This window comes from Strix uralensis, chromosome 5 (assembly GCF_047716275.1).
Source record: "Strix uralensis isolate ZFMK-TIS-50842 chromosome 5, bStrUra1, whole genome shotgun sequence".
NCBI classification, from domain to species: Eukaryota; Metazoa; Chordata; class Aves; order Strigiformes; family Strigidae; genus Strix; species Strix uralensis.
In genome coordinates this window covers 83,851,426-83,923,514 of record NC_133976.1, presented here as the reverse complement: position 1 = coordinate 83,923,514, position 72,089 = coordinate 83,851,426, and the positions used below count along the sequence as shown (strand labels likewise).

General features: G+C 39.8%; 1 protein-coding gene across 3 annotated transcripts; it reads right to left on the bottom strand.

Moving 5' to 3' along the window:
- Nucleotides 1-14,294: 14,294 nt before the first annotated feature.
- NTF3 (neurotrophin 3) lies at nucleotides 14,295-69,480 on the bottom strand. 3 transcript variants are annotated; one of them, XM_074869514.1, is made up of 3 exons: nucleotides 68,621-69,078; nucleotides 22,472-22,637; nucleotides 14,295-18,047 (listed from the first exon to the last, which is right to left on the bottom strand). In XM_074869514.1, the coding sequence occupies exon 3, from the start codon at nucleotides 18,024-18,026 to the stop codon at nucleotides 17,253-17,255; it is 774 nt and encodes a 257-aa protein (XP_074725615.1). In that variant the 5' UTR covers nucleotides 18,027-18,047; nucleotides 22,472-22,637; nucleotides 68,621-69,078; the 3' UTR covers nucleotides 14,295-17,252. The 3 variants fall into 3 exon arrangements, with proteins under 3 accessions (XP_074725615.1, XP_074725614.1, XP_074725616.1); XM_074869513.1 differs by lacking the exons at nucleotides 22,472-22,637; nucleotides 68,621-69,078 and adding an exon at nucleotides 69,360-69,480; XM_074869515.1 differs by lacking the exon at nucleotides 22,472-22,637 and having other exon boundaries at nucleotides 68,621-68,643.
- Between the last annotated feature and the right edge of the window lie 2,609 nt (nucleotides 69,481-72,089).

Sequence of the window (72,089 nt, the reverse complement as noted above, 5' to 3'; positions counted from 1 at the left end):
CACTCTGAGTTGCTTCATGTTAAAGCAATGAAGAAAAATATTTTAAAACTTTTTCCCTCTCCAGCTAATAAATCTTTTAGTACCTAATTTTTTAGGAGTATATCTCTGGAAAGGGCAGTCTGGCTTAGAAAACAAAAAGTTTCATACTCTCTGAAGTTCCTTAGCCCTGTTTATCTGCTACCTCACCCAGAGACATTTAAAGTAATCATCGGAACATTTCCTGTCTAATTTTCTTATCCCTGTATGGTAAATTCTCCCCACCTGTATTAATGCCTTACAAGGAACCTTTGTTTTAATGGCAGGGTATAAAGAAGTCCCCTCAAGTGATTGCCTTTGAATCTTTATTATTAAAAAGTCTAGAGACAATAAACCTAACCCCATTAATTTATTGCACAATACATGAAGTCTTGCCCTAGTAATAATGTTTGCACTGTGTAATATGAAAAGCAAAATTCAGGTTCCAATTGCCACGTGTTCAATGTCTGTCACCCCATCCCAGTATCTTCAGAGTTGTTCTTGGGTGTAGGATTCAGCCCACGGATCCCTTATAATCTCACTCCAATGCACGTTGCCTTCAGAGTTTCTGCTCCAGAGTGAACAAAGTATAAGAAAAAGCAGATTCAGGCCCAGATATTCATTAAAAATCCAATTTTAAGTTACATCTGGCAAGTTTTCATGACATGTTAATAACATGTAATCAATCATGCTAATGACACACTAAAAAAGCTACAACCCACACAGCTACACAAAATGTGAAGTGGGAACTACTGGGACTACGCATAGGGAACTGGAGTCTGGTATCACCTTCATTGAGATGACTGTGAAATAATAAAAATTGGTGGTATAAGTAAGAGCAGAATGAATCTCACAACATTTCAGGACGTTTCAATCAGTGGGGAAAAACTCACCACTTTTCTTGAAACATACTCTAGCAAATGAAACTTGCAAAGCAGTTCCTCTGGTGCTAAGATGTTTGAGAAGGTCATAGCCTCTTATGTCTGGAGGCAATCAAAGATGAGTGGTTTATGGGTTCTGTGCAAGTCAGAGTTATTGCATATACAGGGTTTTATTTGGTGATATGAGTTTAATGAAGTTTTAAGAAGTAAAATATCTCCAATAGACTTTAATGTTGATTTCATATTTGTGGAAACCTGAGCAGAGTATAGAGTAAACCCAGTGACAGGAGGAAAATAATGGCGTTGGAAAAACTGCGAAGATTACCTTCTAATCATAGGGAAAAATATGCAAAAAACTAGGGTTTCTGTTCTGTCAACATTTAACTACTTAGATTATTCAATATAAGCAATTAAATCCCATCAGCAGACCAACAGCTGCATACCTGTAGGCATATAGAACAGACACTTCAGAGCAAGTCTGAGTCCAAATTTGTTGCCTATTCATATCACATAACTACAGAAATACCCTACTGACTGTCCCAAAGTCGCAATGCTACCTGGCATGCCTGAAAGGAAAGCTCAGATATGTTGTTTAGGGTGTCTTCACAGTGCACAAAGGGCTGGGCACACTCTACTGGCTCCAACTGTCCTACGCAGCCATGTGGTGATGATCTTGGGCAGCAAGGGTAAGAGGGAGCCCTCCTTTGAAACCCTCTGATATTGCTTTGGTGTCTTCTGCTTTTGAGGTCTCCTTCCCATGTAGGTCATTGTAAGAGTAAGTGCTAACACTTGAGATGCTTATCAGTCATGAAAGTCACTTAATGCTGCAGGTGAGGAAAATGTTGTAAGTCCTTTGATAAAGAGCAGAAAATCAAAGTGGAGCACAGGTATGTGTAAGATCACTTTGCCAATGGCAACCCTACGAAGATACCTGTGCCCTATCATTGAGGTGTTTCTGCTCTCACTTCAAAAATACTGACACTCTACTGACTGCATCTCTGTGATTCAGTTATAGAAGAGAGTTGTAAATCAATAATTGAGGTTACTTTCACTTACTTTGACCCGTTCAAAGTGCTTTCGAATTGTTTCAATTAGATGGGGACCTTTTATGGGTATTACACTGAATAAAATAGAAATAATAAAGTGAATACATGAGCAATGTTTGTTGTAACAATTTGAGATTCTTTAGGGCACATTTTAATTTTTAATTTTTTTTTTTTCTTTCTGGACTCCTAGAATGTCTCCTAACACTATTCAGTGATCAGAGTAACTCACCAGAGGGGGAAGTAAGTGTGACTGTACGCCACTCCTTTTGTGATAAAGCTATAACAAGCACTATGCTAGAGCATTGCCTTCCGGGGTAACTTTTTGTATGTCAGTAAACACAGTCCTCCAGACTTTTATACACATGCCTAATTGTTTGTACAGGAATACACAGACTGAAGTCAATAGGAGTACTCATATGCTTAGAGTTAAGGACATGCTTAAATATTTCCGGGACTGGGGCCTGCCTTCTCCCAGTGGAGAATTATGCTCTTACACAGCCTTTTCCCCCAGTGTGCTTGTATAAATCTGGCCCTTTAAGTTTTACAGAGCCGAACTGCTCCAGTCTTAACCGTAGCCATTTTGCAACTGCTGACTGCTGGGTGCCTGTTCTGCCTCCTCACTGGTTAGTACCTGTTATGCTTTTCCACAGTCCTCTCCTTCTTATCCCTGCATCTCAACACATGTGATTGAAAAGGTTCATCCAGCGGTAAGTCTGACTTTCTTTTGTGTTTGATCATGGTGAAAATGCTGTAACACATCATCTGCTAGTATTAAAAGAATGTCCATAGCCTTGAAAAATTATCTCTATTCTTTAGCCAGTACCGAAGAGCAGGGTCTGTTCCAGTATGCAGCACTTTGCCAGATTACATTGATTAAGCAGTCTTCCGTAGGCTCCTTCCCTTGCAATTTTAAGTAATATTTTTGGTTTTCTCTTTAACTCAGGCAGCTCAATGCTTCACCGTCATTGGTAAATACTTAAACCAGGTGCAAGACAGGTGCCTTGTTTATTGCATAGGTAAATGTCATTTTGCAGTATTCTTGGATTTGAAAAATAAAAGGCAGAGGTAGAAGCTAACGTTGATAAGCACAGTAGCTAAAAGATATGCTACATCTCAAACAGATGTCAATGGATGACATTCTCAGATCTCAGTCATGCGTTGATTCATCAAATAATATCAGTAAATACTTCCACCCTTGACATATATCATGTCAGCTAAAAATCTGGATGCCGCTGACTGCTTTAGAATTGGTTCGGGAAGAGTAATATAGAATAACACTGGGATTATAAGGATACTGCAATAATAAGGATATTGGAATAATAACTTTGGAATAATAAAGAATAGTATTTGCAAAGATAAGGAACTAAATTTGGAAGCCTGATTTCCATTCCAAATTAGAAGTTTAACAGAAAGAACTGACAGGCTTGTCTACAAATTAATGTTTGATGAAGCAACAAGGGATCTACCAGTCTTCTTGCATGAATGTGGTTAGTCTACAGGAGATTTGTGAGTAAGCTCAGCAAGCTACCCTTCTCTTCCAGCATGCCAACACCTTATCCCAAGGGAGCATGTGAGTAGTAGCTACTATGTCATAAAGCAGTCAGTCGTTAAGCTGCAAGATGATGGTCTTTTTCTCCTTTGCGACTCTTCCAAGCTTTGCAGGGGATTTTGGAAGAGTTGATAAGACTGTAGGATAAAAAGCTGTAGAAGTTGTCACTGGTTTGCATTTGTCAAGTGCTGCAGCTTGAAAGAAAAATTTAAGAGGCAGACAGTGTCAGTGACTCTCTCCTGTGCTGTTACAAAATGCGATGTTTGGGAAGTGCAAAGAGTGTTTTCAGCTGCTGAGCTTGCACTCTCCTGCACCTTGTGACCCGTAGTCCTCCTGTGGTGCTTTGAGCCTTATCAGTGCTCACTCTCAAGCAGAAGTGCCACTGACAGATGAATAATTAACTTCTTGCAACAGCCGTAACAACACCTTGCCTGCATTGCATCAGTTGTACTTCTGAAGTGCGCATGAGTGTTATGCAATTAGTCTGAATCATAGTACGTTTTAAGTCTATGCTCTACGTTGGGTCAGACACTACAGCCACAGCAATACTAAACTGCAGGGCCAGGTCTTGTCCGCGTAGCAGTGGAAGTGGTCAGGCTGAACGCTGGGGCACAACTGGAGCCTTCATCCCTACCAGGGTTCGACATGCCCATGTGTTTTGTTAATTACTTCAAACATCATCGGCAGCAGAGGCCTCTTTCTCAGCATCCTGCCTCTGGTGCAGGTGCCGTAGGAAGATTTTTCCATGGACTCGCAGTCCAAATGTTGCCTTTACAGGCAGCAGAAAGCATTATCTGGTACAGAAGAGACGCCTGTTTCCAAGTGCATGCAAATGTGTTTTGATGTGCTGCCTTCCTACTCCTTGGCTTGTGTTATGGGAACAACATCAATATAGTGGGAAATCCTTTTAAAACGTCTAATATTTCATTGTTACTTTGAAGACTGCTGCGCTGGCCTGTGGGACAGAGCTGTGTTGCCATCTCGGAGGAATGCAACCCTGCCTTTCTCCACATGAAGCCGTCCTGGCTGAGGGCCTGGCAGGCCCTATTTCTGATAAAGCAGACGGTGTCTTTCCATTCAACCACCTTTCATTCAACCACCGAAGAAAACTTTGTTCTGCCTTGCTGTACAGCTGTTATTTTACAACTCTGTGTTCCCAGATTAAGGAATCGGTTATATTTTTAACTTGCAAAATGTCTTTCCCATTAGCGCTTTCCTATTTGATCTGCGTGGGTGGCCTTCAGCTTCTTGGCCTCAACGATTCCTTAACCTTAGTCAATATTCTTGCTAGTTTATCCTGTTCCCTGCCCAGCCCAGAAATGGTTGATTGTCATACCCAATTCATCATCTCTATTGTAAACTTCACATTTTTATTTGAGGACTGGCATTTGTTCCCACTGCCAAGTGTCCAAAGAAGTTGTCTCTTCCTCCCTTGTCTCTCCTGACCTCCCTCTCTCTCCCCCTCTCTTTTTACACTCTTTGAAGCTGTTTGCCCCAGGATTTCCATCTCTTATGTATGCTGTTGCATGACCCCTTTCATTTTTGGTCAGTGTTGACAGCTTTAACTTCATTTTCAGAGGTCACAGTTGTGCTGAAAACACTTGGGACTTCCTCTTCACAGAACATGTGAAGTCAAAATGCTGGTCTTGTGCTTCTCAGTCTGTGCCACTTCCCTTTATCTAGCTGGGATTTGTAGGTAAACCTACTAGGGACAAGTCTTCCAGTCCATGGAAGGCTTCTGGAATTGCACAGCACAGCAGGTCTGCAAAAAAAAAAAAAAAAAAAAAAAAAAATCACAGTCACCTTGTAGTCAGTGTAGCACCAAGGGCAAAAGGAAATCAATAAGTATATAAATGTATATTTACCTGTGATGAACTATTATATCTTTCATTCTTTTAAGGGAAAACTCATTTCTTTATGGGCTAGATTCCTATTTGCTGAGCACTTGACTCTGACAGTGCCAAAATCCTCTCTCAACAAGTCCCCTTTCTCCTCATGTGTAGTTCCTACTTTTCATCTGTTGGTGAACATTGGGCCAGAAGACAAGCAAAGTGGTCTGCAAATGAGGCTGTGATCCTGATAGAAAAGGAATGTATCCTCATTTTGTCCCTCTTTTTAAGTCTTTGATGGAATCCATCACTCCCTAAGACGGGGATGCCCAGTCTGCAGCATACAAGCTGTTTCCAGCTGGCCAAATAATTCATCTCACAGTCTGGTTTTGGCCACCTTTCCTTAGAGTCCCTCACATGTGGGTGACTGACTAATAAATTAATCTGGAGAACTAATTAGGAAGGAAAGGAACAGCAATTTGGTTTACCCTGAGTAGCACCCTAATAGCTCAACTTTCCTTTAGAATTATATTTAGAGAATCAGTAGTTTCTTATGTCCAAGATGGTAAGTTTTTCTTTAACTACATGGCATATAACCTCATAGACTTCCCTGTATTAGCTGTGACAGCTGCCCAGCCCCTTCAAGGCAGCCAGGGTAAACACAGCCACTTCTATCCAGAACCAGAAATTAATTGCGGAGCGAAGAGAGATGTGAAAGCAAGTGTTAGTGTTATCTTAACAGCAGTTTGTCAGCTACAGTGACAGCTATTAGTCCTTTTCTTTTAACACCTCTGGATCTCCAGATTTCACCTATCCTGACAGTGAGGATGACATTAAACAGCATTTAAGTCAAAAGTGCAGGAAGAAGCCACACAGGAAGATGTAGAAAGGAAATAGTCCCAGTACTTTTATTATTCCACATGAAGTTTAAGCATCTGGAGTACTAATCGGATCACACGAGACAGAAGAGAGTGTTTGTTCATCCATTTCTCCCAGTATCTAGTCTCCTCTGTTGATAAGAACCATGAATCTCCCAGGATCTTTTGTCATGGTCCTAACCAAATTCGGTGTTCAATATCTGAAAAGCCTCCTTGCCTGTTTGCTCCATCTGCTGCCACTGAGGTAGCGTCTGTGCTGGAGTATTTTGCACTGGGTAGGGAGGAGATCTCCAAAGTGTCCCATTAACAAGTACTTGCCCTTCTACTCCTAAAGAGCAGGTCATCTATTCCTCTTCCAGCAGCCATCAAGATCTGTGGCTGAGCAAGAACTAGACACAGAAGTAAGTCTGCACTGATTGTCTTCATGGCGCTGGCTGCCAGCAGGACAGGAGGCTGGAGTCAGCTATTTTTTGGTGCAAATGGTCACACACCACTGCTTGTTTCTAGGATGTGTTTGTCAGAGTTCCCCTGTTGGTGATGGCAGTGGATCTAGATTCAAGGACCTCTACATTTACTTTATCACTTTTGTAAAACTTCTCCCATACGTGTGAAACTGAGAGGGAAGGTGGGGGAAATAATGTTGCACAACTGGTGCCTTACTTTGTCAGGTCACTTGAGGCCTGACTCATCTCCCTCTAGAAAGGATGCATGTGCCTTGGCCCCACAGCACTTAGTCAGGCACCTTGATGCAAAGTGCTCATGAATATGAACTGAGGTAGCCAAACTGTAGATCTGTGTCCCAATCTCTGCCACCCAAGTTTTGACAATTATCACTTCTAATAGAGGGAGAAATACATTTTTTGGACTCTGAGTTTAAGGCAATACGAAGTGGAAAGGCAAGAAAATAGGACCTGTTTTGTATATAAGACACTCCATTTCTAAGTGGATGATGCTTAGTTTCTTCGCTTTTTTATACAATGTACATTCAACAAAACAGTATGAGAAGATAAAAGTGCTCATCCTTGCTTGGGGTGACCCTGTTCCTAGGTCTTTTACTACGTAGGGAGAAGAAACATTACTTCTATAGCAAGGACTCTTTTAGTCTAAATTCTAGACAAGCAGTTTTATGCTGGAGGAATCCCTCAGCTTTCTGTGTATTTGCTTTAAATCTTCCATAAATTGCTGGAGTCATCTACCAGGGACTTAAGGGCTTAAGATCTCCTTGTAGTAACTTGCTTAAGTCTTGGATAGAGTATATTAATGGTAGAAGTGATAAATTCAGAGAAACTGTGGGGAAGTTACTTTGGGGATGTGACTAGAATATTCATCTGAAGTTACAGCAGCCTTCTAAGCAGCTATATGAATAAGAGTCACTAGTCAAGGAGAAAGTAATCCCAAATTATTACCCAAAGCATTTACTTTTTTGTTTCCTCAGCACCTTTTAGAAAGTGCTGCTGTCAGACCTCTCAGTTGAAGGGAAGTGTCCAATTTGCCTTCAAACAAATTATGTGGGCACCTAAGCCACTAAGATGGTCTTGATAATTTCACCTCAGGTCTAAAGCTGTTTCTGCAGTTACCCACTGAATGACTTCTTCCCCTGGTTCAGCACATTTGCAGTTATCTTTGCATGTAATTCATATTCCTTCCCCCAGTTCCCCATCCAGGTGACTGCACTCATATCCAAGTCTATTTGAATGACTTTTTCAAGTAAGAATTTGTGAAGTACTGCCAAATGCTTTACTGTGCTCTAGATATTACCTTATCTGCTAATTTTGTTCTTTGATTTAAAAAAACCCCAAATGATAGTTTTATTTGGTGTGTTCTTTTTATCTTCTAAAACCATGGCATTTTATTGATCATGGTTCAATTATTAAGCACATAATTCAGGACTCACTAGAAATCTTTGGAGCTTTTTACAAACTTCCACGGACCTTGGATCAGGTCTTAGATGTTTACAGATTACTTGTGCTTTGTTTTCCTAGGAATTTTAAGAAAAAATTGTGGGATGGGAACTACTAGGTTTGCTCATATTCTTGTTCTGTTTTGGGGTTTTTTTTCAGTGATTTTTTTTTATTATGTCCAGTAATAAAATAACTAAGGAATCTTCCCTGGTTCATAAAACCATTTGACCATGAGCGTAGCTTTACGCACAGGGTTAATCTTACCACCTTCAAGACAGCTATTCTCTTTAAAATCGGTCATATGCTTAAGGGCTATTTTGGATCAAGACCTATGCAAGCAGACTGAGTGAACTAAATCCACTTAAATGCAGCCTGAGCTATGGAACTGGCTCTCAGTAAATCCTGACTGTGTATTTTTTTGAAGAATGAATCTATAAACCACTCCCACACAGATTATTAGCAGACACCCACTAAATGTTTTAAGTGCAAAAATCTCCTTCACAGCAGAATTTCGCTCAAGCTATTATATTTTACTTTCCTGGGATTTTACAAGGCATTAATCAGACAGATGAGCCCTATGAAAAAAAAAAAAAAAAACAAACAAACAATTATTGCTATTATCAAAAGGCCAGCTGATCTTTTTTTTCTTAAGATTACAAACTTTTGGATTTTTTTTTCTCAAATTTTGCTTCTCTCTCCTATTGTTGTCCTTGTTAAACTCCAGTTTTGGCTTTCCAGTGAATTTCTTGGTGTGATCTTTTGTGATATTTGCTGTATTCACACCTCCTGATCTGCAGTACTTCTCTGATGGAGCCTGGGCTGTTCCCACTGAGTAGGTCAGGAGTATTTAGCAAACATTTCCTGGAATAATGCATGACCTTAGGGCTGACAGAAGCGGACACTTCAGATCATGTTCAGAAATTGTAAGATCTTTCACATTTATGGCAACTTTATGGAAAACCAGATGAGAAAAATCTCAAAGTTTTCCAAGCCCACAAAGTCAAGCTGTGTGCTGTAGTTTGCAAACTGAGTCATTACTGAAGACTGGTAAAGGCTACAAAATTCAGCATGTGATGCTCACCCAGAATGAATCATTTCAGTTCATTTCCGATTGTAGTTTTGGAGTGTTTCTAATGTAGCAAAAGTTATCATTATAATTATACTCAGTATTTGCTTACTGAAAAACCCTTGGGAAAGCCAAAATGTGAAGTTTCCTGTGAATTGAAAGGAAACTCAGGTGGTCACTTCTGTTCAGCAGGACTGGGTTCTTTGTCTTAGCTGAGATTAGATTGCTGTTGTCTAAAGCACTTTTGTTTCTGAACAAGAGCATCTTCCCTGAGCTTGTAGTGTGCACATGCTATCTTAATTTTCCAGTGTTTGTGTAGACAATAGTTACGGATTTCAGAATTCTGAATGCCAGTATCTGCAAATCTAACTTTTACTTCTTTCTTATAATTTCTTCAAGCACAAAAAGGCCCAGTGAAGTTACATCTGAAGCAAAAAGTAGTTAATTTTGAATGTTATGCATGGTGGTCCTCAGGGGAGACTATTTAGATGGTGCATGGCAAGACCCTGGGTTTACCTGATGAGCTGCATTGAATCTATCTGAGATCTGACAATATATCTCCATGCAGGGCATATGTAGTTTAAAGCTGCTACAGCATTGAAGTGTAGCTCCCCTGTAATTTATCACATTAAATAATTCAAATGGTATTCATCATGTAACTACGCAAGCAGCAGCTACATGGTATACAGAAATTGAGAGTACAGAGCTCACCACCTGCTTTAAAATGTCACAGGCATAATTCCAAGCTTTAGTGTATCAGTAAAAACTGGGACTAATCCTACTGAAGTCAGACATTAAACCTATGTGAGATCAGAATAAAGTACTTATTAGTTGTACGTGTGGTGGTTCCCCCTAAAACTATACGGATGACTTAAACACTCTCCACTATTCAGATTGGCTTTTTATGTACATTCTGGATGCAAGTGAAACTGTTCAAGAGTAAATATTGCTAAATCGCTCCCCATCTACTATTGCCTTCTTCTTTAGTCTTTTACTTTGTGTGAACCAGGTCCAAACCATTGCAGGAAGGCCTTGATATTTCTTAAACCTGATCTATGAAATGGCAGTGTGGATCCTTCTCTTCAAAGATCCCATGGGAAGAGATGAAGGATCTGTCCCAGGATCAGCCTGTAAGATGATGGGAGATGACCTCATGTTCTCTTGCCTGGCTGTTGTGAATGAGGAAGTGTGCTGTGCAGCTATACTGTTATTGCTCTCCGTTTTTGTGCCACTGATACACCCCAGTCTCCATAACATTTAGAAAAAGAGAGGAAGGAGTCTGCTGAGCCCCTCTCCTCAATCCAGTCATGGAACTGCAGCGCTCTTCTTTTCCACTCACGTATAAATGCTTTGGGCAGCAGGATCTATGTCAGAAGACTTCACCACATATTTTTGGAGTGAACCACTAACATGGTAAGAGGAAACCTGAAGGGAAAATAGATCACTGAATGACTCTACTAAGGAGAATTTTCCTCTTTCTGTCTAACTTCTCTTCTCCAGCGTCCTCATATCCATCTGAGAAAACTGCATGCAGCAGGCGTTTCTCAGGAACCCATTTCTTCCATTTCTGTGGAAAAAAACAACAACAAAAACCATGGGAGTTTGAGACAAAACTGTTCCCATGAGAACTCCCTTCTGCATAATTGCCATTATCTGATTATGGTGGGAGAAGGGGATTTTTTTCACTTTTACCCCTGCCTAGGACAAGTACCATGTCCTGACGCCAAGTCTCAGGAATCCAAGACAGCCAAGATTACTGACTTAGTGGATATGTGCCTCTGAGTCAGACCCTGAGATCAGGAGGATCATGATGGCTGTACAGTTTATTTTGTGTGTTTAAGGGGTCTAAATTTCAAGAAACCAATGCAATAATTATTGCCCCACTCATCCCACTTCTACCCTTCAGCTCTCCAGTCGTCCAGTTTCTACCTCCTCGAGACTTCAAACGTAGGTCCTTGTGATATCATGACATAGATGCTCTGACTGTGGCAGCTGAACTCACTCTCTGCAGAATGGAAAAATTTCCTTCCTGGAAGTTTTTCCCCAGGACATAAGTTCAGGGATCATGCTCTGGCCTGTGATTTGGCTCATATATTGGGTTTATGGTGTATGCTCTCTCAGCAGTGTAGAATGAGCAAATTTCTATCTCCTGAACTTAATGGGAATCACATTTAATAGATTTGTGCAGTAACAAAGATTTAAAAAATTACACTTCATGTGAGTAGTGGGCTGTGTCACATCTGAATCTTACTCAAGGTATTTGTAATAACTTGACAAAAGTTACCATTCGATATTTTAAAACATATTTAATCTCTGAGCCTGAGAAGCAGATTCTGTCACTTTCACACATTTGGTTTAACTATCTAATGTACAAATGTGGAACTTAAAACTTGTACATTGACCAGCAAATTTAGACCCATATTTCTGCTCCATTATCCACAAAGATTGCACACCACAAACGTCTACAAGCAGTAAGTTGAGGTGCTTATTATACAAAATACCATGTGTAAAACAAAACCAAGATTTGTATTAAAATTCCTTTCTCAGACACTGAGAACATAAATAGGAATCAACAGAAGTTATTTACAGTGCTAGACACAGTATTTTACTACATACTTCCATCTAAAGTTGTTTTTTTTTTTTTTTTTCTTTTGTAAATTGCTGCTAAATATATGTGTACTGGTCATATTAAAGAGTTCAAAACTTATTTTAAAACTTAAATCCCTGGAACTAGACAAAGTAATGAACAATTTTTATGACAGTAATGTTAAAACCTTGGCTTGTTTTGTGTGGTGGATAATGCTTTCAACTTCACCTCCCCCTTATGCATTTGATTTAGATTTAATACCTTCTGAGCCAAATTCTGCCCTCACTTAACAGCTTCATAGTCCTAAATGCTGACAACAGGGGCTGCATAGGGCTAACCATGAGCAAGACTTCATCATCTGTGCTCAGTGAGCATAGTTAATTCCTAATCAACGCAGTGGGATTGACCCCAATTAATAGAGGTTCATTTTCCTTTCGAATTCATGTTTCAGATTATCTGATGGTATTTCTTTAACCCTTATCATAGCAGGAAAGAGGCTTTCATCTGAGGTTATAGTTGAACAATCTCCCTTGCTTTCCTATATCTCTGTAAAATGTTTTACACCCAACAGCTATGATTCCCTCTTTTTTTCAGCACTTACTTTCATTTTCTCCCAACCTCCATGGAAATAATTTTTGCTTAGAGAAAAGGAGCATCCTACCTCCTTCCTTAGCAGCCTCCCCTGGACATATTAATGTTTTCTCTCAAATGGTGTCAATGTAATTTACAAATAAAGGAGCTGGTCTATCAATGATGCCCTCTCCTCCTTGTAACATGCTGTGTTTTAGAGAGGGGACAACTGACATGCTGCAAACACAGCACCTTTTACAGAAGGTCCATCCAGATTCACATAAGACATGCTTCTGGGCAGGCAAAAAATGTGAACTGAGAAACTGTCCTTCTGCCAAAGGTCCACTAAACATCTCAACCCTTGGACATGCAGGAAGCAACCCTTGATCATGCAGCCCTTGATCATGCAACTTGCAGCTCAAGACTGAAAGCAGAGCTGGAGATTTGGGAAGGTGGATATAAAGATGGCATAGAGCTGCCTCACTTTTTTTGCTCCTTGGCTGCTGTGTACACAGCCGCTTTTCAAGCGTGATTTAGAGGAGGCTGGTCATGATCTCACCTAATTGTGTGGCTAACAGTTCCAAAATAGGACCCTGTGATCAAAATGTCTGGAAACATGAGGTCATGACATCAGAAGGCCAGTTCTGTAGTGAAAGTATGGCTTTCAGGTGCTGCTGGCTTCAAAGCTCGGCAGGAAAACAGAGGAGAAATCTGTATTTGGGGACCTTCACGGAAAGCATTACCATTTGCTGTTCATCAGAGGTACCAAAGCAGCTAGCAATTACAGAAAAAAAAAAAAAAAATATCCAGCTCATGAATGTAATAAGTTTAAGGAAAAAATGCATTTTTTGCCACAGAGGTTAGTTAAATAATGTAACTGGGAATGTCATTGCTGAGCTCTGCAATAAACTGCACAGAACTGCACAGACCTACAGAGGTAGAGGTAGCGAATGGCCAACTTTCCCAGGAAAATGTTTGTTATCCTTATATTGCTTGACTTTTTTACACCACATCTGTGCTTGCTTCGTCATTCTGCCATCTGCTGTAACAAAATACAGGCAAAGCATTTCAGAGAACAACCCCTCCACACTTTAAAATGCTCCAACCCAGAGCACAGCCTTTTACTTCTCACAAGCTTTTTATCCTCTCCTCCTCCTTCTCCTCCTTCTTCCTCGCCCCCCCCACCACATGCATGATGAATTACATTTGCGTACCAAGCGTGGAAAACACAGAATCCCATTGATTTTGCCACAATGTTTCTATTAAATGAAAAGAATGGTTATGCGCTTTACTTCGCTGCACAAATGCATTTGCTGAAAGGTCAGAAATAGCAGGTCATTATCATTAAATTTTTAATTTTGGAACTCCCAATCAGACTTGTTTCCTGTTTGGTATTGTCTGCAGATACACAGTGTATAGCCGAGCGAAAGACTCTGATTGCTAAAGCATTGAAATAAGAGAGTATGAGCAGAGAGGTTTTGAGCACACACTCTGTATAGTCCAGTCAAAGTTTCCTCCTGGTGCAGCCGCACAAATCTCTTGGTAGCCGTAAACTTGCTGCACAGACTTCATTCCTGAACACATGTTCAAAGGTGATAAAATAAATGCAGATGGTTTCCCAAAACCTCAGTGGAGCATTTTTTACTGTTACTAAATGGACTGTAAAAAAAATAGGGAAAAAATGGAGAAAATACAGTTTGACACAGACCGGCAATTTCAGAATAGCATTTGGTTGTTTGAGAGAAAAGCTAAATAAAATGTGTGTTTATAATGATCTATTGGCAAAACAAAATTGACAGAGCATCTGAGCTGCCTGATGGGAGTGAGTTTTAGAATATTTAAATTAAACAAGCATTGCAAGCTGAATATTTTGCTTAACACACATACAAAAAAGTTGGATAAGAACTTTGAATTTGTTGTGCCATGACCGAAGGTGACGATAAAACCATCCCCGGCTGAAGTGAAAACAGAATTAGGCCTTAACAAATTTATTACAGGCTTTGTTTACAAACTTGTTACAAAATTATACAGCATCTTATGCGTACACAGGATTTACAAGAACACGTAACTGATGTGTGCGATTGCTCCGCTCTCTGGTCAAGATCTGCAGGTTTTTCTTTGCTCAAGGCCTGATCCAGCTTCCACTGGAGAAGGTGAGAATTTTTCCATTTACTTTAGTGGAAACTGGATCAGATCCAGAGGGTAACACTTCCGTTCATTGTTATACTGGGGTGGGAAAGAGGCAGCCGATCTAATAACCTTACACACCATGCTTCTTTCTCGTTTAATGTGTTTCAGATGACAGGCGTTGTATTTACTCTGATACATTTTTGCTGGCTGCTTGTAAAATACTTGGTGCATTGGTGAAGTTAAAAGTCAAAGACCAGTTCCTGTTACTGAATTTACAATGGAAAATGACAATTTGTTTTCTTTGAACCTATAAAGAATGAACCTCCCTTGATTCTCAGTGAGCAGAAATAAAGGCATTAGGATGAACTCTGGTGTTGTTTACATTGCTATAAACTTACATTTTCTCTCCCATCTTCAATACAGTTTCTCTGGGTTTACAATGATGTAAACAAGCGTGGCATCCACACTGTAGGAACAAGGCAGTTTCCAATTAATGGGATTTAACCAAGCTAAGTCAGTCTTCTTACATCCTCTTCTCATACAGAGATAGAACTATCTGGCATACTGAAACATGGAGATCTCTTAAGTTAATGATCCATGACAATATCTGCTCTCAATTACTCACAGCATCTGAAAATGATCTTTATTTGGGAATTCAGGATGTAAAATTAGGCTTTTAACTTGCAAAAAATTTCAGTGGGGCAGGACTACAAACTATGCTTGTCCCCCCGAAGCAGAAAAATTTAGTTGAAATTTAAACTTTCCTACAAGTAAAACTAGCCAAAGCTCTGTTAAGGATTTTTGGGGTTTTTTTAATGTTTGCTAAGGAAGGAGAATGATGGAAAAATTCTTGTCAGATCTACCAGATACTGAATTCGTTGTTATATTACATCCTCTCTTTAGTTTTAACAATTGCCTTGGTATTGAACCTCTGAAGTTATTATCACTTGAAGCAAAGTTAGGATTTAGTACTGCGAGGTGATGATATTTCCTCTGAGGTCAATACCCTGGCCTCATGTTGAAAGTTGAGATGGTTCTTAAAACCTTTGTTTATGCAGAATTACACCTACAGCTACACGCTCCAACCTGGCTTTCAGAGGCACTGCTATCCTAGTGCTTGAGCTTGCGAGCGACCTGCCCAGTTCTCCAGTGGTTTTATGACATGTAATGCTCTCTGTAAGGGAGTAGGGGAGACCACACAACTTGTTGCCTTTGATGACCTGTTACAGATTTGAATTTGGTTCTCTAGTAGTGAAAGCTATATGAACAAAGGCATCCTGCAACCTGGGGTTTGAGTGCTCTGATCTCATTTTCATTTGTGATGCTGAACACGCTACAACAGTGAAAGTCATAGTATAAATACCTAAGACTCTACAGCTGTAACGTTTTTTGAATGGCTGGCATTTTTCAGCTCTGGCTGTGTGTTAAGACCTAGCTAGACACAGATAACATATGCAGTCCAATCTTAATTCTGTTGATAGCCATGACAAGACTCTCATTTACTTTTATGGGAGTGAGATCCCAGCCAGGGCATTATACAACTAATGTATAATAGACCATCTCTTCAAGTAGTGTAATTATTACTGTCCCCAGTGGAGCTACATTGCAATACAAAGAAGAATTTGAGGTATATATATGCTAGTACATTTGTCTGTCCTAAGTAACAACTCACCTGTATAATTGAAGAACTTCATTATAACTACAGACTACCTGGATTTTAGTCACTATACTGCTCAAAAAGGTCTGTTATTTCATATCCCTATGAAAGGTACCAGATTTGTCAAGCAGTTCTATACATTTTTCTCTCTGAAAAATGGAGAAATGGATTGCTGAGTAGAACAGCTTCATACAGGTGTGTGGTTTTGATATCCATGCCAAGATATCATATCTTTCTTTACTACAATTTGCAAGACAAGGGCTCTTTTAAGGTTAAGACACCACCGCTTTGTTTCTAATTTAAAAACTCAGAAAGAGAGGACTGATCCAACAATGGAAGCAGAAGATAATGTATTTGTGTGAGGAGGAAGAGGCTGATCACAATAACTAGCAAATTCTGAAGAGATCATCTTTTATGTATTATATTAACGATCCATTTAGATTGATTCTTGGCTTCAGTAAGTTTCTGCTACAAATATTTTAGATTTTTTTCATATTTTTTCTACGATCAACTGGCAGCATTAGAAACAGTTGAAAAATGTGCTCAAAAAGATAAACGAAAGTTGCTGGATTATTAGTAGTCATTCTGAAATGCTAACAGAGGGAAGATGGTCATTTCACTGGCAAATTGGCATAATACACAGAAATTGTATTTTATGGCTACTTGATGCCTGTAACATTGACATCATCTGCAGGTTACAACAAGTATTCTGGTCCATTTTTGCTTTGGTGGCAAGGAGTCAACGCTGCATCCAATTAAGCGTGAACGTATAGAGTAGGGAGTATAAATATGTACACAACTCTTGACATTGATCTGATTTTTAACAAGTTTACTAAATGACAGTCACTGGCTTGACAATACTGAATGAAAAATACTGATTTTACACAGATTTTACAGTAAGGTTACGGTATGCTGCTGACAAGCAGTGTCACAAACAAAGTCTAGAAAAACCCGGAGCTGCCCACAGCAGAGGCACACACCCTTTGCTCTTGTTTATTGAGAGAGAAAGCTTATATACTGTAGATTTGCTGAAGTTTAATAAATAAGGTCAACTTATAATATATAAAACAATATAAACATTTATATGCTACATGCATATCATATAATTTAAAGTAATAATTTATATAGCAAAGAGATGCAGATTTATGTTCTTCCTATTTTCCTTGACAATGCACACACACAGGAGGTGTCTATTCTTATCCATCTCCAGCCTACCAGTTTATTGTTTTCTGAAGTCAGTGCTCTAACATAAGTTTGGGATGTCTTGCATTGGGAGTTCCAGTGCTTGTCATCGATGCCGCGGCAGCCATTTTTTACAGGCTTGGCTTCTTTACACCTCGTTTCATAAAAGTATTGCTTAACTGGAGAGTTGCCTGTTTTAATTTCTCCCAGAACAGTTACCTGGTGTCCTCTAATGTCGATCGCAGATGATTTGTCCGTGACCCATAAACTTTCACTGTCACAAACGGAATATTCCCCTCGGTGGCTCTTGTGCTCCGCGTACCTTTTCCGCCGGGAGGTTCTGTTCACCACCACTGAATTTCCAATATAATCCTCCATGAGGTACAGTGGCGGTGGTTCCAGCGGCGTGTTGTCACTCAAGAGGACTCGGGGAGAGTTGTAGCGTCTCTGCTGCCTTAAGAGGTCTGTATCCATTGAGATAACTGGCTGGAAGTCTGATTTCACATTTTCATCTCCATCCATGTCTTGCTGAGTGTCTGCTTTCTGCACCGTGTTTTGATAGTTTTCCTTAATATCTACCATCTGCTTAGAAAGCTTGTTTTTCAAAATGTCTGCCTGAATGAGTTTAATAATAAGAGAATTTATCGAATCTTCTGGCAAACTCCTTTGATCCATGTTGGTAGACTGGATGCCACGAAGATAAGCGAGAAATATCACATAAAACAAGATGGACATCACCTTGTTCACCTGTAAGATCTGCAAAGAAACAGAAAGTCAACATAAAAGCAATTAAATAGGGAAGTTTTCTGGAGGCTGTAAACATGAAAATTTGGATTTGTTTTTATAACATCTGCACTTTATAGATACAGATAAACTATATGTTTCTTTGAAGATACTATTTCATTAAGTTTTATAATGAGTGTGTTTGCTGATTTTTTTTTTTTCAGTGTTTCATCTATATTTCATGCACTTTTCAGAATGACCTTACTTTTCCTCTTTCCATGTACAGTGGCCTATATGTCAATTAGATCCTTTCTCTACAGAGGTAGGTAGCTCTTGGGATAGTATGTCCAGATCTTTGCAGCAGAGAGAGGCCAAGTTACTTTCACAGAGCCTATTCTACAGAGTGGTTTAGTTTCAAAATTGCAAGATTATGCAGAGTAGCAGACTATATAATGGTGTAGAATGAAGAAGCTCTGATTTTGTTAAGTGTTGTGAAGTTTTGTGTGTTGAGATCTTGTGGATCCTTGTGGCTTGTATTTAACTTTACCCTAACAGCATCATCATACACTGGGAAATAAATACTCTTTCAATAGCTCTTTATCTATCTTTCTCTCTCTGGTGCCATAAGGGATAGTATTCTTGAAGGAAAAGGATGCAGCTAAGCAGCAAAGTGGGATTTCTTATGTTTTGAACTTCAGATAACAGTGGTTAGGCTTCTGCAATACAAGTGGGAAATTCAGATGGATGCACAGACCATCTTGTACTGGTTGTTTGCAGGGTTTGGGCCTAGTTTTCTTGTTGTTTTTAATGAAGTTCATTATATTTATATAAAGTGGAACAAAACTGACAGTAGTTAGAAATATTCATGGACACATAGAGGACACCCCACCTCCACTTCCCTGCCCCCCCACCCCAAAATGGAAGAAACTTCTTCAGAAAGATCAAAATGATCTCAAGATCAGGATTTTGAAAACTGGACCTAAAAGTGTACTTCTTCTCTGTACTCTGTCATGCACTGCTCTATACGGATTCCTATAGCGTCCTTGTAATTCTAGATTCTGAAAATCATTTGAAATTTCCTCTCAAATCTTTTGGTCATCCTGTTTGTGTAGTTGAGAACTGTGAGCGTCCATCTAAGCATGTGTGTTTTTCCTTGTGGATACCTGTGTAATTTGTATTTGCCTTTATATTTAAATGAAACTAATATTCATTGTAAAATACTAAATCATGGAAGAAAACCATTCACTTGAAAGCACACCTATTTTATAAAATTGTTGCACAAGTCATGGATTGAAAGAGAAAATATTAAACTTATATTAGAGCACTTTTATGTGACAAGCCCTGGCTGTAGTACTGTTTCCAGTGGCTCAGAACAGTCTCGAACTTGATTCTCCTGGACTGCAGACACATCCACCAAGTGTCAGACTACTAGCACTCTGGGATGAAGGCACAGAGTTACAGAACATGGAACAGATGGATTTGGAAGAATCCTCAGGAGATCATCTCGTCCACTCTCACTGCTCAAAACAGGGTCACCTAGAGCAGCTTGCACAAGGCTGTGCCCAGTCAGGTTTTGAATATGTCCATGGATGAAGACTCCACAACCTCTCTAGGCAACCTGTTCCAGTGTTTCACCACCCTCACAGTAAAAAAAAAAAAAATAAAAAAATCTCATGTTTCAGTAGTCTTTCCTATATCTCGGTGTGTGCCCATTGCCTCTTGTCCTTTCATGGAACACCCCTGAGAAAAGCCTGGCTCCATCATTTTTACTGCCTCCTGTCAGGTATTTCTGCACTTAGGTAAGATCACCCTGAGTCTTCTCTTCTCTGGGTTGAACAGCCCCAGCTCTCTCAGCTGCTCCTCATATTACAGATGCCCTAGTCCCTTCATCATCTTTGTGGACTTGCTCCTGTATGTCCAAGTTTCTCCTGTACTGGGGAGCCCAGAACTAGACACAGTACTCCAGGTGTGGCCTCACAAGTGCTGAGTTGAGGGGAAGGATCCCCTCCCTCAACCTACTAGTGACACTCTGAGTACTGTTTTTCCCAGAAGAAACTGAGGAAAAAATCAGACCTCTCGAAAAGAAAAATTTTCACTTCAAAAAATCACCATTTTCTGTTTAAAAAGGCAAACCATTTTCTGCTTAAGAAAGCAAAGTAAAAAAGAAAAAAAGTTTTACTGGAGGATCCACTCCAAGTAAAAGTCCTTTTAACAACAGTGAGTCCCCACTTCATAGTTTGGAACTGCAGCAAAATCAGAGCTACCCTCTGTGGATGTGTGATCTGTCCTTTTATGGACAAGAAATGTGTTTTCTCCATTCTCAGTTTGTCACAGTATGAGTTCACCTAAATCTAGACTGTTGCTTGCAGCAATGTTATGCTTTGGAAAAAAAAATCTAAGATTTTCAGTTACCATACAATTACTGTCATACCTAAATAAATACTAACTTAATGGATGGATCTCAGAGCCCAGACTGTGCTGTATAAAAAGACGTCTTCCTGTGCAATTTGGTCTTCCCTCAGTAAATTATTTGCTTTTAAGAACAGTAAAAATATTATAAAAGAGATGTCATTCAGCACATTTTTTACAGCACTCAGAAGAGCTAACCCACACGCAGTATGACACACAAGTCCATAGGATGGTGAGCAAAGCTCTGACAGCGCTCAGCTGAAATGCTGAAAACGTTACTCATGCCAACATGCAGCTGCATGTAATCACTGCTCTGCTTAGTTTCAAAACTAAGTGGCACTAGCAAAATACACAAGTTGGAGCAGGTGACAAGGTGGGAAAAGTAAGACTGGAGTTCCTGCAGACTCTCTTTAATGTCATGCTGCACACAGAAAGGAAGGGCTAGGGACCTCAGAAATAGAGAAGTTCAAATAAGCTATTTTTCTTGTCCATGAAGGAACCCCATATGGAAAAAAATGTTTAAAAATATTTTTCTGAACCTAACATAAAATGTCTTGTGGATTTGGTGGGAAGGGTGTTAAACTACTCTGAAATTTCAGTTGCAGTTTGATTTGTGTTTGGCAAATTATTTGCTGCAAAAGTAAAAATGTTTCAGAACCAATCTTTACATTTTTCCGAAAGGTTTCAGAGTGCAAAATTTGGAAAGAAAATGCAAATACTTGGCGAGATGATGGTTTTCAGTGAGTTCCCCCAGGACAGTTCACCTAGGAGGTTCATAAGTGGTGTGTTCAGGCTGTCCATGAAGTCCAGCCCCTCAGAATATGCCTAAGGCTCTATTCTAGCCAGGAGAAATGGATGTTACTGGGAAATTGCAGCTAGTTTATGGCCTTGGCTATTTTGAGTATAAGACACCTTAAAAGTGTATTGGTTTGTAGGACTGGGCAATATTGTTTTTGATAAATGGCTCTTTGCCCAAAATGGAACTTTGGGCCTGTCTAAATTGAAGATAATTGGCAATTTATACCAGGGGTTAAATCAATAAAAAGGAAAGGAATATGTAAAACATTAAAATGTTTATGTTTTCATATTTTCAAAGCAAATCATTCTGATGTTTCTGGACATGTTTCAAAAGTTACACAATGCAATTCACAAAACAGAAAAGGTGCTTACTCATTATAGCCCGGTGAGTAAGTTATATACAGAGGAGATTTGCATTTAGAGGCAAGATTTCCACAGAGGTATCCTGTCTAAGAGAAGACCGACCTAACTTCCAGGCTCCTGGAGCACAGGCTTATATGGACCTTAGCAGAAGCTAATCCAGCACAAGTAGCAATGGATCCTTCTTCAGCCTTTTGGAGAATGTTATAAAAATCCCCCAAGAGCATAGTCCTTCACATGAATTTTTCTGTTCTCTCATTAAAAATTCTTAAAATTAAAATTATTCATTTCTGGCAGAAAGACAGATTTTGTTCAAGCCAAACTTTTTTCTACTTAGCTGGTGATTGTGAGATCTTTCTGTTGATCTTCAAGGTTCTTGAAATTTTCCACATGTAAATCCCTGAAGATGTTCATTTTAGCTTAGTGGACTGTTTTCAGTTAAATAAGTGTGATGAATGGTCCTAGAAATGGACACAATACTCTTTAGCTTCCTACAGGAAGTACAGACTAGATTTCTATATCTGGGGCTAGGTCCCAAAGAGGCATAGGCAAGCATTTCCATAGTCACCTCAGAATCAGAGCACGGCCCTGCAGCATGCTTCCTAGTCCAGTATTAGCTGAAGTAATATTAGTAGATACAGATAGAGAAGACCAGTAACTGCTTTCCCTTCATTTTTGTCTGATATCTGATTGGGCTAGAGTATTGACGCTGGTACCTGAGCTCAGTTTCTGTTTCCACAGGCTGTCAGGGCAGCTGCGACACACAACCTAGTCAACATTAAGGTGTATGACTGCACCTGACTTAAATGAGTCTTCCGTATATATTGGATATAAAGACACATCCATTTGAACCAGTATAATCATTTTACCATGCAGGACTTACTACACACCTGTCCTAGAAGCCATGTGGTTGTGCAACACTTTAGATAGTGTGAATCCAGAAGAACTGATCCGGCACCTTGTCTCTCACAAATCCAGAAGATTTGTGTCTGCACATATTACAGCATGGTAGGAAAACCAGTACATCCTGGTAATACAGTTGGCTGGTAATTTGCACTAAAAAAAATCTGTGTTAGAGATTGCTGACATTTGTGTCACAGAGGGTAAAAACAAACAGGGGTCGACATAGCGTTGAGGGATATGGTGTAGTTGGGAACTGTCAGTGCTAGGTTAACGGTTGGACTAGATGATCTTCAAGGTCCCTTCCAACCTAGATGATTCTGTGAAACACCATTGAAAAGTTTCCTCATGCTCATGCATGGCATAGTTGTTTGATCTTTTAACTGTAGCTTAGTTTTACTCTATTTTAATAGTTTGTATTCCTGTCTATCACTGCAGTGTTAGCAGGGTATTAAAGCTGCCTAATCTAGGTGTCGCAGGGAAGGCCTAAAGTTAGGAGAAGTAAATAAGTTTTACCTATCGCTTCCACCAATAAATTAAATCCCCACTAGACTCTGGCAAATCACTTTCTGCTCTTTTCCGAGTCAACACTTTATGTAGTTTTGGAAAACTTTGTTTAGTTTTGTTTTGTTTGTGGTGATGTAAAAAAAAAAATCTGGATTGCTTTATTTTGATCAGTCTCTGAACAGTCTACACAGCTGAAGAGTGAAGTGTCATTTAATATGTTCTGTGAAAATAATGAAATCCTAGTACTGTGAGATACTGCCTAAGTATTTACTTTTAAGTCAGTGCTAAGAGGAACTGGAATAGAAGGAAAAGTGGTGAATTTTACATTCAACATTGTAATACCCAACATGATTTATGTAAGTCAGCTTGAAGTATTTGGCACTTTCTGAAAAATTTAAGAGCAGCTTTTGTTCTTCAGGCTGAGCAACTAATGATCATTTGTGGTGGCTGACAGCTTATTCAGGCTTTTGCCAAAGACGACAGTGTAATTATTCTCATTGCTTGCTAAGCACTGTTTTCACAAACTCACAGAAAGCAACAAGTAGCAGAATGCCCTCATCCTAATAACTATGTTGAGAAGAAATGCAGCCCTTCTCTGTGCTTAGGGGGACAGTAAAAAGGTACAGAACAAGGAAAATATCACTGCATTCTGAATATTCAGAAAGATGGGAGTATGAAATAATTGCATATGAAAATTTCCACTGCATTTCAGAATAGTAATCGACTATTTGTACAATATGTGCCTGCAGAAGGGTTTATTAAGGTAGATTGCTGCAGAGTGCTGAATGCCCCTAGAGACGCTATGACCCTCCTGAACATTTCCACTTTGCAAGATACGGAAATTTCAACACATACAGATTGAAGCTAAAGCTTTCACAAGAGCCAGACCCACTAAGAAGCCGAAGAATTCAGAGACAAAATCAAGTGGGACTGAGTTATGGCAGCTTTAAGTGTTAACCCTCCCATCCTCAGGGCCAACCAAACTGTAAGTTAGAGTGAAGGAATTTGAAACTAATGCATTCCTCTTGCAGATGGGCTGTGGAGTACCGCTACACGCCGTATCTGAGGACAAGGCCACCAAAGTTTCTTAATCTCTGCAGCAGGTCAGTTGCTTTTAATTATGCATTATTCAAGGCCATTTCAAAAGAGGAGACACATCCAAACGCTGAGGCCCCATAGCCTCCAGTGAATGGTATATACCTAATCTCTTATGGAAATGGAGTTCAGCCTACTGAGTCACTGACATTTCCTTTTCCTCTTTAAATGACTGGCTGAGCAAAGCACAGCAAGACAGCTGTTCACCCAAGTATGAAAAACTCATCTGCACTTCGAACCAATCTACAATACTGTTTATGATTACCATTGTGACCATGACCCTACTAGTCATTGAAGAAAGCTTTTCTGACTGGTGACATCTTTCTGAGGGACAGTTTTGTGATAATACATCTGCTGCGAGGAGCAATCTGTTTTCTGAACAGTTAAATGCGCTGTGTAGAACTGCAGCAATATTGGTTCGTTTCAGACACAGCTGATTGCAACGGCATGTGTGTCTACATTTGATCTTTCCACAAATATATCTTTTTGGAGATCAAAATGTGATCGCCTTACACATACCTGCCCGTTTCCAAGAGAAAGGTCAGAAGCAGTTCCTCAGTGCTTACCTCACTACTTGGAACAGCAGCTGCTTCTCACACCTTGTGTAAAGTTAATTCTGTTAGGTTTTGGCCCTGCACCTTCCTCCCCCGCCACCGACATCGTCTGGAGTTCAGGGCACTCGAGACCCCCCGGAGGCATCTGACACTCCCTAGCATCCTCTAGCATTCCCACTGAGGGACTTGACTATTAATAATGTCCGGTACAGTATCAACCGTACTAGCTACATCCTCAGGTCTGTAATCAGCTACAGAAGTAGGCAGGCTTTTCTCAGTCACAACTTGGTCTTTTTCTATTTTAATTCCTTTCCTCAATGACATTTTTGTAGCATAATATTTACACCTGTCTGTCTGTGCCCTGACTGCCACAGTATAATTTTGCATTAACCGGTTGACTAATTAATCTGTGTATTCAGAAGGTCAGAACAAGGGTTTGGGAGGCTAGGATCCTGATTTCTCTGATTTGTTGGAAGAGTTTGGTCAAGTCAAAAATCTCTGTTCATCGTTTTTCTACATCTGCAAAGTAAGGAACTATGTGGAATGGTGTTGGGGTTTTCTTACCCTAGATATATATACCCTGACATCCTTTGCTTTCTCCCTCCCTACTAAGAGAGCAAAAGTAAAGATCTCCTTTCTCCACACAAGGCACAACAGCATTGCAGTATGCATGTTGTGTGGGAGATGCCTGTCTGTTTTGAGAGTAACAAGGCATCTTAACAAATATATTTCCATAAATGTTCTCAGTGCAAATCATCCTCTGTTTTCTTTTACCATTCTCATGTCCCTGATATTGGAGCACTCCATAAGCATTTATCTTGGTTAACACCGACAAAGTAGGAGGGCTGTAATTGTTCCCATTTTAAAGAGCAGAAACTGCAACACAGAGAAGTCAGATGATGTCAAGGTCATACAGGCATTCTGCTGCAATTTGGGGTTTTCATGTTGTACTGGCTGGATCAGGAAAGTCCATCTGAAATGCTGTATGGAAGTTTGATTGATCAATGACAAGTGTGAAATGCAAGGAAATAAAAACAATGCCATCTGAGATGAGCAGTCAGACACATCTTAGTCACAACCAAGAATTAAAACCATAGTTGGACAAACAATTTCCACAAAAGCTGAAGTATTTCTACATATTATTCACTGTGTAGCTCTGAAAACTGCCCAAAATAACAAGAAATCTAAAGGTCATATCTTTAGCTAAATCAATAAATTCCAATGACTTGACTAGACCTGTGCTAATTTTACAAAACCAGAAGATTTACTCAGAGCTTTGCACTTGCCCTTTTTTTTTTTTTTTTTTTTTTTTTGAGAAGTCATTTACAAACAGAAGAATAGAAAGCGCCAGAACTAAATCGTGGTAGTGGATAATTTAAGATGATAAACTGTGTGTTAGTTAATCTTTTCATTACTGTTTGCTAATAGTGGCAGGGCCAAGCAGCAAACAAATTAAATTTGCAGCTGAATTTGGAGGGGATGCAAACAGCAGTGAGCAAAAAGAAATAAAATCTCTGCTGGGGAGATGGAGACATGAAATATTGGCAGAAAATTACAAAATGAAAGTCAAACTAGAAATTACAAGCTAATGAGCTTGGGGAATAGTGGTATTGAGCAATGATACACAGAGGGGAAAGAAATTTAGAAAGGAGCAATACTTGATCAGACCAAGGAATGATCTAAAACTTTGGAAAGGCACGGTATTTAATTAATATAAATACCGAGGATTGCATTGCAGAGCTAGGAAGGATTTGCTGCTTTTTGTAGCACGACTGAAAAATTGAGAAAGCTGCTTGAAAGTTGGAAGGTATTGTCATACAAAAAGAAAATTAGGAAAGAGCAGCAAAAATTACTAGAAGGGCTGTATAACAGACCTTTGAGGAAATAGCCTTGCACATGCAAGCCTTTGCTATGAGCTGACAGAAAGGGCATGACTGAAAACCCAGCGCAAAGATCTAGAAAGTGTAAGCATCGGAGAAACAGAGCATTCACTTTAGGGTGGGGCAAAGGAGTGCAACCAGGAAAAATGGGATTAAACTAAAGAAAGGGAAGTTAGGCTGATCATCAAAAGAAGTTTTCAAGCTCTGTAAGATGCTTGCAGCAAACCCAAAGCCACACCAAAGAGGCCTGGTTTCATGTTTCATTGAAGCCCTGAAACTCCATCTAAGTCTTTTTTTAAAAGAGTTTGAAGATCCATTAACCTTTCAAGTCAACCTGGACCTACTTTGACTCAACCAGGGATGATTAATTGTTCTGTATTCAAGTTAGGCAATAGTTGCAGTTCTTCTTATTTTCGTCAGAGAGTTGCTTTGAGGACTTAAGCTTTCCGTCATTACAGTTGAGAGCAGTCTTCCAGATGAAACTCACTTCTTTCACCTCCCCACAATTCTGGGGGTTCAAGCCTGGCCTCTGGAAATATCAGAGGCATGGCTATATTTGGGGTATCCTTCTGGAAAGAACAAGGGAAGCCATGGAAAGGGTTAAAGTGAAGTGATCCACATTTATAACAGATTGCTCTTGTTGTTCTATTTTTAAATGCCAGAGGTGGGTTTTGTCTAACTTGGTAGCAAGAGGAGAAAGGGAAGCACCTCTCAGATTATCAAAATTTTGTTTCTCTCCTGATAGGTTATGAAAGAGCGGCTTTCTAGAGACCCTGTGGTGTAGGATGGTCTGTTGAGTTTTTACATTTCCATTCCCACTGGATAACTCATTTTGTAGGCAAAGATTTCATAGAAAAAAAGAAAAAGAGAGCTTTTTAAAATTCTATTTTGCTTGATTTCACATTGAAAACAAAAGTTTCGCTTTTGTTTAGCTTTAAAAATGGAAACTTTCATTTTTTTAATACCTTCCAATTTCTTTTTCCTTTATGAAGTAAGGAAAACAGTGAGAACAAGCAAGCAAACAAGAAAAGGTTACAGTTTCAAAAATGTTAGAGCCTCAATATGAAAAAAATTGCATCCCTAAACCTGGTTTATGGGTACAGCCAGAACTTAACACACACAAGGAAACAGAAATATGGTAACAGGCAATGCTAGTCAGAAAAGAAATAAGCTTTTGTTTGGTTAGAATTTAAAAAAATACTGAAGTTAACCTGACATTTCTTTGGTTTTCTGACAGCTCTACTGTGACCCTTGAATACACATGCTTGCCTTGAGAGCAGGAAGGCAACACTGCCTCTTTCAAGGCCCAGTCAGATTTTTAAGGTATAGAGGGAACAGCACTGCTGCTTGAGAGTTTCTCCCAAGCACTGGGCATGAGCCTTGCTTTGCCTTCACACACAATGCCCTGCCACCCCGGGTGTACGCTGTGGGACTGGGATCATGGAAAGCCATGGCACAGGAGGCTTGGTGGGGGTTTCATTTCATCCAAAACTGCACCTGTGTTTGCTTTGCAAAAGCCCATGACTCCAGGTTTCTTTAAAGCTGTATAGAAACACATCCATGGCCACTTCATGAATCAAAGTTTTCTTTCTGAATTGACTCTCCTTGTTCCTCAAAATTTCAGACCCTCCAAATAGAAAAGTCTCATTGGACTTGCAGGTGCGAAGTATCTGAAGCAGAGTTCTAAAGAACAGAGTTCTAAAGAACTCCAGGTCTCATTCAAATACTTTAAACCCACCAATAGGACCTCACTGATTTCAGCATGAATCGGACAAAGGTTTTGCACAGTAAGGGATGCAGAGGAATGACAATGTGACTAGAGACAGTTGATGTTTGATCCTTATTTTATGATACGTGTAGCACGCAACTGAATTATTTGCATCAGAACCATAGTGAGAAATTAGCATTGGAATATATAATTAATACCTTTTCCATTGTCTTTGCATAAGTGCAGTAACTTGCTCACAAACAGCTTAAAATTAAGTTTTTAAAGTCGTTCTCAGAGAAAAGGAGTCTTGTATTTCTGATAAAATGCAGGTAAGTGTTTTGGGGGGAAATGTAAGGTTAGAAATCTGCTTCTTTGCAAAAAATATAAGCCTTTAGATTAAAAAAATCTTCTACGCCTAAAAGCTTATCTATTCTGACAAGCTACATAAGTTGGCCTAATATGAGAGATCACCTCTCCCAACAACCTTGCTCAGTTTTACACTGTGGATGGCTCTCCTAGACCTGCTCCCAGCTGCACAGTGAGATCCCTGAATCCTTCTTATGGAGAAGAGCTCACAAACAGAATGTGCACCCATGAAAGACTTGTGCTTTTTCCATTGCATCTGAATCTGTAAAAAAGCCATTGCCCATTTAGAGAAAAAGGTCATTCTACTAATTGGCATTACTTTATAGCAAATTGTTTACATGTAGGCCTGTCCTGAGGGTAAAGACTGTTCTGGTAAATCTAGCTACTCTGCATTTTTTTCCTTGTAAAAATTTGCCTGAAGTAGAACTTTGCTTGTGAGTCCCCTAGTTCATCAGTGTTCATGTGGATAAAATTTCCAGTATGCAGTTCTCCTCGAGACACGGAAGTTTTCTAATTTTAACTCTCAGTTAACACTTTGCTGTGAGTTCGACTATATTTAGGGGTTAATGCTCAAGGACGGTGAGAGTATTCTGGTCGCAGCCTAGCAGAGTGTATGATTTTTATGCTTCTGAGTTGCCCCACTGAAATGTAGGTTGCTCACAGTTTAAACTGGGGGTTGAATGTTCTGCTAAACTGCATCCAAAGTGTCTGCTAATCTGCAGAATTGAGCCCTCCCTTCCAAAGTCAAAGCATGATCTCTGTGTTCTCCTATTGCACTAATGCAGGCTCTGCACCTCTGCCAGGTCCAAAATTCATCTGAAAACTGTCTTGGTTTTTGGAAACCACGGTGCTTTTTCTTATCTTCCAATCCAGATGCCATTTTGCTGTTGATACACAATGCCTCCCCCCTCCTCCTTGCCAAAAATCTTTGAAAGAAGAATTTTAGAACTGGGAGTACTTTAACACATGCTGTCTCTCGCCAGGCATATGATCTCCAGATATTTGATAGAAAAGCAAGGTTTTAAACTGGGCATGGGAAGGAGACAAATGAGATGCACAGCAGCTGGCCTTGCCTCTCCTTATACAGTCAATAACTTGTATGTCTTTTTAGAAAATTTCTTCTTACTGAAGAAATCCTGGTTATGAACATTTTTATCTATAGAAGGGCAGGAATAAAATAACTCTCAGGGTATGGGAACTAGGAATAGAAACAGTAATTCTTTTAACAGACTTTTGTCCACCTCTTGTTGTATGCACACTTTACACACTTCATGAAAGAATCCTAATGACATCTGACCACCAGAAAGGTTAGTCACATCACTGGATAATTGACTCATGGGTTAGATATGAGCTATGGAGATGCTGCTGCAGGAGTTTATTGCTTTTAGAAGAGATCAGGAGTTCACTGCTGTTAGAGGCAAGAAATCATGTTTGAACACACAACCCTTACTGCAGGAGTGGATGCTGTGAGTGCATGAGCACTAACAGAGGGTAAGAGAAGGCTACTGGCAGTCTTGCTGCAGTCATGGCGATGCTACAGCATGAAGCTTTATTTTGTAATCGAGAACAGCTTTGGTGATCAAGAGCTTTTGTTGTTGTTTTGAAGTTTGGAAACTAAAGCCCTGACAGGTTATGTGACTTTTCCAAGTTTATGGGAGCCCAAGATCATGTGAGAAGGAAACGGGAGAGTGGTCATTCAGACCTTCCTTTTGTGAGGTCTAGGCTGTGGTTGGTTCCACCCACTGGACCAGCCTCTTCTTTCAGGTTCTTCCCAACACTCTGCTGGCCCAAACCAAAGTCCATTGAGTCAGCTGGCCAAAATCAGAAGTACTTTCATGCCATATTCCTTCCTACTGAAGCAGTAGAAAAGGGAAACAGTCCTTACTCTAGTGAAGTCAGAATTAACTGGGAAGCAAGCAGAAAGAGGGAAAAGGATGTGGAAAACATTGCCAAAGGTGTCCATGGCTGGCTTATGCAGAAGATCTCAGGTGCCTTGAGGAATAAGAATAACTTGGAATCAGCCTTAAAAAAGGAGCAGGCCAATGTAAATCGGCTGTAACAGTTCAGTAGTTTTCCCCAGGAACCAACAAAATAGTCAAGGGAGAGATTTTTAATTCTGCACATAGGAAAAGCCTGGTCTTAGACTTCAATTTGCACAGTAGAAATCCCTGATTAAAAAGGAGCCAAATGCTGTTGTGCTTCAGGAAGTGGGAGAATTAGGGATGCTTACTTTGGACGACGGTGTAACTTTACAGTGTAGCCTGTACAAGGGGAGATGCACAGCTGCATCTCCCCAGGAGCAGAGTACAGAATATATTGTGAGTCAGAGTCACAGTTCCTCCCTATCTTCCCTCCACCACTACACGCACTCCCTTTGCTCTGCTACAAGAGTCAATTACTTCATCCTTCTTTTTTTTTTTTCTTTTTTTTTTTCTTTTTTTTTTTTGTGGAGCAGTTTACTCTCCCATGCTCCCAGCCAGCTACTTTGGCTAGCGAGGAAGTGGAGTGGGGTGAAGCTTGGGCTCTCTGCACTTCTGTCATCTGAACACCCCCTCTCCACCCACTTCCTCTCAGCAGGGAGTATTGGGTGAGCAGCCCCTGCTCTCCTTGCTGCAGACATAGTTGCGTTGAGCAAGCTGAACTTGAACAGTCATGGGAGCAAAGCTGGGGGGAGAGGGAGGGACACTCTGTCTTATATTCCTGTCTGACTAGGTGCTGATTAGGTACTGGTCCTGGTAATGAGTGGTAAATTTAACCTAGGAAGTGTATTCTCTACATATTCTGAGTTAAAGGGCCATGTTAAAATAATACAGGATATTACCAGAGCAGGAAAATGGGGAACATGTTCCCTGAAACCTCTGAAAAACTAGCATCTTCCTAACCTGGTCTGAGTCTGTTACTAGAAAATATGGAAGGGAGCCCATTGCAAAAACAAAACAAAGCAATCACATCCTTAGGAACTTTTGAGAGGCAAACATATGGGGAAACTCTTTACTAAAGGTGAGAGGTCAGTCAACATCTTGGGATAACTGGATGTAAAGGGGATAATAAGTTCTCAGGCCTTTTTGACAATGGGAACACAAAGAGCTTTGCTACAAGCAGGATTAAAGCACTTTTCCAATGGAAGGCAACTTTTCCCTTGGCTGGCACTGACGGGAAGCCTACACATACTCAGGAAATATATCCTGTGCCTTCCCAGAAAAAGGCAAAAGCACACACATAGCTCTTTTCTGTCCCATGTTCCCATCATCTTACCCTAAACCTACATCTCTGAGCTGAAAGCACATCAAGACTCAGAAAAGTCTTCCTTGGTCATGTCATGAAGACCTCTTTCTTGTTAGCATACCCATGGGGGTACAGTAAGTGATTTAAAACTTTCAGTATAGCTTTGATTAAGATATAGGTTAGTGGTAAGCAGAAGAGAACCTAGCAGGTCAAGACTGGGGGATTCAGATCATCTGGACCATGGGACTCAAGTGCATGTGCAGAAGTTGAATTTACAAGCAAAATACTGTGCTACAGTTGTCTAGAAAAGATAAGACGTTATTTTGGGACTGCTACGAATTAAGGAAAATTGCAAAGAACACTTACTCCCATTTTAAATTATTAAATACTATTATGCTTGGAGACAATTATGTATAAGCAACTCTTAAAAATTAAAGCTCGAGGCCAAATTCTGCTTTTGGTCACGCAGAAAGCAGGCGACTGTAGACTGAGTTGCATATAACTGAGGTCATAATCTGGCAGAGTGTCTGAGCTGGCTCCGTTTTCCATTAAGCTAATGTCAGTACTGGTAAGCTGTTATGAGGAAATCCAATAGGGAATGGGTCAGGTGTTAATGCTCATAATCAACATGATTCCAAATAGATTGGAGGAATTTAAGAAACAATTATGTGTCTTCTGTTTAAGTTGCTTGTTTAGACTTAAAATAACTCTATTGACTTGAGTGGTGCTACTTCAGATTTACCTTGGTACAAGTTAGAAGAAAATATGACTCTGTGTTTAGAAGACCCTTTCACGTCAGATCTCTAACAAAAGTGAAGGAAGGAAGCATAGGGAAATCTCTGAACAATAAGGAGGTAAAACCAAACTATCTTCTTGATAGTTTCTTGATAGTCTTCTATGAACAAGCTGAAACTAAGATCATCATTTCTCCAATTTTTTTTCTTTCCTTCAATTTGGGGAAAATATGAGTCTATGCTGTGAAACTTGGAGTCATCTGTTTTGCTGGTTCAGAGGTCTACAGCTATGTGAAATGTAGAAAATAACATCACTGCAAGAAAGGGGGCTAGTGTGTCTACATTCTAATGAAAGAAATGCCTTAAAATGCAAATATCATTCCACAAAAATATATTGTAATTTCACTGCCTTCTTCCTAACCTGTAATTTTTGGCAGTGGAGAAGAGAGTTTTATTCACAGTACAAAGACAATGGTCTCTCAATTTTCATTTATTTGTTTCTAACTGAGAGAAATTTTCATATTACAAGAAGGTCTTAGGTTCAAGTTTTGAAGTTAAATTTCTGGATTAATTTTCAATATTTTCCTTCAATTTCAGTTCCAAAACCCCACAGTTTCATTAAGGGATTTAAACTCCTCACATCAGTGAGGGTTAACTTTAAATCCTTTCCAGTGGGCACACTGAAGGCAAATATCTATCCTGTCTGTCTGTGCTGAGTTGTCTAAATGGTATGCTTTGTGTTAGGTGAGGTAAATCTGCACCACTGTGAATTAGCCATTCTGAGACTGTGACTGAAATCTGGTTTCTCCTCCAGGCTGAAAGGATTCAGATGAGAGGTTGTAATTTTGGCCTGGTTTTGGCTTTTCTCTTTTTCTACTTAGTTTAGTCCTTGCATCTGTCTTAAAACATTACATTACAGGTTGATGCTAGACACACAGTAATCAAAAAAACACTGTATCCCTTTAGCCCATTGTATAATGCAGGAGGCAGTATCTGAGATACCTAACAGGGAAGTTGAGTAAGAGCTTGTTCAAGGAACTCAAGTACAGCAGGATAGGACCATCAGTACTATCACAAATTGTCCCATGGCTTATTCTGGTGACTGCTTGCTGGTGTCTAATTCTAGACAGACTAAGCCAAGAGAACATTTTCAGGACATTAAGTTTTTCCAGATATGTAAAAAGAAGTGCCCATTTCGTACTAAAATATCTTCACACTCATAAAACTCCTAGTGAGAATACAAAGAATGAAGATTTTAAACCATTACATATTGAAAGAAAATACATAGCTATTAACATTTTATTAGCTCTTGTCTTTTGTGTTCTGGGAAGGCAAAATTGCAGCCCTTCTAATGAAAACAAAATAAACTAAATCCCACAAACACCACAATTAAGAAAGAAGAAGAAATAATGCTTATCATAATTTCCCTTCATAACACAGATAATGGTTGACTACCCTAAATAAATACATAAATAAATAGGAATTGTATTCATTTTGAAGCTTCCATGCTTGGAAATTTCCTTATGCACTTCCCTGTCATTTTCTTTCTTGAAAACATTCATGCTCCTTGCTTTAGTTACTCTTTAGGATAACATGTTCCATATGTCACATAGCCTTTGTATGAAATAGTTTAGGCTAAATTCTCCTTTCATCCCTGTGACCTAATTTTAAGGTCTTACTGCTGTGGAGGGCTAATCTGGATCAGTTTGATCAGACACTCTCATTTTATAAATGTCATTTAACTCACCACAACTTTTTTCCCCTTTCCATAACAATAAGCCCAACCAAGTCTTTCTTTGTAAGTGTTGCTATTATAAACTCCCTTAAATTCTACATCTAATTGAACAGTGCTCTCTGACTCAGTTCATTATTATACTACTTGCTTTCATTGAAGTGAATTTTTAAAGTAATGCAACACAGAAGCTTATTATCTTCTTTTTTTTTTTTTTTTTTTGGTTGCTATTCTCTGGAGTAGATGCCAAAGAGAATTTTTTTGTTAATAGTGGCATCCCAAGTATTTTTCTATGTTTTACATACAACATAATTTTCTTCCTTGACAAATACTTCCTTTGATACATTTCTCCTGGAATAAATTGCATTTAGCACCTTCACAAGCATTATTTTCTTTATGCCTTTCCATCAGACTTCTGTGTTAGAAATGTATGTACTTAAAAATTGCCCAGACTGTATAGTTCACTAGCTAACTCAAAAATTCTCTCTGTGGACTCTTGATGTTCCCTGTGCCCCACCTCTTTCTCTAATACTAGTTCAGACTGGGGGAAACTCCACTGCAGCTGATACAAATAAACTTGGGCAAACCAAGCACAAGTGACAAAAGAGTGGCCCCCCTCTCTTTCTGACTCTGTTCTCCCAATATTCACATTCTTCAAATATTCAAATCTATAATCCTGACACAATGTCTTTTCAGTGGGTTAATCTGCTTGCTATCAGTTTAGCTTGTGTTTGTTCTACTGGTGGAAAAAACATCAAAGAAACAGTTTTAAAATGGACCACATAGAAAAATTGCACCAGCTCAGCTGTGAAATTTTGACCAAGCCTATCTCAAAGATGCACTGGTTTATAGCAGGATCAGTCAGGGACTGCACTATTTCTTCTTGCCTTCGCTACAACCATAAGGGCAGAAGACTCTCAGAATCTGTCCTGGCAAAAATGGATTTTTACTTCTTCTGTCTGCTTTGTTTCTGGAAGTTAGCTGTATCTATGTGTGATCATGCTTCTGGTGGCTCTTGCCTACAAGCAGTACTGGGCTGATGTAGTCAACCTGGCAAACACTTGTCTGTAGGCCCAGGCCAGATCTACGCTAGTGTTTTCCCTTTTGTTTTTATAAAATAAAAATCTCTGTCAAACTAGCTCTACCTGTAGAGCACTGACACAGACATGCTGCTGCAAAGTCCGTGTGTTGTATAACTTATGCTTGGGAAAGGGCATGGCTCTGTTGGTAGCTAAATCCCTTTTCTTGTCATGTGCTGTCATCCCATTAGAGAGTTTTGTTGGCAGAGGCGACTGGCAGAATTGTGGCTCTAGACAACCCCTTCTGTTCTCCTCAACTTTATAAAACTTGTGATTTAGTATCTTTATAGTATTTACTTTCATGATATTCCCATGAAGCTGAACTGTACTCCAATTATTCCTGTTTTTCAGGTGAAAAACTGTCTGACAAAGAGGCAAGGAGGCCTGTGGTGTGACAGAGTTGGGCTGAAATGAGCCAATGTAAGCAGTAGTCAGAGCAGCTTCTGAGTTTGGACCTGCTGAGATATTGCACATTGAGCTCTCGATGGCTAAAATCTGTCTGCAGTAGTCCACTTCCTTGAGTCGTACCAATAATTAAATTTGTTTTACTGTAACTTAGTGTCTTGTGGTTGGATTGTTTGGTCTCCTAAAAAGCCAAACTGCAACTGAAACTCCTGCAGGAGTTCGGATGTTCTTAAATTTTTATGCTGTGTGGATTTTCTAGTACTGAAGTCCTCAAGTTTCTCTCTCTTGGCTGGACTTCCCTCAGGGGGAGCACTAACACAGCACTCCCATCTTTTTTCTCTGGCCATCTGTTTCCATGACCTTTGTAAAAGCCAAACACCTTAAGAACCTCTCTCAACAAAGGCCAAGTTCAAAACTTATTGGGAGGGACTTATGAACAGAGACACAGACTGCATCACTACATAAGCCTCATGTATCACAGAGATTGCCAGAAACTGGGTGAGATGGGCTATGTGCTGCTAAGACATGAAGAAACACTTCTGGGTTTTGCCCTGTTATCACTGTTGTAGCCTCTGGGTCTCTGTAACACACAACCATTATTTCATTCTCCCTGCTACAGCCCCAGTTCCTCCTGATGTCTACTCCACCAATAGTCCTGAGCAACAGTAGAAAATGTTCCTCTCTGCCATCTCTGCGGAACAGCTTCCAGAGGGAAGGATAGGAGCTGCAGAACATAGGCCCCTCTTCCCATGTTTTTATGCAGGTACTTCCTGACTCCACAAAAGTTCCTGAAAACTTCAGCCCAGGTGGACAACAGAGGCCAGGTTTTGAATGCAGAATAATAATAAAATTACTAGGAATCAGTTGAGGTTTATACTCCAGTTCTTAAGCTGATGTATAATCACCTAGAGCTCTGCAAAGCTGTGATGGTGTTATTTAAGGTGTACAGAAGAAATTGGTGTTAGGACTTAGTTACTTGCATTGGAATTTTTCTGTTAGTGAGAGCGCGGCAGCCTGACATCCCCTCAAACATGATTTCAGATGCACCACTTCTGTAGTGTTTAGGAATATTGCGTCTTGCATTTGAGTGCAAACTAGTTCTCCGGCATAAATAAAGATCAAGAAGCCAAAGTTTGAGTCAGGATCTCAGTTCTGAACTCAGCATGCCATAGTATGGAGACCCTGTGCTTTGATTCAGCACTTTTGTTCCAGCTTGAATTGTGGAATAATCAGAACCTGCACAAACTGCTTCTTGGGTATTCTCCTCTTTATCATTATCTTGATTTGTTTCTATAGGACATTTGATTGAAAATCTTTCATGAAGGGCTGAGAAATCCTCTCTTCACACTCAATAGAAATATCTACTGCAATGCTAACTTTTCTGTGTAGATTACAGGACCCTGTCAGCTTGTTTAGGCTCAGAAAAAAAGCTTACTTCACTGACAAGTCTTCTTTAACATAAGGAAGAGTAGGCTATGCATTTGAAATAAAAGAAAATTGTAAATAATCCCACCAAATCAAATTGCAGTCACATGCTATGCTGATGAGGAGAGTGTAGGAACCTATACTGAGTAGAATTGCACATAGAGAAGGAAACAAAATTAAACACATAGAACAAATAAACAAAGCAAGTGGTAACTTCTTCTTAAATGCTAAATCTTGGGATTCCAAAAAGGTCAAAAATGCTTTAAATCACTGGAGCATGTTTCAGTTACAAAGATGGAACAAAACGGGGTCTGAAATACTATTTAAAATTGAGAAGAGGAATCCCAAAATCCGAGGGAGTCTCAAAGAGTTAAAAGTAATGAATTTGGCAAGAAAAAGCATGAGTCAATGTCAGAAAGTTTACAAGTTGACCATCTGAAAATATTTTGGGTTCAACAGATCAAAACAGCTTGCTTGACTTGAACTTTAAAAGAAACAAACAAGCAAAAAATATGTTTAGAAACACAAATTGTTTAATTGTTTGAAGTGAATAGGGTTTCCTTCCACACGGTTTGAATTTAATTGATTGGACTCTTCTGATTCAAAACCTTTCCAAGAATTTGGAAAGACTGGGATGTATGGTGTAGTTGTTGCAAACTGAGAATCTCATCTGACTGCTAGATACTAGCAAGTCAATGACCTAAAGGATAATAACATTACAGTGGAATCATAAGAACTAGCAATATTGTCCAAGGACAATATAGCAATATTGTGAAGGACAAATATTTAAAAGCCTTGTAAGTCCTTTTTGTGTGACAATACAGGCATCAAAATATTGCCTAGATGGGTAGATCTTCTGTAGTATAGCATCACTGACTGCTGTCATTACTCTGGTTTGCATGACTCTGAGGATCCGGACCTTAACTGAAAGTGTTCCAATGTTCTGTGAAACAATATCATTCAGTGAAAAAAACCCAGCAAACTTTGATTGTCAGCATGTGTCATGCAGGAGCTGTTTTATGGTTTGATGCCAGTGCACTTTTTCACTAATTCTGAGATTGACAAATATATTTCTTCATGAGAAATTAAAAAAAAAATCTCTCCTCTCCTCCCTCCTACTCGTTTTTGCTCTTCTCCCAGCTGTCATCAGTGTTTACAGTTTGAGTAAGCAAAAATATATATTTACAAGTACTGCTTACTGCTGTGTTTTCTGGTATAGACTGCCTGAGGGCATGTCTGTGAATTGAGAACCCAGCTACATCATAAATATACCCCCTTCTCTTGTCAGCCTTGCTCCTCCACTTCCTTGTTTTCTTAAGCCACGTGTTAAATCTTTTCTGTCAGATTCTGAGCTTTGTGGGATGGAGACTGATGTCTTACTTCATGCCTCTACGTGAGCTCTGTCAGATCTTGAGCACTAAACATGAGACTCCTATCACTCCCGAGCAGGGAAGGCCAAACCTCCTGTCTTTATCAGACATCACTGTGGCCTCTCTCCTTTTCTGTGAAGATACACACTGGATTAACTGAGGTCACAGAGCAGGAGAAACGTCATGTGCCTGTGTTGCAGCTGAGTATTTCACCTCATGGGGTTGCGTGTGAAAGCAGCCTTACGAGAAGATTTTATTTTCAGCTGCAGCCTCGTGCTATGGCCCTTCTCCTGACTGGACATGTGCCCATCGGACAATCCCAGAGCATCTTGGTTGCCTGCCAGCCCCAGATGCCAGAAGCATGTCCCCACTTCCTCTCCCCTTACATGATGAAGTCTGCAGGGTCCCATTCACTATAACTCAGAAAAGTTGCATCTTACAAAGTCTTGGGGCAGTGAGGCCAGAGCCTGATGAAGGCCTCCAGATGTTGTTGCAATAGCAATAATAATTAAAAATCTACCATACCTGACTGAATAATGTGCAATAAATTTAAAATCTGGCTTTTCATACAGGTTTACAAAAATGTTACAAACATCTACACATCTACAGTCTTATCAAAACTAGGCTTCAGCCTCGTGCAGACTATGTTTGTGGCTTTCCAAATGCTCATGACTTCAAGCACTGCTGAAGCCAGATGAAAGCTGACAGTTCCCAGAAATTTTTCAGGATTTCTTCTCAGTATTCAACTAGTCAGAAAGGAGAGTCCCGATGGTTATGGTCTCTAACCTGTGTTCAGTTCCTAACTGCCCTGGGAATTGCGTTTATAAGTTTGGGAAAGACATTAAGGACTTGTTTACACTGCTAAAATTAACTTTAATTTTTTATTGCAGCATTACCGATGAACATGTAACTGTCATAATTTTCTAGCAGTAAAGACAGAACATGTTAGTTTTAGTCTCAGATGTATTTGCTGAATTTGACTCTTAGTAGCACAGTTGAAATTGTTTGTTTGTTTTGCCTTCATTGTAGTTTTGACCTTGGGTAGCTAGAGTACATTTATTGGTTCCGACGTAAAAGAAGAATGCAGCTTTCTAAAGCTGCTTTTCTACCTGTGAAATGGGAGTGATAGTACTAATTAACTTTGTCTCAATTATACTGTTGAGTACACTGCAAAAACTGAGAGACTATATTTGTTTTGGGAGCTGCTGTGGGAGATGAAGGCAGCTCTGGTACCCAAGGCTCTCTGGATTTATTCATGTATGGGCAAAAATATGTGTAGATACTTGTCTCAACGGTGCGTTTCACTCATCTGTGTCACAAAAACTAAAAATAAAACCTAGGGAAAGTTAGATTACTGCTTGCCACTATTGCTCTAGCTGAAGAATATCTGTAATAAAGGTTTATGTGAATATAGCTAAAAATTATATTGCCAGATGCAAACCTGGTAGACTCAGGATTGATGTAGACAGTGATCAAGTGGTCTGTGGGTAGCTGAACCATGCTTGGGAAAGGTATGAACCCACTCAGCCCTTACTTGCAGAGGGATATTAACAGTGGTTTTTGCTGATAGTATATTAGATCGGGTATTCAGACTTGTTTATGTAAATCATGATACTGATTTTGCTAATAAAACTTATCCAGACACTACTTTTTGATCACAGATCTTTAGTTGCTTTTACATAAGGCCATGTTGAGTCAATTTCAGCTAAATCAGAATGTGACCATCTTAATTCTCAATAAGTATTTACATGACCATGCGTAAGCCCTGGAGCAATGTATATTGACTCCTTTCTCTTCTTGTTGAGAAAAAGTTTGTGGTGATCACAATAATATCAGTGAAGATTTCTTGTGGATCTGCACCTCCTACATATAGTGAAACCTCACAGTGATGACTTAGACAAAATGTGAGTTCAAGAAAGAAAATAAATATGTTTCCTTTCAATGAGTCATCACCTCTGGATACAAAGAGGAAGAACCAGCATCATAGGTAGGATTTTCAAACTTGTCTAAAGGTGCTTCAGTTGCCCAAAGTGTTTTGGTGTTTTTGCAGATCTCAGAACAGATTACCAAAAAGCTCTGTGGCACTCTGGGAAGTGACAATAACTTTAGAGCCCCTGTCCTTTCATGGTCTTTGAAAAATGGCTCATCATTTTTAAACAGTATGGATATTTGAAGAGTAGTGAGATGAGTGCTCTGACTCTATGCTCTGCATCTACCATCTGGACAAGTCCTGCTACTGTGTTTGTACAAAGACACAGATTTCCTGGAATGCAAAATTGATAAAAACTAGAATCCGGTATGATATTCCCTACACAGATAAATCGTAGCACTATGAGATTTAGCATATGAGCTTTGTGTAGAACTGCCTTCTGCTGATAATTTTGTAGTACAAAAACCAAATATGTTCCTGGGTTAGTGTGTAGAATCACTGCAATATATTTCAGAGAGTCCTTTCTTTTTCAGGCTAAATTCACACGAGAAAGCAAAAAAAGTGGTTTCTAGTTACTAGAGTTAAAGTATGTTAGTGAAATAAAAAGGTATCACCCTAAAAAATGGATATACAGAAGGGAATTACAAGTACGAATCGAGTTAAGGGTCATAGTTTCACTGGTCCCAAAGGCAGACTGTTCTCATTCTCCTTTCACGCAGGTTACATGACGTAATCAGTGACTGTGATCCTGTGTTTTTCTTAATCTTTTATGTCTTTTGTATTGGTGATTGGTTTATAATCTGACATCCAGAAACATAAACAATAAAATGAATACAATTTATGCAAAAAGGATTCCAATTAATAAGCATCCATGACCTTTGTTAATATGCTTTTAGATATGTTTGGGCTTCTAAGCAAATAGCTGTATATACTGTATGCAGCATGTTTCAGGACCAATCCAGCTCCAAAAGAAGTCAGTGGGAGTCTGTCTGTCTCCTTTTGGTGAGATGAACTTGGACTGATAAAGCTGTGAGAAACACTGGGGAAACCTTTGGGAATACTTACTCAAAATTACTTAATGAGTCAGGATGAAAATACATGATCCCTCTGGTACTCCCTAATCCATCATATTTTCAGTAATACAGTATGTCAAGATACTGGAGACCAGAGTTTATCCTCTAAATCCACTGTACCCACAGCTACACCAAGCAGTGGGAGCTGTCATCTCTTTACATCATTCATCTAAGTACTGTGTCGAAGAGATGTTAGTTCTGGGAGTTGAAAAGTGAGGTCACTCATGACTCCTCCACCCTTTTGGTCCCTGATACTCCGAGACATGACTCCCAGACATCCAAGATGGCCTGGATCACCAGTTTGTGAATAAGTTAACTATCCAATGTAAATGGTCTTCTGCATACCACATTAATCCAAATCCTTAGGCTCAGCTCTAACTTCTGGTACTTTCGAATACACTCACACTACCTCATATCATTCCTACTTTGAAAGCCTGGGAAGCCTGCGAAAGTATGTGAATCTAAAATCTTGATAATCTATAAATATATGAACATACTCTTGATGTCTTTGTCTTTCCTTTTTAAAGCACCACTTTTTTCCTCCAGAGTTAACATACTCAGACTGTAACTTTTTTTTTCCCAGTATTCTCCCATTAAAATGGCAACTTTATGACTGTCTGTCACTCCTATTGGAGCTTGACCGTCTGCTGCAATGTTTGACTGGTGGCTGACCCACTTCGCACCCTTAAATCATGCAGCAGGGAATTCTGAAATAACAAATCAGAGTCTCATTTGCTTGACAGCCATTAGTTGTGACTAAACCATCACAGCAGTGCAAGAGACAGTGTGGCACAGCAAGAAAAATGCTGCTTTATATTTGAACCATCTGGAAACCAAGGACGTCAACAGACACGAATGAAAGTTTTCTTTAAAAAGAAACACACAAGGGACTCCAAACAGTTATCTTTCAGAATAGTACCCTAAGTAAGAAAAGACAGCCACTATGCTTTGCAAAGCTCAAAGAAAATAAGACCTAAGTAAAAATGAAGTTAATTGAAGATGAGTACTGAAGAAACCCAGTACAAACAGAACAAGAAGATGTAATTCTGCCATAAATAGATCAGGCTAATTACCTACATACAATATTTTAGACTTTACAACAAATTACATTCATCCAAATGCAAGCAATCATAACAGCTAGTAACACTTTCATTAAAAACAGACTAAGCCTTGCCTTTATGTCAAGCCCATTATGCTGCAAAAGTGTAATTAAATGAATTGCAGCAACTCTATACCTTTTCATTTCTTTGGACTGGGGCTATTTAATAAGCCAGCATCATTGCAACTGTTTCATGTTTTTAAAAACACAAAGCCAAACTACTAAAGGAGAAAATCTTTCTTAGAAACAACTCTTCAGCATTAATTTTTACCTGCAAATTCAGTTTTCCAGAATTTATTCTGTGTATAGGGGTTGGGCTGCTTTTTGTTGTTTTTTCACAGTGTATGGAAGAAGAGGTTATTCTTTTAACAGGGACATTCTGAGCATTTCCAAATTTCACATGCAGTTTCACCTTTATGCTATACTCCGAAAGAAGTGAGATGAAACAGATTTAGTTGCCTTAACTCCTCTGTTTTCAAAGGGAGTACAAACGTTCCTTGTTTTCTAAAGATTTGTATTATCAACAAAAATTATCACTCTTCTGTTTTATTTTTCACAAGAAGTGATTGTAAGAAGGTGGGTGAAATATCCCACTGATCCTGTTCTTACATACCAGCTCTGGGATCGAACCGAGTTTGCACCTTCTGAAGTGATTCCATCTTACAGCCGAAGGCTACATTGTCTGGGAAGACCACAACCCAAGGGACTGTAGAAGTTTCTCTCAATGTCTTCACAGTTCTCATCTAGTTTTGTATTATTTTTTTTTTTTTTACTTTGACTCCACTTGGCACACCAAGAGATTACAGGCATCAAGTTTCGCCTCACAAATCGTAATAGCCATAAGGACTGTATTTAATGAAGTGACTCCCACCTCAACAGAATGAGACTGCTTTTACTATATTATTATGATAATCAACAATTAAGTCGGCATTTGCCAGCCATAACCACAGATGTCTTCTTTGAAGTGTGGGAGAAACAGCACTAATGTCAAATACCACAGTGTGGGAACACTTGGCATACACTACAGGAATAAGAAAATCAAGCATTTGGCCATGCTCCTAGAAGATGCTGTGATTGAAGTGACATAAATATATAATTAGGAGAATCCGTACATCAACAAGAGCTGCACTCGCTTTATTTTAAAAGTGATGGGGAAGTCACAGCATTTTTCGTTGTTCTTCACGTCTTCTGCCGCGGAGGTATCTGAGGCAAACACATATCTTACTCTGATTTTAAGAAGGCTTCTGAGAGGCTCTCCTTTAGCTTTGATCCCTACATGTACAATAAGCAGAGCCTTCCCAGCAATGCCTTTGAGCAATGAACCACCTTTAAATCACAGTCCGGTAGTAGTGTTCATATTTGGCTAGTGTATGTCTTGCTCAGTTCCAGTACAGTAAGTTCAATAGGCTTGGAGCTGAACTGCAGTACAGCCATTAATCAAAAACCCTATAAAATTGAGTTCCAGGAATTTATAAATACATAATACAAATATGAGCTGTGGGATTTTTTCTGTAAACACTCCATCTCAGCAATGCTTCATGTCTCCCCAAGCACCATAACTTCACCAGCTAGTGTAGCTTGTTCTATCTCTTGATTTCTATCTGCCTCAACAGTATTGTCTTGCTTTGTAGGCCTGTTTTTCTGTTCACAGCCACTGTGAAGGGGAGAGAGGAAGAAAACTGTCACTACCACAAAAGGCTACCTAGTTTTTTCCATGGGACAAGCAGGGCATGACCCCACAGGTCAATTGCTTGCATTATTTCTGGAACAAGGTGGACAGGACTGGATCCTTCCTACCCACATGTCAGCAGCCTGTCCATGAAGCACCAGAAGTTCAGTGTAACTCCAAAGTCCACCACAGTCCTTAGGAATCTCCCCATTAACACTCCCTTTTCTCTCCTTCACTGCTATTCTGCATTAAAAGCCCCTTTTTTAACTGTCATAGAAGGAAGTCTGCCATGTTTCCATTGGTTCCATCTCCTACTGAGACCACTTGACCCGACCTTCTGAAATGCTGCTAAGTGATTATTTTGGAGAGGCCTGAAAATGGAGATCACTTTCTTTGCCTTTCAGGAGTGACCTGCAAAGGACTATCCCAGTGAATTAATTTTCTTTCATGTGCTCTGCAATACTTTGTTTTGTCTTGTCTTGGGCCAGACTACACTGTGATGGCATAAGCACATGTTGGTCTCTGACTCAGAAAGGCTTGTAAAGTGCAGAGACTTGAGTTTTCTTGTAGGTGTTTGGGGTTTTTATTTTTTGCTTTTAGTTTGGCATGAAAGCACATCTCAGTAATTCATAAAGCACTGAAGATATTCATTGTAGCCTAAGTAAATGGAAGTAATGTTTAATTTTTCATTTTTAAGTGGTGATGCAGAACATAATACTGCATATGCAGTTTACAAGGCTCCCACCACTAGCATTTGGACTCCATTTTAAACTTATAAATCATATGCTAAGTATAGTGCTTGTTTGCGTCTGTTAAATATTTTCTTCTCGTTTGTTCTTATCAACATCCAGTAATGATATATACATATGTCACGGAAGACAGTAAATATGCAGAAGTTCCAAGGAAAAGTTCAGTGCCATATCTCTGCTGATTAATGCGTAAATGTTTGAAACTAGTATAAAAGCAAGAACAGCGATAACCTTTATCATAGTCTGAAGGAATGAACATAGCAGATAAACGTGCTCCTATGGAAAGTGCAACAGTAAAATTTATATGCCACCCAGCCTCCATTTCAAGGACTCCAGACAATTGTGTTCCCTAGTCCTGTTCATTCCCAGGTGTATTTCACTCAGTCTGGGAGGCAGGAAATTGCATTTTCAGCTTTATTCTACCTCCAGCTGTAAGTTAAACCCATACTTGAAGGCTGTAGCAACAAATCCATTAAGTACAGGAATCTCCTGCCACTGTGCTCGTCAGTCATTTTAACTCTGTGCCTCTGTTTTCCACAGTTGTACCATATGGGTGAGGAGTTTTGCCTACATGATGCAACTGCGAGAATTAGCAGGTGAGGCTTTGCACAGTGTTGTTGGTACTAACACTACCCAAGCATTAAGAAATAAAGAACCTCAAGTGCGTTCCTGAGGATGAAGCTGCATGCTGCAATTGAGAATAAGAGATCATAAAATGCAGGAAAAGATATTAATGACCTGTCCAGCAAACTTGTGTTATATTTTCAGCCAAATCCTGTTACTGATATAACCTGGTTACAGACTAAAACCCATACTTATACCTGGGTGTCTAAGTGGCTGTTTCATGAAGAAAAAAATAAGATATGAGCCAAGAAAACATGATAATCAGTGTAGATATTTCCAGAAGCCTTTCAACACAGGAGAAATTTTAATAAAGAACATTTTTCTTGTAACTGTCACAGGGAGCTAAGGGCTTTACTCACATGTTCACCCACTGGTGTCTATTTCCATTTGACACCACCAAAGGAATGCTGCATAACCTCCAATAAGGCACACTGCTCTAGAAGGGCAAGGGTCTTTGATAACTAGGACAAACTTTGCATGGATGTTTCAGGCATCTTAAATGACTCTTAAGACATCCAGAAGTGAATTTGTCCCTGCCTGTCTATGAAAAGGAATCCCAGTGAGATTGCAACGAGCAGCCTCTATCTAATCTTCTGGCTTTATAGTTTGATGGGATGTGTATATGGCATTGACAAGGTATTTTACATGAGAGGAGTCATAGTTCATGTTTTCCGGATATTGCCATGTAGGTTTCCCCCACTGAACAGATTTTTCACCCTCTTATGTGACAGTGAAGCAAGATCAGTACCGCTTGGCTGAAGGATCAGGCAAGAACAGGATGTCCTTTTAACAGCTATGGATGCTACAGCATAACAACAGACTGCTTAGAAAACATGTACAGTTTTCATCACCGGAGGACACTGAGAACAGGATAGAACAACAGATATTTATTTACACGGAAGAGTCTGTGAGCAAGAGAACGGTGATCTCTTCATGTCCATTTATAAGTCTGTGTGATTTCCTTGACTGTACTTTTTTCTTTTTGAGAACTCTAGGGCTGCTTCAAGAGGAGAGAGAAGTGTGTTGCATGTAGGAGAATGTGTTTGCAAATTTATGGTTAGTAGATGAAACAACTTGCACAGAGATGCTGTGATATGTTGTTTCAAGTCATACATAAATGTCTATTCCTGAATTCATTGTCTTTGCAAACTCACTGGGAAGCAAAAGATAACAGATCCTAAAAAAAACGGACATTTCCTAAACTAGGAAATGAAAACAGCATCTTAGACTGCATTAGGCTACAAGGTATGCACTGATCTGCCATGTTAATGATATAATACATGCCTGCATGCATCTGTTTATTGAGATGAAGCTACTCAGACTGTGAAGGAATGCCCCCATGTTGCCCTTGCAGGTCTCAGCCTCAGGGTAAAGGTAAGTAGGAGGCAGGGAAGGATATGTCCATGTAGAGCATTAAGGGGACACTGTGCTTCAGGGTACTCTGGCAGGGCTGGGAAGGAATAGTTCAGCATTTACATATTTCTGCATCATTGTGTAAGAAAAGCCCAAGATATCATACTGATTCTGTACCCATGCTGGGCAGAAATCCAGGTTTGCCAGCCTGACAGAGAATAGATTTAGCCCTGAATCTGTCTGTCTTAATAAAATAGTTATTGAGATCTGGTAAACAAAATATAAAACGATGGTTTCAGAGCTTCCATGAATAATTGTGTGCAACCGTGTATAATTACAATTATGAAAAAGGTACTCTGTTTACATAACACCTCAGTAGATCTGTCGAATTCTCTGCAGCCTCTATACATACAGCACCATGAAATACAAATGCTTGCATTTTGCTAAACAGCCACACACTGTGAATGACTGGGTGTGGAGGGAGATATTGGCCAAGAAAATCATGGCCTGGGTTTATAAGGAAGACCGTAGAATGTTTTATGTCTGCATGAGGTATGGTGGTTACATTGCAAGAACAACAAAAGTCAAGTAAAAATCCCAAACATACGTCAAAATAAATAGCAAATGGCAATCTTGCAGGAAAGGTAAAACTGGGATGAGCATTAACCACTTTTTAACAATAGTCATAGATAACAATACTAACTGTAAGTATCCCATCCTTGCAGAAAACTAGCTAGCCCTCTCATAGAAGTCTAGCACATAGCAGGTGTTGAAAATGGAAATGTAATTTCCCAGCTAGGCAGACATCCAATATTTATGAGCCAAGTCTGTGGAAATAACAAACTGCCGATAGGGACAGAATAATTTAATGGAAAACTGAGTAAGTTTTCCACTTCAAGAAAAACTGTCATTCACCTTGTGTCCAATCATACTCCTACTAGCATCTGAATGTGTTTGTTGTTGAAAGCAATCATACAGGATACTAACACAAAGACCTGAGTATCCTCACAGGTAGAGTTGATCATAGGTACTTAGTTATCTGGCAGAGCCAAATGACACATGGATGAGAAAAAGACAAAAAAACCCCACAGACACCCAAGAGGGAAAACAACCTACTGACTTGCAGCAGAACCTCTAATACTTCCTAGGCAGTGTTTTGGATCTGGATTAAATGTAGTCTAGTGTTGAATTTATATTCTGATTTGACAATGTTGCAATCTTATCAGATATGCTTTGAAATTTCTACCATGATGAGTGGGAACCTTTCATGAGCAATAGATGCTGCTCTGAGATTTCTGGAGCATGGGAACGTGACCCTTGCACTTTTGGACCTAAGTCAGAACCAGAACTGAAGAACTAGAATGGCTCTGGAGAACCAAGTCTTGAACACACCTCCTGCCCAGCCAAAATTTGAAGACTCTTGGATTTGCTCTGCAGCTATAAGAGGAAGAACTGATAATTGCCAGACAGAGGGATCTGTGCCTGTCAACACTCCTGACTCAAAAGTCAACTCCCAAATTTGCTTGAGAATTTCCTGTCTCTTTCTGATAAGGCTCCTGCCTCATTTTGGCAGATTACCTACATCAAACTGCCAAACTACGTATAACAAGCCATGTTTTGTGGGTATTTGCCCAAATTTGGATACTGCTAGCACCACTACACATGACCCAGATATCGCCGGATCAATGCAGAACATTAAGGTGTGGAGAACTGAATGAATATGTCCAAAAAAGGAATATATTCAATGAATTTCCTTTCTTCCTTCTGTCTGAAACTCATTCTGTTAGAAGACTAGTAAGGAGACTGGGCTCAGGCTAAGCTCTCGGAATAATAGACCATAAATGTGATTAATGTGGTGGAAGTACCCATCACTGGCTCTCTGTAAGGGGTGAGCTTCAGCCTTTCAGAACTGGTTTTAAGTGGATTACAACTCTCCTGCCCCCACCCCAGTGTATTTGTTATTCAGGCAGTCATGCCAAATAACCTCCACTAAGTGACTGCTTTTTTGAGCTGGAACTCATTCCTGGACAGTTTGTTGTTAGCATTTGGTCAGAGTCACAGCAAGGCACTTTGGAGCCTGTTTTGGCAACCCTTCACCCTCCATTCCCTCTACTTTGGGCTCCTTCCAGCTGCTGCCACCAAAGACTCTTGCATCCCCAGAGATCTGCAGGTCCTCCTTTTGGAGAAGGACAACAGCTCTAACACATCTCCCTTTTGGTGCCTCTCTGAAGTGACAGCCCTGCTCACCCTATCCGTAGATTTGGCTGTATACGTACTGCTTAAATCTCAGGCTGTGCTGCTAGATGCATCACTCACGTATGCAACGGGTTTGTCCCATCATCTCCAACAGACACCTCACATTCAAGAAGTCCCCACGCAGATATTTTTACAAATTTGCAATAACCACTCAGGGCTCAAACTCCAAAATTCCTTTAAAAGTGAATGAACTTGCAATAATAATTATGGAAAGCAAAACAAAAGGAGAAACTGAATGCTGGCAAAATGATTTTAATAGACAATTTTTTTTCTGTTCGCAAGAAAAATGTTTCTCTTCTCTCAGATTGTACGTTACTTTTTTTTTAGCTTCTAATCTTTTTTTAAGTAGATGCATCACTTATAACCTGAAACTACACAGGTCAATATAAATGGCATTTTTGTATCTAAAAATCAAGAAGGGTCCTATTAATGAGTCCACCAAAATTATATTTGTGGAGCTTTCAACATGGAGGCCAAAGAGAGCTTTGCAACTGGTACATGAAAGATGAAGTCTGTTCTGACTGAAATCACTCAAAAATTTTCTGTTCATCATCTGAGTGAATCAGATTATACCCAAGGGCTGAGTATATAACAAATTAATGTAAAAGTATAAAGAAAAGAAATCAACCTGCCCCAAAAAATAAAAGAAACAAGAATGGATGGATGGATGGATGGATGGATGGATGGATGGATGGATGGATGGATGACAGAATGCTTGCTAGGTTTTAGCAATGCGTTACTAATAAGAGCCAATGGAAGAGTAATAAAACATGCAGTAGCTAGGTTCTAGCAATGCATTACTAATTACAGCTCATGAAACCTTTCTTAAAGCATTCACTCAAACTGGTTTGGATGTGAATGCATTTGTGTGGATATGACATTGGCAGACCACTGCCTGACAAATTACCACCCCAAAGTATTTGTAATGCAAGTGTTCAACATGAAAATATGTATCCCAGTGAGCTGATACTAGTAGAACTTAGAGATTTAGAAGCACATAAACTAGCTGATCCAATTCTTATTAAAGAATACCAGGCTGCTTCTGTGGTGAACACTAACTGTCTATCAACTGGTATCTTCAGCCCATGACTTGAAGACTCTCACCCAGTTGTATGGGATACTTATCTGACATTTGTTTGACAGGTAAAGTCCTATGACAAGATCCCGCACTATAATATGATACAAGGTGCTGTCTCTCAGGTAGTACCTTTTTCTTTGGGATGCATACAATTGGTAAAAAATACATGCCCATGTCCAGTGAGAAGGGTTGCATTTTTTCAGATGCACGCCCTTCTACAATCATGTGATAAAAGGAATTTACCATTCTAAAGCTGTGTGCTAGTGCAAGTTCCCACTTGTTGTGGGAGAAAGAGCCTGAAAATTTTGGTCCCAGTTTTCTCCAATAACATGATTATAAATTCTCAGGGACTGCTAATCCCTCTGAAACAGTTGTATTGATCAGGAAGTCAGACAAGTACATTTTTTTTCCAGTACCAGGACTCAGAGCAATACCCAGCACCACCATAAACCTTTGGATTCACTGGGTTTACAGAGGCACTAAGACAACTGTACGAACTGGGCTGTCACCACTGAAGCTCTTAGTCTGGGCTGTGAACAAGTGCTTCCAGCACTTTGATATACAATAAAGAAAATGAAACAGGAGAACAGATTGACCTTGTTTGTGAACTAGAGAGTAAAGCCATCTTTGAATTATTTTGGGGCAAGTAACCATCAGAAAACAAAAAAATAATTAAGAGGTGACTGCTTTTCCAGAATTTCCCAGCACAGACAGTCTGGAGTGACCCCCAGTTGCTCCTAAATAATTATTAAAAATTATGTTTTATCACAAAATAAACATGAAAATATTTAGTGGAATAGAAATATTCTTTAGCATTATAGGTATTGCTTTACCTTGCAGCTCACCCCTATGCACTCCCACTGTGCCTTTTTAGCCTGTTTTATTAAGGAAAAAATTTTACATGTTCACATTGCCTGCTAATCCTGTCCAGTAATTTCTAAATTTACAAGTTTATTTTAGTGAAATCTACTAGAGGTGCAAAATTCTCAGAAAAACTAAGTTCCTACAAGTTTCATGATAATTGGTGGAAGAGGACACTCAGGTTAGCGACTGTCTCACTCAAAAGAGCAAAGCGTTGTAAACTCAGTAGCTTTTAGGCTGTCCCTTAGCATAGGCAGCGCTCTCAAATAGCTAAAGCATACGCTGCCTCCTGCCAAGCTAGTAGTCAGAGAACATGGAAAAGAAATAAAACGCTGTGTAGGTGCTTACAGGACAGGGAGGTGAGAGCAGGAGAGTAGGAGGAAGCTGAGGTATTGCAGAACGAAAAGGAGTGAAGCTCAGGGAAGGAGTACAGACACAGGACACAAGTTCATAAGAAACCAGGCTTTATTCATGCAACTGCCAACAAACAACTTGTTTTGGTTTAGTCATTGTTACTTGGAAAATAATTTATGTTAAACTCAAAACCAGACACTCTCATACCAGAATCAGATTATGCGCACATAGACGTGCTGGTAAATTCATAGCTTGCTTTAAATTCACACTTTAGAATAAAACATTTTAAATTTTTTAATTGTTATTTTTTATCAATGAGAACTTTGACTCTATGGGAATTAGATATTGCCAAGAACAAGTTTGAAAAAAGTTTACACAATTTTGATTGTGGATAAATTAATCTAATTCTGTAGTGAAGACGTAACAATTACACTAAATTTGTACAAAAAATGACATCTAGGAGGGAACACAGCAAGGGTCAGAGTTACTAAAAGCCTTTCATGAAATGGGAAGGCAAGTATAAAAACCAGTTAAATCATCATCTGATGAAGTTCTACATGTCTTCTGTTCTGAAAGCTGTTGAGTAACATCAAGGTCATGTATTCAGAACACAGATTTAAATATAATGTATTTCAGGACAGCTGGAAGTATCAAACCTGTGCTCCTGAGAGGTGTCTTTCCCTATAATTGGTTAGAATCATTTTGCAATGGGTATTTCTTTGTTTTTGACAGTGAAACATAGTCTAAATTTTGCAGCTTGCTTTCTTGATTACAAATTCCACTTTTCCAATATATGTTGTAGTGGGACGCTGACTTTAAAACCTAGCAAGCTTCTTTCCCTTCTAGTTGAGGACGTGTCTGCATATATAAAATTTTTCACCTGCTTGCATTTTTAGATGAAATATGAAATCAGGGACATGAATGAAATGTGGAAATATCTGAGAAGCAAAGATGGGAGTACCAGTAGGAACTGCATCTACTAGAAAACATGATTGCAATCACCCTTATAAATGCAGGAGGTACTCTCTTTAAAATTTGGTTCTGCCAAGAAATAAAGGAAGTTATAAATGAGTCAAAGAAAGAGTCATAATTGGGAACACCCATTCAGTTGGAGAGGAATTGTGAAAGAGGCATTTTTTTACATTTATTCTTAGAACTGTGCTTTTAGGATTTCTGATAAAAATTACAGTGTCACATCAGTGTGCTGTTGATATGAATCATTAATTACATTACAATATTCACAGCCTTTCTCTCAAAAACATCAAAAAAAGAACTTCTAGGGGTTGAAATTGGCAAACATTTGATTTGGCTTTGATCTTTCACTTTATACTGAAATGGCATCAGTGATTCCAGAGACAGTTAAATCTCTCAGAAAGAAGCTGATTTACTTGAAAAGCACAAAAAAACCCTAACAAGAGAGAGGGGAAGTGATTCTAGCAGTGCCAACAATGAAGGAAACACTAATTTGGATGAATCATTGCTGTTTTCACCACCAGATTGTCTCCACATGTTCTAAATATGGTGAGATAACACAGTGATGATATGGCTGATGCCAGTATCATCTACAGCACTCTTCAATGCAAGACCAACAAGAGGGGGGGAATTTTCCATCCCCTCTATTTTCTGACGCCATCACCAAAAAAAATAGCACAGGTGACATTCATAGGAGATGAATTTATGAGTCTGAGAAGATCACTGACTCTCCTCCACAATTAGAGAAAAGATACTATTTGCAGTGATACTACCACACTGCATGACAATGATGTGGTCTGGTTTTGCCTGTTGCTCTCAAATCAAATTGTGGATTAATACAGACAGAAAACTATGCACTAAGGGTTAAGGCTTGGTAACCGGGTGCAGTCAGAAATACAAGAAATGGAACCGGCTGAAAATTTCTCATTGTGATCATGTAAAACATGCTTTCTGTACAATTTATGTTCTCCAACAGATATTTATGATTTGGCAATATTTTTCTCATTTTCACCATTAAACCTTAAATGCTAATAGCAAACATCTCACTCCATGTGATTTGCATCAAACAAGGTATTTCTTTTGTATTTTCTTAACAAACTCAACACATTTTGTTTCCCTAAACTCAACAGCAAATGACAGAGCAATTCTCTTTGTATGACATTCTATTGTAGCAGTTTTATTCGTGGACATGGTTCTTCCTTCTGGACTGAGCCCCATAAGGATAACATCTCCAAGAGCTGGTTTATTAACAGCTCTCAGATCAAACTGTTGTGGTGAATCATGACTATAGGCTTATGTGGTGCACTAGTGGAGATGTAGTTCGGAAGTCTGATACAGCCATTCTTTTTCTGTGCATCTAAACAAATCGAAAAAACCTGATTTTAATTATTGAAAGATAGTTTCAATTTCTCTCTTTCTGAGAAATGGATGCAGAGGTACGTTTTTCCTTAATTCCTTTCTCTGTCTGGGTTCTGTCTAGCCATCATCAAGACACAGTGCATTGTAACAGGAGAAAAATGAGAAAAATAAGAGTATATGTATTGAGAGTAGAAAGATGATGTTAAAATAATGATGCCAAAGGTCCTCGAAGAGCCTAACTTTTCCTGAAGTAAAACTGAAGAAATTCAAACAAGAATTTGTCTTCTCATGAGGATAGGAATGCTACTGAAAAAGAAAATGAGCAACAATAATTATGTCTTTTATGTTTGGGGGCTTGGGCAGAGGTCCTAGATTTGCTTAATATCATGGGATTAAGAAAGGAAGAGCAAAACAGTTACCTGCCTGTGGTAAAGAAATTTTGAAAGGTAACAGCATCACATAAAGGAAAAAAAAATGGGGAAAAAACTTTTTTACACATGTATTTGAGACTTTTTCAATCAAACAAGAAATTTCAGGCGAGCTTCTGGACCCTATCTGCTCAGATGGAGATGGGGCACAAAGGCATCAAACTGAGAAAAAAAAAAAAAAATTGCATACTCCTGATGTATGTTTAGGGGGGAAAAAAAAATAAAGCTATGAAAAATTACCAGGTTGAATGTTTTGGAGGGAAAGCAAGAGAAGGCCACAGCTGACTGGGTTACCAAACCACAAAGCCATAGGAACATGCAGACACAGGAGAAAATTAAAGACTACAAGTAAAAATTGACAAAAGGCAATCAGAGCCAACTTATAAAAGAGGCATAAAGGATTGCATTATGCATGGAAAAAAATACCAGTTTTTGCAGTTCCAGCTTTTGGAAAGAATTGTTTTGCAACTAAGAATCAAAACTGTTCTGCAAAAGATGTCAAAACATGGCTGAGGGTATTTATCAAGAAACTCAGTGTGTATGCATTCTGCATTGTTGAAGAAATGAAGCATTGGTTGGAACTGTTGAATAGCTTTTTACATATATTAGCTGGAACATTACCTTGAACCCAAATTAAAACTTTCTGACTTACAGATTTGCTCTTGTGCCCAAGTTAAGGTGAAACTTGAAATGATGGGAAAGCATCAAGGAATGCTATGGTGTTATGCAATGGCTTTTTATTCCACGGTTGTCCCTAAATTTAAGTGCAGAGATACTGTATTTTTTTTTTTTTTTTAAGAGAAGTAGGTACATACAAGTGGAAAATGTGAGACAGAGATGAAGAATGTTTACCTCAAAGGAGTGTAGGAAGATCAAAACACAAACAAAAGAAGCTTTAAAAAATGGAATTCACACCACTGGTAATGGTGATTTCCCAGAACTTAGGTCTGGGCCAAGTTTGACACAGGTTATTTATTTGTATTTTTAGGGGTCTGTATTATCAGTCTCATTAGTATGCAGAAGGTGTATTATTTCCTCAGATGTCCTTCAGTGGAAAGTTTAAAGCAAGAATACCTGCTTATGTAATCATAAGATTAAAACCAAAGGTGGCGTGAATTTTCATAATTGAAATGTAAAAAAAAAAAAACAAATACAAAATCTACTCAGATAAGGAACAGGACATCTTCAGTCTTGTTCTATGTACAGTCAGTGCACATATATATATGCACATATATACATATATACCTGCACATCTACACGTATATATGTATAATATATATATGTATTATATATACACATGTAATTTCCAATATCTAGAACAGAAAAGTCAGTGGATCAGACACCATCCAGAGACTGGACAGAGTTATGATTGATTTTAGGTTTCTGGTTTCCCCCTCAAAGATTTACAGGTGCTATATTTCCATTTCAAAATAATTATAAGAACAAGGTCCAAATTACCCATAAATAAATTCTAATTTGCATAATATTAAAAGATTCTGACACACCTAATGGACTTTAGCTGGAATCCAGACTGCAGTGTTAAATGTAGTGCCAGAAAGAACAAGGCAGAAAATTTCCTGTGATGTAAGAGGTAAAACCTCAAATTAATTTCTTCTGTGTTTCTGTGCATAATGGTGTAGTTTTCAAGATAGTTAAACAATTAGATGACAAAAAGATACTGAAAAAGATTACTTTCCAAAATCATTTATCTTTAGCGTAATTTAGCCCTTGTTGAGAGTAGGTTTTGATGTTGATAATTGGCAAAGATGGGCTGGTGCTGAACAAACTTGACACCTGGCCCTTTTCATACTAATCTTTCAGTCTTTCCAGATGGCAGAGTTTACTTCTGTTCCCATCTGTTCCTTTTCAGTAAGAAAAAGGAAGGAAAAAATGAAATAGCTAAAACATTTCATGGATTTTAGAAGGATCTTTGAGATTCTTTTCAAGTCCTTTATTCTGCACCACGTTCCTGTGGAAGGCTGGTGATGGCACCTATGATTATTTGCCTCGGATCAAAGGTAAAATGCCGGGTTTAATTTTTCAGGTTTTGCCTGAGATAATTCATCTGGATGAAATTCATGGATGGAAAAATTGAAAGAGCCGGAGTCGTCACATCAGCACATACTTGCAAAAGAGTAAACAAAACAAGCAAGCAAGCAAACAAACAAGAGTGGTATCAGACTTGCAATTAGGTAACATTCGATGTCATCTAGCAGTAGACAGGTCAGAGCAGAATTTCAGATGACATTTTGCTTATTCAAGATGTGGAAAACTGTTTCTACATTAAGAAAATTTTTGTGCAGAAACAACTATTTTTATTTCCCTGGTTATTTGCAATAGTTTCTCTGTTGAGTTCTCAGGTCTTGACTCTGGTCTAAATTTTCACTGCCTCAAGATGAACTTATTCCCTGGGGGTCCATTAGGCTTCTTCCATGTAAGTGGGGTCAGAATTAGGCCTCTGTTAAGCTAGCTATCTCCAGAGCGAGCAACTGACTATTCAAGAAAATTAATCAGGAGAATTGAAGCAGATGGATGTGAAACGACATAAAAAAAACCCAAAGAGAAGTCCATCGGGGGAAAACTACCAGGTAACCAGGAAATAATTTTGGATGCTACTTTGTAGTGTCTAAGTTTCTATGTGTTATTAAAAAACATCAGTTAATGTGGAGAAAATTCAGAAAGCAATTACAATAAAGAAGTCTCCAGGGATATTTATGAGTAAAAATGAAAATAATGAAATTTATGGACCTGTCTGAAGGATGGCTGTGGTATCCATGTGTGCACACATTTGAATAGTTTAAATAACAAGAAGCTGTCCATACCTTTCTCTTGTCAATGATTTGGCACAGTTCCCTTAGAGGACCAAGAAGATTTCTGACTCCAGTCATCCTAAAAGAGCATGTTGTGCTGAAGGAACTGGAAAAAGGCTCTAGCTTAGTTCATGTGCCCCACAAAACAGGCTTCATATCCAAGAGAAGCCTCAGCATGTTTGCTGGGATGTGGCACAGCAAGTGGCTGTCTTCTTCATGGCACAGCCTGCACTCGTGCTGCAGGCACTGCAGGGTGCTGGCTTATAAAGTGCTGTCTTTTCAGCTCCACCTGAGCCTCTTTACACATGGAGATGTCTTAACACCAACTGACAGAGTGTCTTTGGGCAATTTGTTTCTGGAGAGCTTTGCAATGCCATCCAAGCAGAAACAAGGCTAGTTATCCTGGTACAGTTTTGCTAATTGATTGGGGAATCAGGAGACTCTCCTTGAGCAAAGTTCTGTATTGTGCAGGCACGCCAATTTGTATGAAGTTACTTTCTGGATCTCTGTCCAGGTTGCTGCTAAACTATAGACATACCTCGATTTTCCTTGGGAGATGCTGCTAAGTCTTTCTCTTGAAAAAGAGCTGTTCTCCAAGAACAGGTTATTTATTAAATATTTCCGTGTTTTTCAACAATGACACCCTTTATTTTCACTTCTTCCCCAAAGAATACCATCATTAAAAATGACCGCTAGAATTTAACTGATGACAAAATAAAATTGAAACCAACCCTCTAAAAACATCTCTTGCCAGCTGTCCTACTGCCACCCAGGCCTGTGTTGTTGCTAACAACTTTTACATGGAAAAGCACTCAATGCTGTAGTGAGTGACACTCAAGTTGGATGGGAGATGGTATGAAGATTTTAAGTGGAGTGATGAAAGTCCAGTCACTTGATGAATTTAAAATTAGACATGACAGAGCTTTGAAGAATATGCTATCTGGCTGGCTGGGATCTTAGGACCACAGACCATATTAGGAGATATTAGACTGTACTAGGACATGCATTTTCCTGGTTTTAATTCTCCAGTTCTGAGGAATTCCACTTGACCTCCCAAGCCCAGCAGCTTTCAGAGTTCCCTGTGAGGGAACAGTATCATGTCCTGGGCTGCTCCAGGTCCACAGGCTTCCCTGGTTTTGTAGCTGCAAGTACCAGTTTCCTGGTCTGTGGATGGTTGATGTTTCTAGCTGTCAACAGACAGGTCAACAAGGAGACAGGGTTTTGAGCAAGGGGGAAACCTGCCAGGTTTTAAACTTCGGTGTCCAGGGGAACGTGGTTGAGATTTAGTAGAACAAACAGGGGAATGGTTTGTTTCTGAGGAACTGTCAAATTCTAGCAAAGAAATGGATTTGCTACAATTTTTCTAATTAAGTATACCAGTCACCTAATATAGGCATATTCTCTTCCCCTCTCTGATTTCTATGATTCAACATACTTCAATGCTTTGGATGTGCATCCGTGGTTTTAAAACAAACAAACACCAAGACTAAGGTTTGGTTACAGTCTCTCGAATTTAAGTAGAATTTCCTGGGTGCAACTAAGGTCAGAATTTGGCCTGGAATCAGGTGGATTTCCACATTTGCTCGGCTGGGGACTCCTGCTTCTGTGTAAATCAGAAATAAATGCATGGAATTTAGTGGAGGTGCTGGTGTCAAACCTGTCATCAGAGGCTGAGTCAGTAAAGGCACAGTCTGAACCAGAGACACAGAGAAAGATTAAGGTAAACAAATGAACTCACCAAAGAACAACTACACCAACCAAATTTTCTTACTGATGGTTAAAAGGACAGCAAACACTGAAAAGTCACCAGCTTTTATTTCAGAGGAATGAGGCAAATGAGAACAAATTTTGAGAAAAACGCAAAATGAACAGGAAGATTTCCTAGAGGAGGAAAGACAGAAAAAAATGAGAAAAACCAGAATATTCCTCTGGACTTTAAAAATGTATCTGTTTCCCCAAAATGCAAACTCTTCCAAGGGAGACCACTCCCTATCCTAGCAGATGTGAAAAGCAGCTTTATCTTCCCAGGGCAAGAGTTAACTCCATGAAGCTTTTGTTTGGTTGTTAAAAAAACAAACAAACAAACAAACAAAAAAAAAAAAAAACAAAAAAACAAACCCAAACAAAAAAACACACAACAAAAAAAACCCAACCAACCCCAAACTCATCTTGTAGTAGTATTTAGATTATTTTTCTTTTCTCAGTGCCTGTAACTTACTCATTTAACACAAAAGCTAAACATCGTTTTTGAGTGTTTCAAACTTATGAAGGCAGTTTGAATACAGAAAATGCAACTTCTCAGCAGAAACATAAAGTCTCTGTCCAGATTGCTTCATGAATAGCTTTTGTATTAATAAATTGATTCTACATTTTTTCTAAGTACATATAGACTCCCCCATCAAGGAGGAAAGACATATTAGGGCAATACTTCCTAAAGGTGTTCCAGTATGGTTGGAACTGTTGCAAATCATGCTGGCTGACAGAAACAGCCAGGCTATACCAGCCACTCTATGCCACCAGTACACAGTCTCTCCAGGGCTGACTTTCAGGTGGCACCTGTACTAATAAATACAGCAAGACCAGGATATGGTGTCAAGCACTGGCATGCAAAGCCTGCTTCATGTAGGCTGCTTTATGTGCCGGTGCCACACAGAAGAGCTGTGGGATGTATCTGGCAGATGGTGGTACTCACCATACACACCTGAGCAGAAAGTGTGACTCTTCTTGAAGACACAGACTTGTAAAGGATAAGTATTCCTATTCTTATTTACAAGGCTGAGAATATTTAAAAGATCTCTAGTTTGTAGGACTTTCAGATCCTCATTGCATTGGATTAATTGTGTTTCTATTACTATTGATGTTAAAACTTCCATTCACTTCTGAAAATAAGTGTCAACTGTTTTTGAAAATCCCGCTTTCTGGACCTTAGGGCCATCAGGTTCAAAAATCTGATAGCCCTCATTGGGACTAATGTCAAGGAGTTTTTAACTACAGTTGCTTTCAACTCTGTATATGTCTGAAGAAGCTGCTAGGTAGTCCCTGTCAATATGGGATGATTTAATAACATGCATTGCTCATCAGAGAAAAATTTATTTTCCCTTTTTTTTTTTTTTTTAAAAAAAAGTATATTTTGTCCAAAATCTTGAGAGATCTCACTTCTTCCAGTCTGAGTCAGCTCTTTTCCCTGTGTTACAAAAAGGATCAGTGCTTAAGAGAACCGAAAGTAGAGGGCAAGTGGGTGGGATCCATGGTGGGCAGGAGGGACGAGGTGGGAATGCTGTGAAGGAGCCCAGCCTGTGAACAGATACTCCTTGTAAAAGTGGCAGAGCTGAGGTGGAGAGGGAGTTATTCAGCACGCCGATGTCATGACAAGATGCCTGACTCCCTGACAGGAAAACGCGCACAAGTTTGTAGAAAAATTCCAAGAGGGGCGATGGGTTGGTCAATGCCACAGAGAGCGATTATATAGCAGTCTTACATGGCCTAAAGGGAGGGCAAGGACAGTGCTAGGAAGGCCAGAAAGAGCAGGACAAAGAAATAGGATGCACTGTTCTCGCAGTGCAGTCACATATTGACCCCTCCTCTTCCATTCGCGCACACACATGCATGCATCATTCCTACACATATGTACATTCAGCTTGTATGTGTCTCCCATCTACTCTGCAAAACCAACCTGGCCTGAAAACTGGATGTAAGCCATAAAGCAGGATGCTGGTAAATGATGACTATTGAGGCTGCGGTGGTGTCTGGTGACCTAACACTGTTTTCAGTTGTGTCATTGAGCAGTCTGAAAGCATTAAGGGGTAAAGCTGCAGAAAAACAGAACAGCAGAGAAGGAATGGGCTGCAAATGGATAGAAAGGATGGAAAGGATAGAAAAAAAATTGTTATGTAGAAGGACAGAAAGTGGTTAGAAAAATGTGAGAAAATAAGAGACTCAGAGTGGAAAAGCCTGAGATAATAGGTCTGGGGAAAATCAATTCAAAGCAGCTATATTAAACGTCAGGGAGGAAGTTGGAAAGGCATAATATTGAAAATTAGCTAGCCATGATTTAAACAATATATTAGTGCTGGATTTATTACATAGAAGTTCTTTTATAGGAGAAGAGAGAACTACAGAGTGCAAAAAGTCAGTATAATTACAGAAGGTAGACAAAGACATTTTGGAATGTCACCTTTATTTTTGGACCTTCTAGTCCCACAAAGATGTGGAGGAAATTGAGGGAAGTAAGAAAACTGAAAAAAACATAATTAAAAAAATAGAAGAAAAAGCTTAAAGAAAAAAAAATCATATGCACTCTGTAAGACAAAGAATGGGATTAAACAAAGGACAGCTCACGTCAAGTATTTGAAGAATATATTCAGTAAACAGTAACAAGGAAGGAAAGTTGCTCAAGATGTTGGGGGAGAAGTGGGAGAACATGCAAATACTAATAAACATCAAAGAAAACCTACCCTCTCAGGAAGAATTTTTATGTTATGGAGTTACCTCCATCATCCATTTGGAAAGGTGGTCACGTAAAATAAGATTGTGCAAACTGTTTGAGAAATGAGTGGAGCAAATAGTTTTGTACTTATCACAAGAGTTGAAAACAATGAACTGAATAAGTCTTTTCTAACTTTTGAATGAATCCAGGAAAGAACCCCAGCACATGGAATGACACGTCCCTCTTAATGACCGTGGTTTTGTTACCTAATCCGGGGCAGGGTAAAGTCTATCTTTTTCTAAAATGGTATCACTGGACTTTATTTTTGCTGCTACCTTGCAGTTTTGTTTTGTGCATACTGCTTACATGTTAGGAGTGGGTAAGAAAGTGTGGGGATGGTAGAGAGAGGACACACAGAGGCATGTGTCCACATTCTTCCAAAGCATTTCTTAAATATTTCCTCTGTAGCCTTTGCATCTAAGGAAAGGTTTTTTTACTCAGCTGACTATACATTATCTATTTTTTTCCCCTAAGGCATCAGTTTTATCATTATCATTTAGTATTTCTGAAACCAAGCTCATCACAGATCTCAGCTTCTAGTGGTATTTCAAGTTTACCTCAAATACAGCATACTAGGAAAACTAGTTAAATGCTTCCATCAGATTTATGAGGTCTGTATCTGATAGCTAAAAGTCATAACATTTGATCTTGGTTTGGAGCAGAAACCAAATACTGTCCAAATCCCATCTCTCAAGGGGACAAAAGCTGCTTTCATCTTGCGAGTGTGCTTGTCCTCCTCCTGGCTGAGGCAGAAGCCACAGTAGAGGATGCTATCTTAGAACTTGTCTAACCACAGAGCTATTCAGAAGCAGCTGCTGGATTTAAATTTCACACTCACAACCTGAATTCACTTCTGAGTGTAGACGAGCCTTTAAACATTCATGGAGAGTACAATGTACTTCCTTCTGTAACTCTCCAGTTAACTGCCAGTTACCTCTCATGATATCAATTTAGATTTCTGGCAAATGTGGGTGAATTTTGTAGACAATAGCCTAGAAATATGTATTTCTGAGTTAACTAGATTAACATTTTCTCACATGTTAACTCAGCTAATGTGAGATAAAATATGTAAAATCTATAGCAGGGACAAAGCCAAAATAAAGGAATTTATTGCAGGAAGGTGTGAAAGACCAACTGAGAAGAAGCACATTTATTGCTGTGGTTCCATTATGGGCAACACACACAGCTGAAGCACATGAAATGTTGGAGGAGTGCTGCAAATCTTAACCTGTAGGATGCAATCCTCCAAGAATGTTTTCATCACATTTGTACAGGTTTGTAATAGATAACGCAAATGGACTTTGTTCTATGGAATCTGTATATTTACATGGCTAGGCAGGAGGTGACTCCCTCTGAAGTACAGGCATAGTGGCAATGAGTCACGCACACTGGTTTCCCAGCCTTGCCTGATGGAAACGTGGAATTACCTGCTATCCTTTCCATGTGCATTGAAATGCAACCAACACATTACTTCTCTGAGCTCCAGATGACTACCAATGAACTTTGTTTCAACATGTACAGACACACAACCTTCCCCAATGCACCAGCGTCCTCATTCACACGTATCTTTAGCACACGTTTCTGCAGACGGAAATTTCAAACAGAAACTTAGGAGCCAAACTGGGAAAGACCCTTTTGCGTGTGTGTGAAGAGGTGGAGAGGAGAGAGAGGTAGAAAGCTAAGAGAGGGAGGAGTATATGGCCTTGTGATCTTTCCAAATGCCTGCTGCCCTGAAGGAAAGGGCCACCTTGCTAAGCTTGCTCACATAGCAAGATGCTGGTACCATGTGAAGGAGAGAGGAAAGTCTTAACTGAATTGGATGCTTGGGTGTGGGGTTTTTTAATTCCTCAAGAAGTATAATCTTCCTTTCTGTGGAGGAGTCCCCTTCCCCTATGGACTTAAGGCTCATGATACAATCAGGAACATAGCTCTGTATGTTCCCTCTAGCACTCACTTCACAACCTTGAAACTACTCCATATCCACCCTTACCACTTCTCTCTTCACATGCACATGCACATCCCATCTGTCCCTTCAGAAAGCGCCTTATCCCCACATCCCCCACTGACAGATGTATGAACAGGGATGGTTGTCTCCCACACAGAAACAGCTGCCATCCACCTCTGTCATCCTTACCCACACGCCGCTGCTTTCCACTGTCCACTCCTCGTCACCACGAAGAGACAAACACATGTCCCCGCACCAGCAAACATCTGCAGGGACACCCAGATGTTCCAGCCCTTGCAAACACATTTCTCTAGCTGCGTCGTGGCTACAAAGAAGTCCAGGTGGACACAAATACCCCATGTTCTGTGCACTCAAACACAGCTTTGTCATTCATGCTTTGATCCCCTTCCTGCCACAATCCAGCACCCATGGTACCCATCAACCCCTTTCTCTTTTCCTGGACAGCTGTCAGGTTGATGTCACTGTTTGCTCTTTACTTTCTCAGTGGCTAGGCGGGGAGGAAGAGGAGTGGCTGGAGGCCAGGGCATTACCCTGGGCCACGCTGGTTGCAGTGGTCTGAGCAGGCTGCCGTCTGTGATTTTACTCCAGCTGAATCCTAGTTTTCAGGACCACTGGCTGGACTCATGCTTCTCCCCTTCATGGACCACTGTCCTCACCTCCTGCAACCTGCCATGGTGAGAAGTTCACTGCCACCAGAGGAGAAAGGGGCTACAACCAGCTCCAAGCACAGCCAGGAAAAATTATCCAGCTCGAGAGCTCGAACTGGGCTCTGCAGTGGGAAACCAGCGCATAAAGTAGGACAATGGGTTCCCAACACAGCCTATGGCTGCACAAACACTAACTGCGTATTAGCTTAGTATTTTACAGGGTACATGTTTTTTTGGCAGGAATTGATCCCTGGAATAAACCAGAAAAGGAACTTTCATGTGACTGATGCTATGTAAGGTTCAGAGGCTTCAGCCTTCAAGCCAGCAGTTTGGTGTGATCAGTCTGTTTTCTCCCAGTGCAAGTCTCACAGGATTACTCACAATCTTCTGATCAGCTACTGGTGGAAATGAACACTTTCCTACCCAGCGTAGGACAGTGCTTAAGAAGACACCAAAGCCCTAGGCAAGCCCAACGATGAAGATGTTCGTAGAACAGATTTGAAGAACAGATGTTGTCAATATATGCGATTGTTTTGAAAGGAAAGATGTTCTTAGTGTTCCTCTCTCACACCCAAGATGTATCCTATATTTTCAACCTTCAACCAGCTGCACATTACTCCAGTACTGCTTCAAGCCATGGAGAAAGCTATTACTTTCTTGTTTCCTATGACTGACATCTGTACTCCCTATGTGTACTTCAACCCAATGGTTGTTCATCCAACAGCACTGTTAACTACCTAGTAGCTCTGTTAACTGGTCCTAGAGAAACCTCTTTGCCATTTTGTGCCAGCAGTAGTACACTGAAGTTTTAAGGCATGAAAATAAAGTGCATTGTTATGACTCCAAATGAAGCTGGTGTAAATATTTTAGTTAGACATCCTGGGATTTTCTCAGGGTTATTCAGTAGTTCTTTAGAAAAAGCCTGCAAAATCTCTAAAGGAGAGTCTGCCTGCTGTGGATGTCATGCAGAAGAAAAGTACATCTAGCACACATTCAGTCCTATTGCTACCCACGCACCAAACCATTTTCTCAGTTAGTCATCTCTCCCTACCCTCCTTCTCAATGCAAACATTGCTTCTTAGCACTGGCGAAACTCACCTCTGTTGTGTGTCTTACATAACTTATTTCGACACAGAGAGTTGTGCCACAAACGCAGTGGGCACGTGATTCTTACCCATCTTACACATCAGCATGGCTTCCTGGGTGCGTGTTTGTAACTTCCACACAGACAAACATCCCTTACAGCAACCCACGACTCTTACATGCCCCTCAAGGATTTCAGCTTCTCCCTGCAGACCGACTGGATCGCTCTCATCACATGCCTCCCTCTATGACTCTGTCAGTCACGTAAGCACAACACTCACTGAACACATCTGTCCCTGACGCGCACACAAAACCAGCATCTCATATATCCATGCACCTATCATCACTGACTATATGCATTTATCTGTGTCTGCTGCTTGCTCTCCCCTTGCACTTAACTGCCAACCTGCTCTTACGCTGCTATGCTTGCATGTACGGCCCCTTGCGTACTTAGACAGCCTCCCTTAAATGAAGAGACAGATAACTACAGATGGCTTAAGCTGTCATAAACTTTTCCCCACTCCTCATCACTCTTCCCTCCCCCATAAGCTGTTTTCCTTCTTCTAGGTCCCACACCCAGATCTGCAATCCTTACCTGTACTTCCCTCATTTACTTTGAGCATGCTGTGTGCACAACTCTTTTATTTGACACAACTTTTCACTCCGTTCACCTTCCCTTCCACAGCCCTTACAAGCAGGCACAAAGTGGCAGGTACCTTTTTCACACACCATCGTGTGTCAACCTACGCTAAGCTTCTTACCCCTCATAACATGAGCTGTCATTCCCATTCACTTCCACTTCATGCCCTACAGCTCCTAACTCCACTTGCCTCCCCACACACTTCACACTTTACTTTTGACCTGAGTACAGCCATGTGGCTTATACAGCCCTCCAGGTAGTTATCCCTCCCATTCCTTCTCCTCCCACCCCTTTATATCTTTAGTCATTTCTCCTCTGGCACATTTGTTCCAGTCACTCTTGGTGCTTCACTTAGCCAGTACCTACCACAGAGATATAAGCATATTTGTTACATCTCTCTTAACAGAAAATCACTCCTTTGTGTATGTGTTCTCCTCCTCTCACACCCCTGACATTATTCCTTACTTTCCATTATTTTCCTCTACTGCTTCCCCTGTAACATATTGCCTGTTCTTTCACTGTGTTATCCCAACTGCCCAGTAAGGAGGCAACCTCTGTTTCTGCTGGCCAAACCACTTCTGCACCTTTACACTACTTTCTCTGTTTGGCTACAAAGCAAGACAAAACTAAATTTCCTCTCACCCTGTGCTCTCTCAAACTCTAAACCACCTCTTGCCTAGGCATCTTTACAGAAAACCTAGCTCTAAATTTCATCCTCATGCCTCTACATTCCTCATTTTATCCCCATTCTCATGCTTCTCAAGACCTGCCACATCTTTATATTCCTGTCACAGTTCACCCTGCACCCACGACTTCCACTGTCTTGCATGTCCTCACAGCACATTCACACAGCTTTTTCTCCAGATCTGTCTCTCCTTTGCAACCAGGCAACACACTCCATCAGGCTTCCAATCTCCTCTGAAATTTCTCTAAGCAACTACCCCCTCACATACCTTTATGGGTCCCTATACCCTTTAACGATCACCACACCCTATCTCCATCCAGCTCGTTTTTTCCTCTGCGTTCCTCTTCTCGGCATGTGTTTCCATCACCATTCAAGCCTTCCCTTTCATACTCTAACACCTTCTTTGCAAATACATCCTCATATCTATTTCTTGACAGAATCAAAGGTGTCTCTTTTAGACACCCCCCACAAGCATCACACAGCTGATTATTTTCCATACCTTTCTCCAAATAGACAATAGTTCACATTTTTCTTCCTCCTCCAAACATCCTTTGTGCCCTGTGCTTTCACCTTTCTCCCTTCACTCCCACTCCATACCCTACCCCCCCCTTGCAGACCCCAGCATCCTTCTATGTCCCTTTCATATCCTCACCCAGCCTCCAGTCTGCACCTTTTCCCATCCCTCTGAAGTGTTACTTCCCCTTCTGAGCTCCTAAACTTTTTTCCACCCACAAAGATCCTTTTTTTCCAGTTGACCTGCAGCAGTTCCCCTTTTAAGCTGACCATATTTTAAGCTGACTCACCTGCCCTTATTATCCCAATACACAACACATAGCAGTTTATTTTTGGTATATAACACTTTTCCTTCAAACTTCTTAATCTATCTTTTTATTACTTCTATTTCTATCTTTTTATTACTTCTATTTACATCTTCTCTCCCTGAAAAAAAAAAAAATATCCTAAACCTACATGTATTACGTACCTCAGTATATAGCACCCTTCTACACAAAGCACTCCCCTCCTGGCTCTGCTGGTACAGCCTCTTCTCCCCATATTTTGGGTCCGCCACCTGCAATCATGTATAGTTTTCCTCCCCCCCACCATGCTCACACAGAGAGCTCCTGGTACTGACACGTGTATCTAAGACCAGTCTTTTTACTACTAGCAGCTGGAACCATGCCGAACTCTCTTCCATTCTCTACTGCTTTTGTCTGCTTTGCCATAAATTGAGTTTTTCTTTTTTTTATTATTAGATTTTCCTTTTTTTTACATCTTATTTATAGGTGTTTCTTGCATCGCTCCTCCACTTACAGGCTCGCACAGATCAGGTATTTCTGCGCCTGAGAATGTCTCTCCTATTTGTCTGGGTATTTTCCTGAAGGCACAATGTAAAGGCAAACTTTACATACCATTTGCACTCCTCATACAACAAATCACATGAGCCTAACAGCAAAGAGTGCTTTCTGAAAGGTTGTAGCTCATAACAATTTACTGGACCATATAGCACACATCTCTGTCTATTTAAAAAAAGGCGGGGGGGGAGGGGAAAGCAACCCCCCTCACACACACAGAGTCATCTCTAAATAACTGGTTTTGCAATATAGGAACCAGAGAATGTGCGCATAGCAGCCCTATTCAATCCAAAATATCCATCTCTCCGGATACTGCATATTTATAGTTCAAGAGATAGGACCAACACAGAGCTTTCCCGTTTATTTTAATGAAGGATTAAGAACTGATCAGAAAACTATCTAAACCATTCAAGGACTTTTTCCCCTCTTGGCTAATAGCAGTTTGGTGTCTCCATAAGGATTCGTCAGTAACTGACGCTTTAAGCTGTATTTCAGCTGTTTAGATGAGAAACAGCTTTCTATTCTGCTCTCTATATGTGTGTCTGTGTTGATTAGTTGTGTGCTGCATTCCTAGAAGGCACTTACCAAACACTGAAAATTGCAGCGTAAGAATAGTTTTCCTGCCATCCTAGCACAGAGTGAGTGTATCTTTTTCACCTAGACACAGATGTGCAGGGAATCCTTTGATCTCCAGTTCCTCCCAGAGAATTTAGTGTTTGGGTTTGAGGAGAATGGGGATTGATTCAAAGGTCATGAATAGGGTTTCCAGTGTCTGGCACACACACACAAAAAAAAAAAAAAAAAAAAAAAAAAAAAAGGAAAGCTTCAGTGAAGTTAGTTACCTGATACAGGTCTAGAAATTGGGAATTTTGACTTTGCTTGTCATGGGCTCTAACTTTCCCTGAGGGCAAGCACGCTACGTATGCTGAGGCTGGTTCTTGCAATCCACGCTCAAGATTTGCAACCCCTTTTGTTATATCTGAAGTTGCTGGTTTCCCTCTTAAAACCAAGGGTCTCCTTTGCTTTTGCCTCTTAAATCAGACTCCTTTAGCACCTCATATTTCTCCTCTGCTGTTTTCTTGCCAGGGACCTGAACAACAGTGTGCAGAGCAGGACGAGAGAGGAACCTCAGACTAAAGCAAGCTATAGGGCAAGTAGGGGTGGGGGAAGGAGGAGGCACAATGGGAAAGGCAACATTTGGGACAGATCTATTGCTTACAAGACCCCCCCTCCTCCCCATTATACTTCTTTAAAGGACCCCTCTCCCCCCCCTCCCCTCCCCGCCCTCTTAGGACCCTATTAGAAAACGTCAAATTTCCCTTACCGTGGTAGGAGTAACCATGGCATCCGTGTGAATGTTTCCAGAAAAGTCGACATGAAGAGAAAGGTGGATGTAAATATGTTCATTCAAAGTCCCAAAGTTGGTCTGCTTGGGTTGTGCAGAGTTGCTCTATGGGAGAGGAGCCTTAAACTCTGAGTCCCGTGAACATAATCTGCTCGATTATAACAAACCAGCTCAGCCAGATGGCTCTGTGCTCTGCAGATTAACCCCTTTATTGCCACGCTCTGCTTTCCCTACCTACCATTTATAATAACCTTGCCTGGTTGGGGAATTTCAGAGAATGAGGCATTTTTTTGAAAATGACAAAACCGTCGTAAAGGTCATTTTTTTCCCCTGTGTGCTCTAAAAAAACCATCATGTGCCTATTTTCTTTTTTTAATCCAATTGACGGTTTTATTCCTCTTCCTGGCAAAATCTTTTCATATTATTAAGAACAGTATTAACACCAGGGAACATTTTAGAGAATTCTTTTGTTAAATCATAACCATCTCTTCCGGACTGTGATTCTCAGAAGACAAGTATTTTATTGCAGGAATGTCTCTCACTCTAATGGTCCATCCACTCCCCCCCCTGCCCCCCCCTTTCCCCCATACTCTCTCTGTCTCCCACATGCACACTCACACACATGCACACGCACACCCTTTGGTCAAACTGACAGCATGTGTTGCTATTCTTACCCATATTCAGAAGTCATTATAGGACATGTAAAACAGGTGAAATAGAGACACAGAACTAGAATACCATAAGCTCTGCTCTCTCCCTCTGGCTTCTCTTTTTATCTTTTTTTTTTTTATTACTTCCAAATCTTAGACAAATTTATTTCTTTGGTTAGCATTTCTGTCAACCAAGTCACCCCCCATGACACAAAGATAAGTGTTGGGAAAAATATTCACGGTTAAGAACAGACCTTAGGATGGATTTGCGTCCAGATATTCCTTCTGTTTTGATTTGCAGATTAGTCCATTAAGTAAAGGATGGCGAGTGCCAAAACCATGGAAAGTTCATCAGCAACCAGCAGCGACTGGTTTCCAAACTTTTTATTTAGAGTGATCGCTCACAGAGATGGCTGATAAATTTAGCTGCATGCCTCTAAGTCTCTCTCTAAATTTACATGCTTAAGTCATCTTTCTTTTCTATTTGATTCAAGCATAATTGAGCAAGTCATAATCATAAAAACACGGTCATATAAGATACGATACAACACTTCAAATCTTAAGAGTCACCAGATTGTTTCCTTAAAGAATACTTCCTCTACTTGTTCGTGAAGTCTTTTCTTTTGTTATTTAACCAAGGAATTTTTTCCTCTTTCCCCTCCCTATGTAAGGATGATTAGCCCTCTCATGCTGTCAAAGCATTGTACCGTCTTCTTTAAGACATTTTAATCTACCTAGATAGTTGTCATAGTTTTATTAAAATGTTTTCCACTGTGTATTGAAATACAGTCGGTGTTGTTTGTTGTGGTTGTCCTTTATATACTTTTTTCAACCATAAAATAATCCTATTTAGGGAACTCTGAACTCTACAAATTGCATCTGTCATAAATTCTGCCTGTTGCTTATTCCCTCTAACTGCTCAGATGGAGAAGGGAAGAGTCATCTTCCACAGTTGCCTCCTAAGAATTCTGGACTATATCTTGCTGTTCTGCCAATCAAAAACCCACTCAAACCTTGAATAACTCTAGAGCCTTTTTGCCTTCACCGTTTGACTGAATGCTGTTTCCATCCTTTTTAGAGCTTTTTCAGCTAAGAGGCGAGAATCAGAATTAAATCTTGTCGTCCCCCCCAGCCCCAGGACTGTAGTCAGATCTGAGAAATACTTAAAATGTGACTCAGCTTTTAATCTCCTGAAGTAGACAAACAGTGCTAGGACTAGAAAATTTTCCTGTGGCTGATGAATGCTCCTCCAGAGGTAGGCAAAGGGTTAAGCATCTGAAGGCAGCCCTAGCCCGGGAACTTTGCTTTTGCAGCTAGCCCAGCAAAAAAAGGAAAATAAGTAGGCTACAAGTAAATGTCCTAGGCAGAGGGGCTGCCTGCCTCTGATGGGAAGCAAACCTGTCAGAGCCAGGCAGTTTGCACAAGTTGAGGGGTTTTGCCCTGTACTTGTGTCTGGGTCTGTGGGCAATGAGACGCCTTGTAATTTGAGATGTGACACCTTAATCTTGCCAAATATGTGTGCACTGTAAAAAGCATTGTAGACAGGGTGTTTTCGCAGCTATAGAAAATGGAGACATGTTTGGTCCTTGCAGTTTTCCAACCTTTCTTCTAAAGACGTTTCTGTTGTTCTGAAGCTGTTTCTTTCTAGATATTTTTACATCTTCATCTGTTATTCTGGGGGTGGGTTTTTTTTTAATGCTAACCCCTAGCACAGGTGGATTCTTTTTTACTCTATAAGTATGTTTCTGAATTTTTGATGAGAAACAATAAAGCTCCCAAATGCTCATCTTATTTTATGTATCGCTCTTGGATCTGAGGTTCGGACATGGCAAAAAAAAAATTGTTACTTTGAACAAGTCTCTGTTCTGTCTTGAAGAATTTGAAATATTGCTCAAAGCATGCTGTAGAAACTCATATTAAATTCTGGGGATTTAAATTGAAATAATTACTAGACATTGATCTGATTAATTAGGCACTTGATCAGACTTCAAAATATGTAACTTTTTATGAAGGCGTGTATTTTTCTCTACATATTAACAGATACCACTGTAATTACGTT